Here is a 60,914-nt window from a genome sequence, read left to right as displayed (position 1 = left end):
AATTTACCTTTATGAGAGTTTCCATTGATATTTCTAAGGCAAGTGAACACATTTCACTTCCAAAACATTAAACCACGCTGACATTATTAGTATTTTCTATTCAATTATGTTACACTCGGGTTAGATACTCAAATTCCATGATTGGTCGAAGCCAAAAATTAATCCGTTCAATAACCAATCAAAAACGTCAGTGATCATTGGCCAAAATAAGATGCAACACTTAAATTATTAATATTAAAATGAATAGTATAGGTATATTGACGTTACATACACTTCATTTTTTTATTACTATGAGAAATTGTAAAATAAACTGTATTCCAGTATAATCCGTAGTCAATTTTTTAATTGATGACGAATTGTTCAGTCACATGATTCAGATTGAGGATCATCCCTTGTTTTTATAGTTAATAGAGCCATCTACAGTTTTACTATTACACTAACATTTTCATCATGCGTAAACAAAATGATAATTATCTTTGTTAAAATAGTACAAGAGTTTTCATGATTCTTGAAGACAGTCGCGTGTCAAAGTTGTTCTATTTACTATCATTGTGTATAAACATACTGATATTTGGATGATAGGAGATGGACGACTATGATACATAATTTCAAAGAATATTAGCTACGATACAATAAACATAATTTTCCTAAGATTTTTAAATATAATTTTATGCGTAGTTTGAGCATAACCAATATGTCAGACGTTAAAAGTCTCGAATATCCTACATTAAAGGTATTTACCATTTGTTTATTGTATTTAATTTAATTATTTACAAATTTTTTCCATCATTATTTTCTATATTTACAAGTATATTTTAATTCTACAATTTTCGGTTCATTATTTCATAATGTGAAATGATTTATTTACGCAATTTAGGAAACTGAATAGAAATTAATTTATAAAATATTTGATTTTCAGGTTCCTTATGAACTCTTGAATAAAAAGTTTCGTTTAGCTCAAAAAGTAATTGACAGAGAAGCTTCGTATGTACAAGCGGCAGCTAATGAATTAATGAAGGATAATAAAACTTCTGTCCCTGCTGGGGAAATGAGCATATTATTGGGAGGTGTTGTAGAGAAGCTTCAAACTTTAAAAAGAAAGGCGCAAGAATCCATCGCAGAAGAGTTGCAAGCAGGAATGGTTTGCAAAAGACGGCTAGAACATTTAAAGGAACATGCTAATACTGCGCCAAGTGTTGTAAATCAATGGCGGCGACAGAGACTCGATAGAATGTTAATAGAATATTTCCTTCGTAAAGGCTATTACAAAACTGCAACCAAATTAGCAGACAGTAGCGAACTTAGAGATTTAACAAATATAGGTATGTTAACTATTGACATTAATCGATACGTCGTATAAATAAGTTCATTAATTTTTCTATGTATCTAGATGTTTTTATGGTATCGAGAGAAGTCGAAACATCTTTAGCAAATCATGAAACTGCAAGATGCGTTGGATGGTGCTATGACAATCGATCTAAGTTAAGAAAATTAGGAAGTACTATGGAATTTAATTTACGTGTACAAGAATTTGTAGAATTAGTCAGACAGGATAGAAGGCTTGACGCTGTTAAGCATGCCAGAAGATGTTTTACAAATTATGATGATTACCAGTTACAAGAAATTCAGTGTTGTATGGGGCAGCTAGCATTTCCAGCTAATACATCACTCAGTCCATATAAAGATTTATTAGATGAAAAGAGGTACTTGTATTTCTTGTTAAATTGTTTTTACATAAATTTCTTACAAACAGAATGATTACTATCTTTGTGTTACGCAACTTTTACAGGTGGGATAGATTAATCGAACAATTTAGACATGAAAATTATAGACTTTTCCAATTGGCTAGTCAAAGTGTTTTCACGGTAGCGCTACAAGCAGGTTTATCAGCATTAAAAACACCACAGTGTTATAGTGCAAACAAAGAAGGCAGAAATCCAAACTGTCCAGTGTGTAACGAGGCTCTTAATGAACTGGCTGTTCCATTGCCTTTTGCTCATTGTTCACAGTCTAGACTTGTTTGTAGTATTAGTGGGAAACCATTAAATGAATATAATCAACCAATGATGATGCCAAATGGATACGTATATGGAGAACAAGTGAGTAAAAATATTTGTATTTATAATATATAAAATTATATAAATATATGTATTAAATTAATATACTCTATGTTATTCTAGGCACTGGAAAAAATGGCTCAGGAAAATAATGGTACTGTAGTTTGTCCGAAAACCAAAGAAGTATTTCCATATAAAAAAATAGAAAAAGTGTACGTTATGTAAAATTTGCTGACTCAGGCACAATTTCTACTGTGTATAGTGCATCTTTCTCGTAATCTAACTCGGAATATTTACTGTTTAATATTGTATACCGATATTAACAAAAGAAATAACATCTATTTTTAAGGAAGTATTTTTTGCAAATTTTATTTGTGATCACTTACTAGAATAAAATGTGATACAAACAGATTTATGTGTATGTTATGGAAAACGTTTTAGTTTTTCGATATAAAAATGATATAAAAATCATTATACCAATACGGTTAATTATTAAATATGATATGAAAATTGTCCTTATTCATTTATTTAACATCTTTTCTACAATAAATTGAACTATTAAAACAATTCCATAAATCTACGTTTTAAGACGCATTTGTAACCATGAGCTTTGTAAGTATATTACAGTCATTTATATTTATACTTTGCATGCCCAAACATCTGAACATAGTAGTGGTAAACTTTGTAACATTAGTGTAATATGATTGCTGTAGTATTTGTATCGCGTGATACTATTTTCATGTAAAAAACAGATGTACCACCATTTTTATTTGTTTTAAGTTAATAATTTCAGTGTACGAATTTTACTGAAATAATCCTAATCTATATAATGATATGCATTAAGCAATTTTAGATGAAACATGTCCACGAGTGAATCAATATAAAAATATTCTTTCTATGCTCTATCAGCTTTAAGTTCAATGACTTTTATTCATTGATTTCATTCAATTTCATTTATAATTTATTGTCTGGATTACTTTATGTGGAGGATTGTCCTTCTAGGAATTCGGATTCTATGTTTTAGAATAAAATTTGTGGTCAACTTGGGGGTACAACAATTGAGGTAATTTAAGGTATTTTTATATCAGCAAAAATTTGTTTTTAAATTTATCAATATATGGCTATACGATAATCGATTTAGCTGAGCATAATTTGAAAATATGTAAGAGTTTTAGTATAATTAGGTATGATTTGATGAAAAAAGACAACAAACAGTATTATAAATAGTAGATATTACAAGTTAATGTATACTGTATATAATAAAACTGCAAATTTTGTACTCATCACATGTTAGAACATGTGGAAGCACTTAGACGGTATTTACAAAATTACTAATTTTATCGAAAGAAAAATTCATATTCAATGATGCATACTTTTTTCAGTTTGTTTTTCTATACTGAAACTGACAAACATGTGTATAATATATGTATATATGTATGTATGATAGTACATATATTAAAATTTATTAAGAATTCTTATGTTTCAGTTAATCTGAACATTTGTTATTGTGTAACTTGGAATTCGTAGTAATCGGTAACATATAAATAAAATACTAAAATAGTATACATCATTTACAACATACCTGAAATTAAAATAATTTTTTTACTGACTGTAAAATACGTCGTATTTTAGAAATTTTAAACAAACTTTGAGAATATATACGTAAACATATACAATATTCATAAATATACAGAAAATATCTGAATAGAGTAGTCTTATTGAGCTTCTTATTATGCAGTGTTATACTCTTATAGCGTTTAGCTATATACACTGCTTTAGTTTCTTTTTAATGCATAGCAAAGTAATTTCAAAATTAAAGTAAATAGTAAACGAATAACGCTAAATATAAAAAATGTTTTTAAATGCAACAAATGCAAGATAACATCTCTTATAAATGAAACAAAAATTTTATTGTCTTGATCTACATTTAGCCTAGTGCTAATCAGATCAATTTATGCCTCACAAAATTGTTACTTAAAAAAATAAGTATTAATTATCTAATATTTTGTATAATTGTGAGCGTTAATTGTAAATACTATAAAAAAAAAATAATAATAATATAGAACTAATATGTCAAAATATGTAAAACACAAAATTTATATTGAATAATAACATTTGTAAAAATACTTAATAAAAGAATACAACCGTATGAGAAATATAATGAAACAATACACCATGCATCGTCAAACATTAATTGGTCGGTGTAAAACCTGTACGTATTTGAGTATAACGTGTTCTAATATGCTTTTCTAAATGCATCTGTTTTCTGAGAATAATGAAAACAGTTAGCAGCTCTAATTACTCACTATGGTTACTAAGCATTGAACAAAAATGAGTGATTTAAAACATTAGCCATTCAAACTGTGTACAGTTCAGTTTTGACTTTGTTAAGTTGTTAGTCTGAAATATTAACAAACCAGTCTTACTTTAAATTTGGTCTATGCAAGTAACAATTATTAAACGTACAAATCTTTTCGTGTGCTTATTTTAGCGGCTTTGAACGAAGTTATGCATGTGAAAAACCTAGCAATATGTGATTATTAAGGCTTATTGGTCCAATTTAATAGCAATAGTTTGGGGCAGTGATTAAATATTGGTATTATTAATATGAATTTGAAACGGTAATAAATTTCTATTCTTGCTTCAAACTTTTAACAGCTTATTATGAATTATTAAATTGTTTTCATTAATACAAATTCGACAATTTTTACAGATGTTCTTCAACCTTCGTATCATACTTTCTTTCTTTAATAATAAAATGAAGATCTTTGCTATATTTCAATTCAAAATTAATCAATTATAATATTTCATTCAATGAAATTATTATGTACTTAAATAATGTTTATCTTCAGTTTTGTCCATTTACGCATTGAGAAATCTATTCAATTCATTCGTTATAAGAAAAGGTCTAATTTTTAAAATTATGATATACTTTGTGACTTCCAATTTCGTAATTTTTTGTGTGCTTCTCTCTTTTTGACTCTTCTAGTTAGTAAACGTTATTAAATATGCATTAGTACCTTATTATTCAATGTTATGCACATTAAGATAGTTCAAATGATAAATTTTCTACTAAGCTGGGCATGATCATAGAAAACAATATTCCAGCACAGATTCCTGAAACTAATGATGCTGCGCCAAACATACCAGCTGTTGCACTATGTTGAGAGTCTACCATCCTGAAATTAGAAAATACAATGAACGATATTATTTAGCATTGAAAATAAAATATTTTTCTTCTTATTACTAATAGAGTCTCACCTAGGACAGTACATCATGGATAACGATGAAAAATAACCACTGCTTACACCCATGGTAACAGCGATTACAAAATAAACCCAGTCGTTATTAATATACACTGGTAACGCTCTTGCAATATCAGAACTTGGTTGATAATTGCATAATAAAAACAACGGTATGTACAAAACACGTAAAACGACTGGGATCACCAAATACTTTTCACTAGGCTATATGAAGAAAAATTAAAAACTTAATTTCTATGTTTAATATTTCACAAACTTGTGAATTAAACAATACTCACCCATTGAACTAACGATGCGATAGAACTACCAATTAAAGCAGTAATATTAAATGTGAGAAAACACATAACACTACTGTAATACTCTGTCGGAACTACGAAATTAAGATCCGAGCGTTTTATATCAGATTGAACAGTTGGAAACAGAGAAAGAGTTACAAAAAATACAAAAAATGTGTTAAAGCATTGAAGAAAACATTGTTTAAATATTTTCCAATACGGCGGCCTGTTAGTTTTGCCTCTTGCACTATTTTCCAGTTGTCTTTTATTTACTCCTTTTTGATGTAATAATTCCCGATATCGATAAAATCTCTACAAACAATCATAATTAATACACAGTATCAATTAATGGAAAAATTAAACTTACGAAAGATTATGAAGCTTACATTTATGGGTAGAGCAAAGTAAGTATCAAAACATGCAAGAAGAACAAACAGAGCTGTTATAAAGTAATATATTGCAGCGGTCCGCGTATTTGGTGCCATATATTGAGCAAGGAAATTAATGATGGCTGTAACTGTTCCACTTAAATTCTGAAAGGATCACGAAAATATCATATCTTGTAGATGTACATGTTATATAATATTTTTATCACACAAGTATATGAGTTAGTGTTTACCGTTCCTAAGATTACAGCTCCTGTATACTTTCCAGGTAACTTTGCGACCATACCAAACACAGAGTTTTGGTAAATTCCATTAGCAACTAAAAAAAATTCCGTAATTCAGACCAAGTATTGTTCATATAGTTATTTATACAAAAATGTATGTAGAAAATGTATGATACTTTAAGATTGATCAAATTCTTACAATTATAAATTACCTAAAGTATTATATCATTAACAAATTCAAAAAATTCACAGAAAATATAGTTTTATCTTACTGTTCAATATAATAACAGAAAATATGGTGATCCAGAAAAAAACACCTGGCCAACCAGAGCTATCAGTCATTGCCAAAATAACTGTACATACAAATATTAAAACCTGTATGAAGATACCCCATACTATACGTGTTGTCAAATTGCCACTAAAAGGTTATCATAAAATAACAATCAATATATCAATAAGAATACATTAAAGGCAACATTTTTTAGATTATATTAATAGATAAATGGTATCCTATAAAGTATTAAATGAAATGTATCAGAAATATACATACCCGAGTTGTATAAATATATTTAACCAATTAAACAGTAGATTTGGTACTTGTGATGCAAATTCTAAGTATGGAAGAAAATTTGAACCATAGTTTGATTTAATCCCTGTATAATCCTTGGATAATTTATAATTAACAAAATACTGAAAAAGAAAAGTTAATATATTAATCCTAAAGTATTTTGTACTATGCAGGAAAAACATTATGAAGGGTCGTACATCTTTTGCAGTTATGAACATATTCCATGGCATCAAAATTCCAATTCCATGAAGTACCATTATGCAGAATACTATGTTTAATCTAAAATAAATACATATTTTACTAAATACAGTTTAATTTCTTTTTAATAAATAATATAAAACTATGCAAATTGTACTTACCTATCTCTAGGAGGATTCAATTCAAGATCTGCCTGATCCATTGTAACACCTTTAAAATTCAATTCATCGTCGGGTCTGCCTGTTCCTTCCCAACCAGGAGACAGACGAACAGGTTCAGTACCTGCAACGAAAGATTCAGTTCATCAATATGAAGTGTGTCATGCACAGATTCATTTAATGCTATAGCAGTAACAGCCATCCCAACAACACTTTAATAATCTTTCAATTTAAAGCAATTTATTAATTTAGTGAACAAGGTACATGCATTTGCTATATATACGATTCTATAAATATATCTTAAATTTATAGGAGACGAATAAGAAATGATAATATTGATTATAATAACACGTGTCTTATGTCTTTATGTTAAAAAAAAAAAATAATCATTAATTACCAGTTTGAATGTGAACTTTAAAAGTATTATAAGAAGTTTTAATGCAATCTGTGGAGGAGATATTCATTTATCTTATTTATGTTCCATTTTGGCCTTAATTATATTCCTCTATAACACACACAACATTATGCTGCAAGCATGTAGTACAATAAAATGATACTAATCGTTATTAAATTATAAAACTAAATACATTATGTTACAAACTTAAATACAATCATTATTTTAGTTAATAGAATATGATAATAATGGTGAAAGTAAAAAATATAAATATTTGTAATAATGTAAAGTAACAAATACATATACCAAAGTTCCAGCAGTATAAATGATTAATTTTAGAAAAAATATTTCAAAATATTTAGTAAATAAAAAATATTTCATTCAGCTATTTGTAATATACATTTTCATTTGAATTAAACATCTTTATTTATTCAATATCTACATACAAACTATTTATTTATTAGGCATACAAAAAGTAACAAAACTTATGATTTATTCACTTTTTTCATCCTTATCATCTTTTAAAATTTCATTAATTAATGGAACATGTAAATCAAAAGATAAACACGTGTATACATAGATAAAGCTATCTACATATAAAATCTTACAATGTGGTACGCTGTTAAAAGATTATACTAACTGTTTTTACAAATTGAAGCTTTCAATTATGAAATACTAAAACTGTATTTTGGAAACTACATTTTGTAACAATTTAAAGATAATTGACATTATAATTTACATATGAAAGTAATACTTAACATTTCATAATAAATGTTCTTTCATAAAAAACACTGTTCTTTCATAAAAATATAATTAGGTAAAACACAAATGAATGTTGTAGTTCAAATGGTTGGAAAGTAATACTCAAAGCACACTCTGACTCTTCACAATCAAAGGACCGGTTTGGTCGGGTATTTGTAGGAAAAATGAAAAAAAAGAGTACTTCCAAGAAGGATAGAACTCTTAGCATTTAAATTATAGTGGTAAAACTGAAATGATGAAGATTCGAAAATGTTAAGAAAAAAAAAGTAATAGTGAAAAGAAATATTATATACCTTTTGCGGGAACGATACGTGTTCCATTTGAATCTTTCAGTAAGGTCTGTTCCTCGGGGCCAACACCAAATTCCTTCTTTGTGTAACTGCCCGCCATTTTTCTACCGAGTTTTAAACTTAAATCAAATTAAAGGCTATGTAATGTTAGAGGTTAATGCATTTCACGTGTCGTTCGAACGAAGGCGAACTTGATAGTTGCTTTATCCGAATGCCGTTTTTGTCTTATCAGTTGGACGGACGTCGTTGAGAATTCAAATTACTAAGAGATTCAAGCGTGAGAGTTATTTAAACGACATTTGTAGAATCTTCCCAGCTATTCTTTGGTTTCTTCTCGGAAAGAAATACTTTATAATATATTTAGTATCACTGCATGATACAGTAGTTAAGGTGCTAGAGTTATGAATAGAACTGTTCTCCGACATGCAAAACGTACCATGTTTCTGCTTTATTTTTGCGAGTTAAGATAAGCAGGGTTAGAGTTCGACAACTTAACTCCACGCTGTGCGAAGATTCACGAACTAGTCCGAGGTGTTACGACACGCGCGCATATTTATGATATTCAAATGAAACAATTAGAACAGTTTTGCATAATGAATATAATGGACGCGAGATATAAAAAATAATTACATCATTTCATTTCTAATTTTGTAGTATTCGTATGAGTAAAAATAAACATAGATACTATAGTTTTTGTACAATAATTTACAATCATAAGTACGAGGTTACATCATTGTAACTTTTTAAAATATTATTAATATATTTTCTACATGCACGTATGTTTTATAACCTGGCAGTCAACATATTTTACATTTTTTATTAACCCCACGTTTCAACTTGATAGTGGTTTTCATTTTCTAACTGCTTAATAAAATACTCTGCTTCTTCTTCATTTAAATTGGCAAATTCTTTTACTAAATTTACAAATTCTTCGCGAACACAATTTGGCATATTTTTAGAATTACCTGCTAGATAAATATTACCACCTTTGCTAAGAAATTCCCAGCATAGCTGTTTTTGTTCATGTATAAGATGCTGCACATATCTGAAATACATATTCAACAGTTAATTATAAGACAGTGTATATATATATTAATGAGATATAAATTGTAAGATCTTATTAATATGTATCAGCCTACATTTTATGTTCTTGATCTCTAGAAAATGCACAGAACAATTGTAAATGCCTTTTGTCTGATAAATACTCAAAATCATTTCTACAATGATAATCTTTCTCTTTGTTTCTACAACCAAAGAAGAGGATGCAATTACTAATATCCTCATCCATCGTTGATTTATCTAATAAAGCCGACCGAAATGGTGCAACTCCTGTGCCAGGACCAATGAATATCATTGGCTTATTGTATACAAACTTAAAGGTTCCTTTTCTTATCCAAAATATTATTTCATCTCCAGGCGTTAAATTTGCTAACCAATTGGAGCACAATCCATATCTTGGTTCTAGCAATTTTGTTTTGTACTTTACTACAGCCACTAAAAGATGAATCTCATTTTCAGTGACCCTTAAACTTGATGCTATACTAAAAGCACGAGGTTTTATGGGAGACATAATCTCAAACAATAGTTTCAGATTTAATTTACTAGTTGTACGAGGAAAGTCTGCTAATAATTCTAAAATATTTCTTCTTGGTCTATTAATGTAACTATATAGTTCTTCTTGGCCATCCGCAGTTGTAAATTCATGCAATTTTTCCTTTTCCAATTCATTTTCACTAATAAGAGATAATACTTGCATCGTAGATCTTCTTGGTTTAAAACTCAAGTCCCAATATTGTTCTACAATTTGACCTAATCTCAGGGTTTGATTTAGAACAGTAGGTATCTTAATTTCTTTCTCAGATATTTGAACTATCATATCTGGATGCACTTGTACATTATTATCATTTAATATATTAAAGAACCTTTCAACTTGCTTTTTACAATTTTTAGGTCTGACGTACAATACATCTCCAGGTTGATAATTAATACCATCTGATTTAAGTCTAATTAACCTGACGTCTTGAAAATGATCTTCTGAAGTTGTTCTTACATTCTCAATTACTGTACCCACTCTCATCTCATTATTTGTGAGTACTTCTTTCATGTAAATATCACTGTCTGAATGATACTCGTGACTTATTGGATTTATACATATTTCAGAAACATCAAATCTTTCGATTATTGTATTTTGATCATCCATAAAATCTGTTACAGAAATATTAAACGTTTCTGCAACCTTTGTCCATAATTCTTGTTCCCAAGGATCAACAACAGCGTCTATTCCTAAATCGTGTTGGTCGTCTGCTAATCCAACAGATAACAATTCTGTCGCACCTAATTGTATCAATCTTTTATTTAATTTCTTTGCTGCAAAGTTAAATTTTTTGTACGAACTATCACCTAAACCTAATATTCCGTATTTCACATTATTAAGCAACGTCGGTGGCAAATTTTTCCTTAATAAAAATCTCCAAAACCCTTTCATGTTTTCAGGAGGGTCTCCTTGGCCTGTCGTGGCAACCACAAAAATCATCATCTTTTCTGAATTAAGATTCTGAATGTCGTACTCATTCATTGCGCAAATAGTACTTTTCAATCCTTTTCTGAAATAAAAGCAGAACCGCTTATGAAATAACATTAATGTAAGTGTACTTAATTATATTGGAGATGATAAAAACTTTCAGTACAGTGCTTAATCATTTAAAATTTCTGAACAGTAGTATGATCTATAAACAACAACAAAACCTTTTGACATTTTTCCAAATTTGCTCAGCTACATCCTGAGCAGTCCCTGTTTCACTACCATACAGTATTGTAACATTCATTCTGACGATATTAATTATACCGGAATTTGAATTAAAAATTTCGTAGGAAAAAATTGTTAGGTATTTCAATATACCACTACGTTAGTAACTTCCAGCTGATTCACTGTGACGTCATTGGTTACATAGCAGACGATATCTGGAAAAAAACATCATATTTTTATTATCAGTAGGGTAGGTAAATTTTTACAAGTAAAAATTCTTTTCTTCCGTATCGCATTTTGTACAGGGTGAGTCTTACTCAATTAAATGTCAAGGATAGATGTCTAGGCTAGGTCCCATTTGGCACTTGGCCCAAGATATTTATAAATAAAAAATAGTTTCCCATGTACGTTCTTTGAACAAACAGTGGAAATGTGAATATTTTATATATTTTAATCACGTGGATAGAGCATCATCTTCAACGAGATTCAATCTCTGATCAATTTATTGTTTTCGAATATCAGAAGTAGTTAAATAGCTCGCAATTAGTATTAAAGTGTCAAGGGCAAAAGAAAGAGAAGTTCACAGTGCATCTTAAAAACCGGAAGCGGATATGATACGATCAGTGTAACCATACACGAAACGTTCGCGATTATTCATCAATTTTCATCGTTGGGATGAGAAAATCGTTAGTATGAACATTGTAATTATTATTAAGAGGATGTTAATTGAATGGAGATGAGTTAATTGTAGTTATGGAGCGCGTCAGAGGATCGCGTCACCTAACTACACGAAATGGCGACTTTTTACAGATGAAATGACGTTGGTAACACTGACATCTGTTTGCGGATGATTGTCAAAACCTATTTTCTTAGCGAAGTTCGCAGCTTTGCATGCAAGTACGAAGGAAAACATCATGACTGCCTTTGATTCGTAGAAAGGAAGAAGGCGCAAAGTGCAGCCAGAAAGAAGATAGCGTGTTTGTTTTTAAGGAGTGAGTGAGTGTGTAGAGAAAGGTTTCTTGTTTCGTTTCGCTCGTTGCGTTTCACCCGTTCGACGAGTGACGTGCCTCGGGTCTTCCTCGGTGGGGAAGAAGATTACTCCGATTCTAACGCGAGGATTGAAGGCGCGTGCTTTCGTCTTCGCGAAAAAATCTATTATGCGTTTGTGTTTTTAACCTTTTCTCTTGTTGAATGCGATTAAAGTGGGCTGCTGTAGTGCCGTAGTGCGTGATACCTCTGATCCACGTCTGTCTTCAACTCACTTTCCCAGCGGTCGACCGATACGCATAGTACTTCTTCGATGGAGTTTATTCGCGCGTGACAGCAACTTTCGGGACACCAGGCTCGACTTTTGCCAGGTAGCCCCAATTTCGATCTACCACGTGTATAAGCTTTTCTACCCGTAAATTCTACCTACATTTCTTCTTGACGCGACGCTTATACGACATAAAAGCACCAGAGGTCAGTCACATTTTAAAACTTCCAATTAGAGTTTACCGCGTTTTGCTTTTCAAACGCTTAATCTTATCGAGGAATTCAATATCAGGCTTCTTCGAAAACGTCCGTTCGCCCTGTCATGATTTTTACATGTATGTTATTTGTATGTGATTCGAATCTATTTTATGTAAATAAATTGCCACTTTCAACGAGTTTATTTTTCTTTACTTTATATATTATTTTGCATATGTAAATCCTTTGTTAAGGCTACTAAATTATTATATGAATTAATAAAGTTGATTATTATTTACTTTTGATTAAGGATACATATATTTATTTATATTACATATTAGCCGTATTTTAAGCATATCAGTTATACATTTTCTTTTTTTCTTTCCAGATTTTGGTAGCTGTCTATATTCGCATTCTTGTGACAGCTTTTATTTTTTTATATTCGATTAACATGTTTAATACATGACATGAACACCTTATTAAATGACAAGCGTATAATATCATTGATATCTATGGAAATTACTTTTCCTCCATATTGTATGATAAAAAAATATGCAAAATTTTGCTAATACATGCAATATCAATTTATCAGATGTTTAATATAATTTCTGACGCCAAGTTTATGGATTGAAAACATATTTAAACACGATATCAACGTTACAATTGTCTATGCATTAGAGACAATAGAATTTACAAGATAAAGGGCCATATAAAGAAAATGAGTAACAGGCTTGAAGAAGAAGAATCAAAATGGACTTGTGAATATTGTACATACGAAAATTGGCCTTCATCATTGAAATGCACGATGTGCAGAGGTGCCAAACCTTTATTAGGGGAAGATATTTTCCGTTTAAGAGATCCAAGTCCGCAGAGGTCTGGATCGAATGTGGCGTCTGGTCCAGTAACTCATTTAAGTCCAACGGATTCTTATAATCTTGGTTCTCAGAACTATAGTCAAAATGTACCATTGGGAAAGTGGTCTTGCGCGATGTGTACCTATCTCAACTATCAAAATGCCACACGTTGTGTTCAGTGTGGAAACAAAAAGTCTAGTGGTCTTAATCAGTCGATAAACTCTATAGCCTCAAATTTACACGAACATCTAGCACCCCTAAGGCTAGGGGATCCGCCACCAAATTCAGGATCTAATCCTACTCCGATAAACTTACATCCAGAAAGATACTATAATCTACAAGCTAATTTACATCCTGAAAAGTGGTCCTGTCTTGTGTGTACTTATGAAAATTGGCCGAAAGCTACAAAGTGTGTGATGTGCGGTAATCCGAAGGAGAAAGATAGGAGAGATAAAAGTTCAAACAATGTGGGTGTTATTTTGCCAAGTCCAGAGAGAGATCATAGTCAACGCGCTTTACCTTCCCCGCCTCATGCACCTTATATTCACCAGACTCAAAGAGATGATAATGTTGCCGTAGGACGAAGGTAAATATATATTTTGTTGCTTCGTATAATCTAAATATTAGTTGATAAATTGTTATTCGGATGTATCATAAGTTTTCTTATATTGTAGGAGTTCAAATAGATATCCTGATAGCAGAAATGACAGTTTATCAACTCCTCAATCCCCAAATAATTGTGACTATGAGCGTAGACTAAAACAGTTAAGGCGTCATACTGATTGGTGCTGGTTAAATGCGTGTCTTGGCATTGTGGAAGGTGACAATGCACCTGTCGAAGCTTATTTGGCAAGTGGTGGTGATCCTGCTCGTCAATTGACACATTCAGAAGTTCTGCTTCTAAATAGAAGTAGCGCTTTTGATGTTGGACATACATTAGTACATTTAGCTATTAGGTCAGTGAGAAGTAATTTTTAACAATGGATTTCTTTAAATCTATTTTAGCTGATTTTATATAATTGTATAAATGTATATACATATATATATATATTTTTTTTTTGGCAATGTTTCATACTTGTTCAATACGTATCTACCATAATAAATGAACTATTACCGAGAGATATAATATCTTTGAACTGTTCCTTATTCAATTTGTCATGCTTTTGACAGATTTCAAAGGGAGGATATACTAGCAACATTATTATCACAAATCGAAGGCTCTGGTTCTGGAATAAAAAGAGTACCGAGTTACGTTGCACCTGATTTGGCTGCTCAGATACGCAGACACGTTACTAATAGTATCCGGTTGCGCAAGGGTTCTTTCCCATGTTATTTTGTCACTGATGTAGCTACATTTGCTTTGCCTGCTGAGGTTACTATAACATTATAATTCTTTCTTTCGGGTATTATGGGATGTTAGGGTTTGTTATAAAATACTCATTTAATAGATATAGTTTAAGTAAGATAAACACATTCATGTACAAAATTGCAAAATGAATTGTTAGGTTGAAGATTTACCAAGCATAGTACAAGAGCAAATGTTGGAAGAATTATTAGATAAAGAAGCTCAACAGCAGTTAGAAGGTGGTGGCGGAGAACCTCCAGCATTAAATTGGTCTTTAGAAATTACTGAACGTTTAGGAAGTCGTTTACACGCACTTTGGAATAGATCTGCTGGAGATTGTTTATTAGATTCAGCAATGCAAGCTACTTGGGGCGTTTTCGATCGAGATAATGCTTTAAGAAGAGCTCTTGCTGATTCTTTGCAACAAGCTGGCCAATTGTAAGTAATCTTTACAATTAAATCATTCTTTTATTTCTTTCATATGTTTCTTTATTAACCAACCTTTCATTATTACAGTTTTTATTCTCGGTGGAGAGAATATGAAGCATCACAAGCAGCTAGAATGTTAGATTTTACATTAGAAGAAACTCAATGGCAAGAAGATTGGGAGAGCTTATTAGCAACGGCTGCTCAGCCAGGGAGCGCTTTGGAACAATTACACGTATTTGCTCTTGCCCACATTTTAAGACGACCTATTATTGTTTATGGGGTAAAATATGTTAAAAGTTTTCGTGGTGAAGATATAGGTATGTATTCCCTATTTAGAACATAAAATTATTTTATTCATTTATCGTGTAACTAAATAGAATATTTCTCATCCAGGTTATGCAAGATTTGAAGGTGTTTATCTTCCACTTTTATGGGAACCTTCGTTTTGTATTCGATCGCCTATTGCTTTAGGTTATACTCGTGGCCACTTTACAGCTTTAGTTCCCATCGAACCTTATGCATCGTCCAGAATACCGCCTCTTTCATCTCACGGCGGTGTAGGCATAGGTGGTGGCAATAGTCCACTTCAACAATTACAAATACAAATGCAGACTACATTTATGCCGTTGATGGACCGAGAACATAAACTTTTGCCAATACATTTTTTGAGCCCGGATGAAGTGGGCCGGGAAGAATCTATTTTAAATGAATGGCTTGACGTGTGTAGAACCGAAGGTGGCATTCTTGTTGCGCAACAAAAATTACATAAAAGACCTTTATTGGTAGCACAAATGTTGGAAGAATGGTTAAATCATTATCGAAGACTCGCGTAAGTAAGATATCATTTCTTTTTTTTAAATTCTACTTCCTTAATGTTACGCGTATGGTTCAATGTTCTATGCTGGTTACAGTCAAACCAACAATGCACCCTTTTTGAGACCAGCTATTTTACAAGATTACAGTAGTGACGGTGATACGGAAGACGAATAACGAGGTGCAATTGATTAAGTTACTAAATTCAGCCGAGAAGACTTTTCTCCATAATTTCCTTAAAACCATTCGGAATACAAGATTTCGAAGATCCACAATTTTCTGAGAATAACAGAAAAGAAAAGAGAAGTGTGCGGATATCAGGATACATACATCTATTGGCAATGTATTATTTCTGCACGATTTTTTGTATATTAATATTGAAACCACTGAACGTTTAAAATCTCTTCTCGATTCGTACTATTAATTATATCGAATGTTTATTAATTTTTATAAATATTTTCTATGTTCATTTATTATCGTTTATTGGGTATAATCATGGGGCTATGAAATCAGCAATATTAACGAATAGAATTTCGTTACGGCAAACAAGAGCGCTCTTTTAAATCGTTTGCTCTGTAAAAAATTGTATTATATCACAAGAGAATATGTAATTAATTTTTTAATTTGTTTATAATGAGAAAGTTATTAAACATTGTTGAAAATATGGTATGAATCATTGTCACTGGGGGATTTCAAATCTTCAACGATGTACAGAGATAGTGACAAAGAAAGATGAAATTCGATGAAACAAATTCTGTGTAAGAAAAAAACATTGGCAATCGAATTTGTTTCTTCAAAACGCTACACGAAGATTTATGTAATATACTGTGTTATATCATAGAAGAAATTAAGGACAAAAGGATTCTCGTTTGTTAAATGTGAGAAAAATTATTTGCTCGTCTAAAATATAAATTCTAAGAAGATTAATAGGAGCGTCAGTGGTACTTTTTGTCTGATACAGATCATGTGATTCTTATAAAGATAAGTAATTAAGGGTCAAGAAGGATTCTGTAATCATTTTTTTTTTTTTTTTTTCAATACTTGTTAAGCTGCTATTAATTAGCGTTAAAAGTGAGATCCAGACAAAGCTGAATTACAACGACACTTTTCTCTGACAGGTGATGGAGCTTTGTGTTTTTCTTTCTTTCTGTGACCGCTTCCGATATACGTTTAATGTTAACAAAGTACCGATTGTACTTTACTCCGCGTGACGAGAAAGTGAAAGCATTATATATATATAAATATACATATATAAAGAGAAGCAAAAATGTGCAAGCGGATGAATTGTACACAAGGTGTGTAGTCACTGCGAACGTAGGAGTAAAATAGAACTTTTATAAAAAAAAAAGAAAGCGAATACGAGAGAACAAAGAAACAAGAAGTAGTAGTACAGTTTAAGCACCAAGAAAAGAGAGTTACGCCTATTATAGTAAACGACGTATTCGCGAGATGGACAAAGATTTAATGGTAACTAGCTCGGCCAAATAATGAACCCTAATCAAAAAAGTACAAAAAATCGTAAGAGGGAAATATAACGTTTCTTTTTAACGAGAACGCGTTATTACACATGGTATCGCTTAACCTTTAGTCTTCGTTTTGATTAATTCTAACATAGTTCTCTAGTCCTTTTTAGCACCATCGTTTATTCTTTTTGTTTTTCTTTTATTTTTTTTCTAATTGCAACTCGTGTATGTGATTTCAAGGCTCGACAATGTTCGAAAATGGAAGAACGTTCAAAGTCAATTCCATAATGTTTAACGATACAACGCCGTGTCGTAAAGAATATAAGAAAATCCATGTTTTATTATCTTGTTGCATTGTATGTACTTTTTCCTCCATTTTTTTTTCTCTTTTTCCTTTTTTACTTGTGTTATTGCTGTTACAGAGGATTGTACTTTTAACAACGTATAGTTGTTTCCTTTTTTTCTTTTTTGAAAATTTTGTTTGATACTTTAGCGTTCTCGGGCACGGCGGAATAATCTGTAAAAAAAAGAAAGAAAATTGTAACGACGCTCTGTGGTGGTGTATTTTCTTTTCCCCATTGTTAATGTAAGTGTTTCTCGCTCGTGTTGCCAGGATTTTACTCGGCAGGTGATAAAACAAATGAAAAAAAAAAGATATAAAGATTTAAGAATTTAATTGAATCAGATAGAAGTCTATATTAATATAGAGTATATGAAATAGATTATATTAAATAATATATCGATGTACAATAATTCTAAATGACGATTTATTATTATTATAATTACTATGATTATTATATTATATTGTATATTATATTATTATTATCATCAACATTATTAAATCCATAATAAGAAGTATCGTGGTGAATTAATTAAATTGTAATTTTCAATCCAGTTTTAAAATGTCATTAAATTATTCCTTTTATGATTAATCCTATAACGCAGAAACATGGAATACTATTATGATTAAATTAGTAATTTAAAATAGCAAATTAATTATTATTTTTATTACATGCCATGATTTGCAATTTTCTTTTCAAATTTGCGTTCAGGGATCAACATTCTCAAAACTATTAATAATAAAAGAGGTTTAGTTGATTTAGTTAAGTCAACTATGCTCGGTACTGTATGTATATATGTTGTATACAACTCGACGTAATTTAATTCGTGATAATTACGTAAGGCTATCAAAGGCTTACGTAAAGTAAGTTCAAGTCCCTTGGTTAATTATTACAACAGTGCCGCAACGAGAGCGTGGCGAAGAAGGCGCCTGCCACGGGCGCAACTGTATATTTAGTCAAATTCAGCTTGTTACATTAAAATTTTTAATTTTTTTGTCATTGGGTTACGGGGAGGTGCAAGTTAGACACTTGCCACAGGCGCTTCATACCCTCGTTACGGCATTGGAGAGGTGCTTCGGGGTCCTTGACACCCCAAGATGATATCTGGTCGGTAGTAGTAGTAGTAAACATTTACCCTTGTTTGGGGGTCGGCGCTTTTGGGGACTTTTCCGTCCCCTTGTTGCCCACCGAAAATTATCAGCCACGCGCCTAGGGAGATGGGTTGGCAGCGCTCTGCCAACCCCAAACTCCCGCGCTTTTTCAAATTTCTCTTTGTACATAATCTTACTTTCCTTCTATTTTTATCTTTATCGTTACTATCATTCTAATATAATCTCCTTCCCTTCCGTCTAAGCCTTCTCCTCGGTGTATATGTGTGTGTGTGTGTGTGCATGTGTAAATGTTTGTATGTTTTGTGTGACCCCTTTTAGTCGCCTCTTACGACAGGCAGGGGATACCGTGGTCGTATTCTAAGCCCCCCCCGAGCCGCAGGGGGGTATCTGGTCGGTATGCAGAGAGCGCCAGCGATGCATCGGGGTCCCTGACACCCCGGATGCATAATCTCGGTATGCAGAGTGTCACCCGTACTTCGGGGTTCCTAACACCCCTGAATGAATTATACCCAAAACACTCTGTTCATAAATTTGTCGATAATCAAACATTTTTGGAGAAATAGTGTTAAATCTAAATTTTGAACTTTCTCGTTTCCCACACCTTCCTTTGATTCTATTTTTTTTTTTAGAAATCAGTAAAAATTAGCACAAGGCCGAGAAATTATTAAAAATTAAATATTTATAAAATTCGATGCGCTCCCCATCTATACAAAAATGGCGCAAACTATTCTACGACTTATCAGTTGGGAACATTGGCGCTGTCTACCGGCAATTAGCGGAAACTGCTTACCGACTTATCAACCCATCTCCGCTGCAGTCGGTAGGTTGCCTCCGAGCTTCCATTATTTGCCGGTAGACAACGCCAATGTTCCCTTTATCAAAAAATCAATCGGTAAGTTGTAAAATAGTTTGTGCCACTTTTGTATAGATGGCGCTACGGTCGATAATGAGAGCATATCCCCAACCTCTCTCTTCGACGTCCAAAGACTGACTGACGCGCTTCGGCCTACTACACTTACTCAAATTAGTGATTGCAGATATTTTTTGTTGTTTTTTTTCTGTCACAGGGAAATCTTATACATCCTGCCAGATTCCTACTGACAAAATCCTACGGCAACCGGTACTATCGCTAAAGAAAGGGCTCCGAGACCTTATGTGTATTACTCAACAAGCGTCTTCAGTTGCATGAGAAGATTTTTTACTACATTTAATTCAATTTGTTAGAATTAGGTGAATTATAAATAAATTAACTGGATATATATTGTATATACTAACAAAGAAAAATTAAATAAAATAAAACAGAATAAAACACGTGCTACGTCAGTGACAGCCTCTTTCAAACCGAACTGTATCTTCACTCATCTGCAATAAAATATTCTACATAATATCATCCTTTACATTAAAACTATTCTTTGAAATCACTTAGCGTCATTTAATTTGGCTTAAAACAATTATTAATAACTGAATTAAATGTACTTTTATGTAAAAAATCTTCTCATTCAACTGAAGACGCTTTCGTGCCTGGCACACAGGCAATCAGTGTACACTCACGAGGGGAACTACCCAAGTGTTCCGCTCACTTATTAATGAAACTTTGCCACATTGTAGAGCTCGTCGCCCTGAACACGCCTATACCCCCTTTTGGGGGCAGACGGCTAATTGTTTAAAAGATATGAACAATTAAAGTTAGTTACCCCGTACATTGAGAATCATGACAAACTAACACATACAAATGCTTAGCTCCGCGGTAAAACGCTTGACTCGCAATCTAGTTGTCTACGGTTCAAGTCCATGATTCACAACTTCTTTTTTCTTTTTTCTTTTTAATGATAATTTGTCTCTTTTTGAATAACTATTACAACTGTGCTATAATCATTGCATTTATTAATAATTAATTACATGTGCTGAAATTTTTTTGGAATTTAAGTTATCTTTTCTATCCCATACGTACATTAACACCCTTACCGCATTCAAAATTCGATATATCGATAGTTTCGATTAATTGTTTAAATATATTAATTGATTAATTGTTTTCGATATATCGATAGTTGGATCGATTAATCGATATTTTCGATATATCGATATTAGGTTAGGTTAGGTTAGGGTTAGGTTAGGTTAGGGTTAGGTTAGGGTTAGGTTAGGGTTAGGTTAGGTTAGGGTTAGGTTAGGTTAAGTTGGATCGATTAATCGATATTTTCGATATATCGATATTAGGTTAGGTTAGGGTTAGGTTAGGTTAGGGTTAGGTTAGGTTAGGGTTAGGTTAGGGTAAGGTTAGGTTAGGTTAGGTTAGGGTTAGGTTAGGTTAGGTTAGGTTGGATCGATTAATCGATATTTTCGATATATCGATAGTTGGATCGATTAATCGATATTTTCGATATATCGATATTTTCGATATATCGATATTTTCGATATATCGATATTTTCGATATATCGATATTTTCGATTAATCGATATTTTCGATATATCGATAGTTGGATCGATTAATCGATATTTTCGATATATCGATATTAGGTTAGGTTAGGGTTAGGTTAGGGTTAGGTTAGGGTTAGGTTAGGGTTAGGTTAGGGTTAGGTTAGGGTTAGGTTAGGTTAGGGTTAGGTTAGGTTAAGTTGGATCGATTAATCGATATTTTCGATATATCGATAGTTGGATCGATTAATCGAAAATATCGATATATCGAAAATATCGATTAATCGATCCAACTATCGATATATCGAAAATATCGATTAATCGAAAATATCGATATATCGAAAATATCGATTAATCGATCCAACTATCGATATATCGAAAATATCGATTAATCGATCCAACTATCGATATATCGAAAATATCGATTAATCGATCCAACTATCGATATATCGAAAATATCGATTAATCGATCCACCTATCGATATATCGAAAATATCGATTAATCGATCCAACTATCGATATATCTGGAATATATCGATATATCGAAGCCTGGAAAATGAAAATAGAAAATGATCTGTTGTTGCACGTGGCTAAGAAGTAATCGAAGCATTTGAACGAGGGGCGGTTTCGCGCTATCTCGACGTAAACGAAACAACAAGGATGGCATTCGACGAGCCTGGAGTTGGAGTGAAATGGGGCTAAGCAAGGACAGAAGTTACAGTGCGAGAGAGAGGCTCTTATGCAGCTTCCGGTTTGGTATGGAATCACGGTCTGCGTTCGCAGTTTCGTGCACCATCCTATAGGGCGGAGGGAGCCACCTTCGCCGTCCGAGGCTCAACGCAATTAATTATTTTGACAACCGAGTTTTTAATGGTGCTGGTTAATATATTTTACTCGTTGAGGAATGAACTGCCTCACTTCTCCAACTAAGCATTTATTTGAAAAAATTTCTTTTCTCCTAAAATAGAAAGGTATTTCTCATGCGAACGAGGCATAATGGCTGCGCGCTCGCGCGTGACCCGGTGGTAGGGGCACCTTCCCCTTTAGTGCTTTTTCACTAGACGAACGGACACTATGATTGATATTGTACACAGGACACAGGTGCCGTTGTGCGTCCTATCGGCGAAATTGAGAAGCTCATTTAATTAAAATGATTCAAATAAAAGTAACAGCTGTTATAACCTGTTAAAGGGAACACGTAAATAAATTTAGTAAAATAGCTGTAAAATTTTGCATCATGGAGGTAAATTTTAAATACTAAAATTTGTTAATGTCATTAACGATATCTAAACAGTTTTATTTAATATGATGCATTATTTAGGAACAAAATATACCTATTGATATCAACACTGGAAAATTATTAGAATGGCTAGTTAATAGGCGACATTGTAATAAAGATTGGCATGCAAGGATATTAATAATTAGAGAGAAAATTAACAATGCAATACAAGATATGCCTGTTCATGAAGACATTGCAAAATTATTATCCGGTTCATGTAAGTCAAATTTTGTAATATATTATGTTTGTTACTTTATTCACATTAATTCCTTCATTAATTTTTCAGATATAAATTATTTTCACTGTTTAAAGATAGTAGAAATACTAAAAGAAACTGAAGCTGATACGAAAAATTTATTTGGAAGGTATGGTTCCCAAAGAATGAAAGACTGGCAAGACATATTAAGTTCATATGAAAAAGAGAATGTGTACCTTGCAGAGATTGCTCAGATGCTTATACGAAATGTTAATTATGAAATTCCAAGTGCTAAAAAGCAAATTCAGAAACTAGAACAAATGCAAGTTGTAAGTATTGACATGGCAGATATTATTTCATTCCATATAACTTGATCTATTTCATGACAGGACTTGGAGAAAAAGGAAACAGATTATAAAAAATCAGAAAATGTAGCCAGGTCAGAATTTAATTCCCTTTGCAAGCAGTTAGATGTCCCTGGTCAACAAATTAAGCAAGAATTAGTAGAAAAAGTGAAAGAACTTCCTGAAATCTATGAAAAGATCGCAAAGAAAATAAAATCTCTAGAAAAACCTGTCGAATTTTATTCCAGCTTTGTTAATTATACTCTTGGCAGACAGCACGATGGTGGTTGTGTTCCAATGGTAAAATATATTATTGGTAAGTTAGCATGTTAATTATCCAGTTATCGCAGTTATTATATATTTAATATTATAAACAGACAAAGGAAACACTACCACATACGAATGGATGTATGGAGAACCACCATTATCGATTAACGAGCCTCCATTAAATATAAGTTTTGATGATAACGATTCAGAGAAAAAAAAAGTCGAAAATATCGAGAATGTCGTATGTACATACCTATCAAATATTTTAAATCATGTTTTAAATAATTTAGGTATATTGTCAAAATGATTTTAGGGAATCGATTTTGGAGAAATTGATATAAATAGAGGTGTAGAAAACGGAGGTATAGATTTTGGTGATGATGTTAACTTAGATGCTGAGGGTGACATTGATTGGGGCGATGAAAATGTGGAAGAGGTACCACCTGGAGATATCGATTATAATATATCTTTAGAAGAATCTGGTATAGTTGTAGAAGCAGCTGGTCACGAGGGTGGAACTGCTACTGGTACCGAAGCGTACAGAGTTCTTGATAATCCAGCTACTAGAGATGACTTTATTAATCAATTGTTTGAGGTATTTTTGAACTACTGAAGTATGCATATGATATTTCTAATGATTTATGGTTTAAATTTTGTTATTCTTCTATAGCTGGAGGCATTTCTCAAATTACGTTTGTACGAGTTTAAAGGAAATGATAATGTGAATTTTTTGAGCTTCAGTCAGTTGCAAGACTCATCTTCTAGTCTACAACATTCAACGCTAGAAAGTACTCAAAATATGTTGGATAATGTTCAAGTTGTTTTGTCTGAAATTTTAAATACTAAAGTTCAGCACTTACACAATATTAAACATTCTGCAAGGTAATTAAGATAATAGTGTTATTTGTACGAGTTATTCATAAGAAAATAATTATTATTTATATTTACAGGTACGTGGACGTGTTGGTTTTATCCTTAAAACAGAAATTAAGTTTAGTTGAGAAGATGATAGCTCTACAGAAGAGTGTAAGAGAGAAAAGGGAAGCTACTGCGGAACAAGCTGCCACTCTTCGACCCCTCTTACAGCTGCTCGTACAAAGAACAAAAGAATTACAATCAGAGGTATCTATCATAATTTATCAACTGAATTTATTAGTGAAATATTTACCCGTTGAATTTTTGTTCTTAATTCCAGATAGAGAAAGATATTTCAAAGAAGTATAAAAATAGGGTTGTGCGGTTAACAGGAGGCATAAGTGCTTTGTAAATAATTAATATTAAAGATAGAACGATGTTCAATGTAAATAAGATTTTATTACAAAACAAGGGAGTAAACGGTATTACGTATTGTGTAAAATATTTATTACACATCTTTTTATATTGCAATATATACTTCTCTTGTAACGCAATAAAGATAAATGACATGTTATTTTAATTACAATTTGTACCTTTTGTTGCAACAGATGTTACGATATATATTAATGTACATCCTTGCTATCTTTGGCATATAAACGTAATATTACCAAATTGTAAATTAATTTCCCATTTTTTGATCATACCTTGTATGTAGATAATTACATGACCATGAAAAGGTTTTGTACCAATCTCCAAGGCGACGATGTGCACATAGCTTTGGTCGTCGGGCAAGGGTAATGTCTTAAACATTCAGCAAACGAACGATCACATTCGCATAATCGTTGAGCACACGATCCAGATCCTCCCCAGTTTCCGTGTTCAACAGCTATAGCAATAATATATGTTTCTGAATAAATATAGATTAATAAGAAATGTATAAGAAATATAAATTAGATCAGACAAACCGCATATGGGTTTATAACCATGGTAGCATCTCCAATAATATGGTACAAAGTATTCTGAGAACATTGGACAGTCTGTAGCATCGTAGCACCAGTCGTGCATTTTACAACACCTGTAAGAAGTTATAAAAAATTTAAATATAAATTTTATATAACTTTATAAATTAAAGGAAGTCTTGCCTATCTATTCCATCTATTACATATCCCGACCCCAAGAAACCACAATAACATCCATATCCTTTATAAGATAAAGGATTACATCCAGTGGCACAAACTATCATGTTATAAAGATGTATCACACCGCGTTTAAACCTCTTATGTGATAAATTCTGTTCGCTGTGTATCCTAAAACAGGATATATATTTTTAAAATATATAACAAGACTATTAAATGTAACAAAGTAAGATATTAAACTTACAATAATTCTTTTGTATCATTGTGTGTAACGTTAACAGAAATAGGTTCATTCATGTAAATATCTTCCTTCAGCTGTTGGATAGATACTGAATTCCAAGATTTGTCACTTTCTTCTATCTGAAGATTTCCTTTTTCCCACTCCTCTTCTACATAATTAATTAGTGGTCTATTTTTATGTAATTTGTACTTTTGTTTATTCCCAGTCAATCTTTGGGCACTTGGAGTATTCCTAGCTGCACATTGAAATTTATAATAAATAAAAAACTAAATTACCGAATGAATTTCTTTTTATCGTTAACATTAGAATTTATTTTCTTCAGTCCACTTGTTAATATCTGACTGCGCTCGAAAACGCACTTTTTCTCCTATTTTTTTCAAGAGCGTTCTTTTATTTCACGCTTGCTGCACCATGTTCTATAAAAGCGAGGCACACTTCCGCTTACAGAGTACCGTACAATAATTATTACAGTAAAAAACAAGTTGCTTAACGACCATTAGAAGTAAAGATATTTTAAACGCGTTGAGAAGCTGTAATTTGATGGCTCATTGCATTTTCATGCCTTTTGTAATGGAATTTCTTTGGTAAACAGATTCGATTATCACAGATCATTTATTATCGTTTATCTTTTAATCCAAAGCCTAGTTTGGACTTTATGAGGTCTTTGTGTAAACTGTGAGGCCTTTATAAGGACTTTATGATACCTGTATGGAGTCTATAAAGATGGTATGAGGTCTCTATTATATGATGACCCTATAAGGCTTCTGAGAACTCTATAAGAAACTATGAAGGTTCTATGGACTCTATAAAAAACTATGAAGGTCCTGTGGACTCTATATAAAATTATGAAGATCCAATAGACTCTATAATAATTGTGAAGGTCCTATGGTCTCTATAGAATATTATGATGGTCCTAAGGACTCTATAAGAAGCTATGAAGGTTCTATGGACTCTATAAAGACCCCCTGAGTCCGCAATGGACCATAGGATGAATTAAATTTAAATAATTAATAAAACTTTATTACATACCACGACTGTCACAGCAGGGCAGTGCTATAAGCGTGATAAGAGACAGAAAGACGATGATCCTCCAACGGTTTATGATTTGTGGCCAATCAAAGCCATGAGGAATCAATGCAACGTTGATCCTTTTACGATTCATCGAGTAACGTTTTCCCAAATACGAAAAACGAGTTTCGAATCGTCAGCTACGAATCGTTCTCAACATATCCAACAATAGATCAATCAGATTCGCAAATTCTTGAATAAAAAAATTGTTGCGTTTTACTGATGAACGCATCACGATTTAAGAAGAGAATTCATAAGATTTTCCTTGGGCTTGAAGGCTTTATAAAATAATCCTCTTCATTTCAAAGAAGATTTAGAAAATTCTTAATCTTACAAAATTAAATTAAACATTTCAAGAAATTTAAATTTATCACAAAAAGATCAGAGTTTCAAATAAATAAAGCACAATAAAATTTTTAAATTTCTTCACTTATGTACTATTCTTCTTCTCGTTTCTTCCAGTGTTGATTAAATAAAAATTAAATAAATCATTGAAACAACAAGATGCAGCGTTCTCCAAAATCAGAGATTTAGAACGTTTGTTATTAACACTAGAGGAGAGTGAAAGAAACACTGACTGGTCCAATCGGACAAACTTGGATCATCTACGATCCTTTCTTCCACCATGCACCAGCTCATTTGACGATCCTTAATCCACTGTACTGTTGAACCTTCGTGACCCCGGGTCTACCTTCGAGTCTACCACGAAGCAGTCGAGTAACAACACCCAGACTGGATCCTCTTCATCCGGAGAACCACCGGGAGCTCTGAGAAACCTACTGTTACACTTTCGGCGACTTCCTCGAAGAAGGGAGGGTCCGCAACGTATTCACCTTTTGTTCTTCGTCTTCTAACGCGTTGCTCGAGATTTCAGTTTGATCTCTTATCTTTATGGCTAGATTTCCAAAGGCATGATTTTCTTCTTCAACTTTTCTTGAACTAAATGAGGAATAAAAATAGCGTTTGATTATTATCTGACTTAAATTAATGGCATTTGAAATTTGTTGAATATACTTATTATAAAATTATTACTTGGCACTTGGGTTGTGGATAATTTGTTTAAAATAATTAATTTATCATAGTTCTGACTTTTCAAGTTTCCAATTCATTTTTAAATCCTCTTTTTTAATTTTAAGTCCTCAAAGCTTTTGTTGTAACGTTGATATATGCTGTAAAATAATAATTCATCAAATTGTTAATTCATATGAACAATATTATTAAATCTAATTCAATAAGAAAAAACCTTTCATCTAATTCCTAGATATGTCTCTGTAGATGAAAAGACAATAAAGACAGTACCTTCTCATTGTTCCTATAAAATGAAATTTGATTGTAGATACGACCTGATTTTTAAGTGGCTCATGTCTTCCTCAGACAAAGCTCAAAGGGTAAAGGACAGGCGTAAATGACGACGTTCAGATTTCTCTTAACGCTGCACAGTTTCTTAAAAAGACAAAATAATCAGAACTGGAATTTCTCTTCTTATTTTAGTACAAAAGAGAAAAAGCATTTCTCTGCGTTGAGTGTTTTTATATACCTTCTTGATTCAATTGAAGAATTAATACTTAACGCGTTAAATGCCACGGTGAAGCGGACGCGCTGTAATTATAATTATTCCGAATGCAAGTGTTTCATTCTCCAATTTAAACTTTCCATTTACTACCTTGAGAAATTAATGTGATATTAATAATATTTGGAATCAATTTTAATTTTTTACTATTTACTAATTGCTACTGTTCAAATATTTCAATACTCGATTATTCTAATCTTCTAATCCTCTTCTAACTTTTGATAATTCAAAGCAAAGAAGAGATATTACGTGCTTTCGTTCTTCCTACATTCATGACATAATTTCCCTCTGGAATCTGAAATATCGGTCATGTGCCAATGGCTAAGTATCGAGAACAGTAAATTCACCTATTAACCGACTGCTTGATACAACTTGCAGCAGCAAAATAGAAGAACCTGGTTTGCTGGTATTCGCAGTGAATGGATGTGCTGGCTCGATTCTAGCGGTACTCTTTGTATGTAACAGATGTTTGATACACCGTGAAGTCCTAAAAATGCAATCGAAAGAAACTATATACCATATGAATATGATTAATAACGAACGCTTATTATTAATACGTTGAATGTTATTGGGGTCACCTGTGATTGGCACTGAAAATTACAAAAGAAGAACATTATTTTTAATAATATTGATATTGTACAAATAATGTAAAATAGTAAATAGAAAGCTTTAAATTTGAAATTTGAAAATTAACTATTTCTATTCTTAATAATTAGAGCTTCAATTTCACCATGGCATTCAGCGTGTTAATTTACTGATTGTGTTACGTTTACTTGACATAAATTAATGGCAATTAATGTCAGTAGCTACAAATGATCTACCATCTGAAGACAATGAATGAGAAGATAAATAGTCGTTATGCAACTATAGAATTTATGTTTAAATTAAAATATAATTGCATTAATGTTTTACAGTAAAATATTAATCATTTAAAACAAATTTTTAACATAGTTTCATTGCCTTTTTATAAACTACAATAAGAATGCTCGTCTTTGCCACTTTTTATAAATAATTATCTTGAAACTTTCGTTTTCTAGCAACAATGCCATTAAGTAAAAGTGATTTCAAAATTTCCTTACACACAAGAGAAGAACAAGAGTGAAACAAGATTTACCTACAAGAAACTACAAGATCGCACTAATGCACAACCGATAAGCGACAAAATAGAACAATGGCTCGTCGAAGAATGAACATTGCAAACGATTTCACCCCCATTAAGTATCCTTTGTCCCTGTTGCGTATATCGTTTCCTGTATTACAGCACTCTTCCCGGAATCGATGGATCCGTGAAATGAGATTTACCATTCTTTGGCCGAGCGTGACGATCCATTTCAGTTTCAGTGAAATTATTTAACACCTTCTTCGATAATATTCCGTAACAAAATTCGAGACCTGAAAGAAAGATAATAATAAGTTAAAATAGTATTAGATTGTTGCATGTATGGCTAATTTGAAAATATCAATTTCATGACATAAAAGTATCACAAAAATAAACGTGTGATACATCAATTTAAAGCTTAAAATATAAAGAAAATTGTGATATAAATATTTTATTAATATTCTTAATACCAACTAGTTGATAATCAAAGAATCTTCATCAATTGCAGTGTAATACACAGTGATGGTTCTATAACAATTAATCAATTTATATTAAAATTATTAATAAAAGCATTGCACAGTTACTTTCTACAAATTTTAAGCTTTAAATCCATATAACATAAGTATTATTTCACGATAGTTTTATGTGATGAAATGTAGTCTGAGATTTTCTATGAGATTGATTTCTCTTAGCTGTTTCTAAGATTTTTGTGGATACCTGATTCCGTGCAACGTAATTGCTGTTAAAGGTTTGTAGACATGAAAGAACATCGTGAGAAAGTGCCCTTTGAAGATGGTGTGGTTTTAGATTGCATGCAATCTGTTCATTTAACGTTGCACAATTTAAAACGGTTCGTCGTTTGTTGGAGAACAAAGTTGACCACGTTGCAATCAGGACAAAAGCAAATTAAAATTGCAAGTTTGTTCTTGAATTAAAATGTGTAATAATTATTCTGAAAAATTTAGAATCAATATTTTAAACATATCTTTCAGTAGAAAATTAAATATTATTAATATTCATTTTTAATATTATATAATTAATATTAATATTTAATTTTTATTAATATTAATTTTTCATAATTCAAATTTTATTTACGTTTACATATTTTAAACGTAAATTACAGTAAATTCGTTAGGAAAATTTCTATACCTCTTCACTAGCAGGCAAAGATTTTAGTTCATCTAAATATGTAAATTACTCCAGTTATCTCTGAAAAGTAGATCGCCTGTGAAACCAAGCGTATCGTAGCGTAATTTTGCGTGGTGTACCAAGTGCGCTTATTTTACCCTCGATTCGAATAGGTTGGAGGATTCTAACGCAAAGTTATAGGAAAATCAATTGCACACTTTCACCAGTAACGTTATCATTTGAAATATAACTCAATAATTAAATGATATTAAATTTGACCTACATTCTATGTGTAAAAACTATCCTCAAAACAGTAGATGATTTTGAAAATGATTTTCTTAAAAAGTGTAAAAGATATAAAAATAATTTTTATGCAAATTTATGAAGTGAAGATTTATCTATAACGGGATATTAAAATTATAGTATGAAAATTGAACAAGTGTAGACAAATTTTTCAGAGTTTCTGTATTTAGAGAATAAACTACCCCTATAATAAGCGAAAACAGTATTAAGTTGTTTCATTTATTTATGGCTAATTTGGAAATGTCCAAAATCTAATGTAATTTCATGATATGTAAATTTACAATTCTTCATCTACCACTTTGAAAAAAATCCCATGTTTTAAAAAATATAACATGGTGGCAGAGCTCTGCACTGAATACAGGCTTTTATGGTACAAGTCATAAAAACTGTAAACCATAATTGAGCTACAATCAGTTGACCGTTTCCAATGAAATTATGCAATTTTCATGCATTTACTTTCAATGTCGAGGCGCCGTTAAGAACAGCCGCAACTTTCCTTCTTTTCCAACGCTTTCTCGTTCCCTTCAATCTGTATAAAAGATTCTTTTCGTTTCACTATCAATGTGTAATATATACCTGCAACGGAGATATAAAATAAAATTTGAAACAAAAGAAATCAATTTTAAAAATAAAATTTTAAAAAGAGTTTTGATATCTTTTCCTCAGAACTGATAATAAATTTAAATCTTCGCCCTTTTAATACCTTAATATTTAATATATTATCTCCTCTTGACTCATTGAAATCTTCAAGTTATTTGCTAAAATGATGCTGACAATGAGAATCATGTGCCCCTGAACAATGTGTTTTCTTTGCTGAAAAGATCCCACATGCTCCGTAAACGCGTATTGTTCATGTACCTTTAAAATACTTCACATCCTGTGAAAAGAAAAAATGTTCTTTGTTACTTACACTAAAATATACAGGAGATATTCTACCCCAAGCATTTCGTTCCTGATTTGAAATTTAAGGGACGAAACGCTTTTACAAAATTTTAAAAAATTCGCAGCAGAAACAGCATCGCTGGCGCCAATGTAGCGGTCAGCAGAGAAACTACTAAAATAGAAAATGATCATTTATTTGTTTTGAATTAAATCATTTCTGGGTTTTCCTGAAGCAAGAACAATGTTATGCAGGCCTAATTTAATGTAAACAATAATATTACAGCTTGTTTGAAATTTTAAAATTAATATTTGAAGAAACTTCATTCTATGGATTCGAAAACGCTATAACAATTTGTGCTAGCCCGTCGCAATTAACTTATAAATATCTGAGAAATATAAAAGAAATGAAATAAATATTTTTTTACCTATAATCAGCAAATAAACTACTTTTTTAGAGTATCAATTATTTAACGACTCTTCGTCAAACAGGCGATTTCATGTTTATGTAAAACTCTGTCGATAGAGGGCAGCAAAAGTCTTCTAAAAATTTCGGATCCAAATAAATAATGCGTTTTAAAATGTTGCAAAAACGCTTTCAAATATTGTATATTAGTTTGTTGAAATTTTCTGTTGACGATATTGCGAAATATTAATTGTACAAAATGTATTGCAAAATTAAGTTTTAGTATTGACATCTCTTATTGAGGAGTATTGTTGAACGAAAATATATGGGACGGTTATTTAAAAAAATATGTCCAACAAATGTGTTTAATAAACTTAGCTAACTGAAAAATTCTATATAAATAATAGTAAATGAGATTAATCGAAGTTATAAGTAATTATAGTTTACTTTTAATTGAAATTGTAATGTAAAAATGTTATAACCTATATGGATTTCGGTGATTTACTGTTTAAAGTTAAATAATCGTATGCTCATGGCATAGCGCATAATGTATATAATAAATACCAATTGTAATATTTAAGTAGAACAACTTGAAAATACAGTTCGTAGTGTCATTATGACGCGTAAATGCGTATTGTGTAAGGAAACCAATTACAGGAATACTTATAGCTTTTTCTCAGCACCTAAGGACCCAGAATTACGTAAAAAGTGGCAAAGTGCTATTGGTATTGAAAATTATTCTGTCACTGATGATACCTACGTTTGTAGTAAACATTTTCATAAAGATGATATCATTACCCACTGGGTTAGTGGAGTGCCACCACATGTAATAACAGTAAGTATTAATAGCTTTGATATTATAGTTATATTTTATTATTCTCATTTACCTTCTATCTTCATTTCTTTTACAGATTAAATATAAGAAATGTAGATTACGACCAGGGGCTATTCCTGGAAGAAATTATCATCTTGAAGGAAATACCCAGTCTCAAGAACATTCTGATGATTCTGATGTAAATATAAATTGTTATTCACCATTTAAATCAAGAAGAACACCTGGTTTGTTGAAAAAGGAACAAAATTTCCTAATACCTAGAACTGAAGGAAAATTACAAATAAGTTATGCCGAAGATCCTAAAATTTCATCATTGTATCAGCTTCCGCATAGATTTGTAGACTATAGTTACATTTCCAAAAGGAATTTGCAAAATGATATAGAATTCTCTGAGGATGGTTCAAGTCTTAATAACATATCGTACAATAATCCCAGAAATAAAGAATCCCCTAAACAAAATTCAAATCAAACGAAACAAAATACAATAGTATGTGTAAAAGAAGAGGTTTTATCCGATAACCAAGATTTAATAGAAAATATAAAAGTGGAAGATGAAACAGAAGAACAGAATGAAATATGTCAAGAAGATTCTTATTCTGATGTATCTAACAGAGTACTGGATTCTTCTTTTAAAGATTTTAATACCTCCAACGAAGATAATGCATCGATGTTGAATCATAAAATAAGAGGAGATACCGTTTCCAAGGAGAAATCGACAGATAATAATTTTAATGCCACTGAAAATATATACATAGAAAATCAAATAGTGAATAATTCAAACTATGATCAACTAGACACCCACTATTCTGTATACAGTGATACAGATAAAAATGAAATGTTATTTGAAGATTTACTTGAAGTATGTACAGAAGTATTATTACCACGCGGTTGGTCTTGCTTGGTAACTTCAAAAGGTCATACAACAACAATAGTATACCTATACATGGGTATGACAAAAAGTGGAATGCCTTTCGCAGAGAAACAAGTGTTTATAAAGAGTGATATGATGTTGCATTGCGCTGTTGTAAATAAAGAAATAAACCCATTAATTCACAACCTCATAAGAGAGGGGAAACATTTAAAAGTACAAAACTTAGTAGATATAGAAGAACTAATTGATGAATTCGATCAAAGGATCGTCTGTCAAGGTATTTATATCTTCTTCTATTTCCTAATTCATACTGATAACGAACATTAAATTTTTTACATATTACTTAGGTATACATGATACTGAAAGGTTTCAAGAAATTAATTACATCAAATATGCATATAAAGATGGTGTAAAGTGGAGACACGTTTTATGTCCATTACTAGTGAATAACGATTTGTCCAGATGTACAAGGTGCATTTCTCTATCTCACAGATTACAACATAAAACAAAAAGTTTCTTTTCTTTTCCATACAAACGTTCCATATTTACCAGAAAACACTCGAAAGTACACTCTATCCGCCAAAAATGTAAACGCGTAAGGAGACAAGATCGCAAATATGAGTTTGTAAATATATTTAAACAATAATTTCAAATAAAACCAAGAAACAAAATTTTTACTACATGTATTACTTGTTTTATTACCAATGTACATTATTTATACGAAACAAATAAATTTTCTTTTTTTAATTCAAGGTAAAAAAGACGAAATTATTTTTAAAAAAAATTTCTTTAATTCAAATTGTTTTGATAGCGTCAACTTATGTTTTAAGTAAAGATATACAAACATAAATATATCCTCTTATAAATTTTAATTTAATTTAAATTGGACTGTAATAATAACACTAAAAGTATATTTCATTTATGAAATTTATATTTATGTTTATTATAAGATTGATCATTGTAGTTATTTTTGTTTGTTTTATATCCATTACGTTCCTGAAATTACCAATATAATACATGAAATTTTGTTAATTTCTAATTTTAAATTATCATTTATATTATTATGAAAATTCTGAAAATTATAGTTATTTCTTATTAATCGTAAAAATAATAATTATTTTCTTTCCTTACCGTCGACCACTCCATTTTTAATTGTTCTAACATTTTGGGCGTTAAAAGACCTCGCGATATTAACGAACGACTTAGTGTAGTTTTCCCTAAGATTTTTGTAAAATATGCAATATAAGTCATGTGTCAGCAGTAGAAATTAGCATTTTTGATATTCAATAAATTACCCATCTCAGCCTTTCGTTCCCGTTTCTCCATAAGATCTGTTTAACAGAGTCAAATATTATTACTTGATTTATTATTAAATAAGTAATATATACTGTTTTGTTAATCATACCTTCTTCCGGCAGCTGTGGCTTTCTGAACAATTGTGCAATTGTTCGAACTCCTTCTTCAATAATTTTGTCTAACTCTTGTTGCAATTCCCTAACCGCAGGGCCATCAGGAAACAAATCCGGCATTCGATAACTACATAAATTACAAATAGTATCAAAACTTAAATTATTCAAGAAAAACTAAAATTATCACACAATTATTTACCTTAACCAAAGATAAATATCTAATACATCAAATACACCTTCCAAACGTACAAGATCAACAAGATTCATTGGTATTTTTGGGGGCCAATTAATTTGATGACTCAACCATTTAACTGTTACTGGATCATTTTTACTACATTGTCGGGCATACTACGAATAAAACAAAATATACATGTAAACACGTTACTACAAGTAATATACAAGTATCAAAAAATATATTTTTACTTTACCTTTAAAAGCATACTACACGTAAGTGGTACTTTTCTATTAACCGGTGCGCAACAAAACACGTATCTTGTTCGAAGAGGTAATGGTATATGTTGTATCATATCCGCAACAAATTTAAAATCACTCAAATTACAAATAAAATATAAAGAATCATCGAGCTCGCAAAGTGCGATGAAGATGTTCTGAAAGAAAACTTTTAATCGTACTCATAATCCCGCTAAGCTATAAATAAATATAGATAACTAAATATTACAATGAGATTTGATAACGCTGCATTTGGTAAATAATAAGCGTATAATTCAATCTGATCGGCGGTTGGATGAAGTCCAGCTCGTTCTATATCTTCCGGGGTTTTCTCTAATAAACTTTTTAATAAATTAAGATCTTCGGGTTTATAAGTTGTAACGTAACCCTACAATATAAATGATTAGTGTTTAATGACATGATTATTATAAATTCATTATTTAAGTTTAATTGCACATTACTGTTGACCACTTTGTTCCGTAACGTCCTGCACGACCTGCTATTTGTAATGCAGATGATACAGAGATCACATCAACTTCTATTTCTCCTTTCTCATTTATACTTGGCTGAGTAACGGAATAAAATATAATTCTTCGGATATGTCTGAAATAATAATATATATTTTTTTGGTATTATATGTTAAATCAGTGGTTCTAAAACTGGGTGCCGTGAAATTTGTTTGTAAACTTGAATTGTCTATATGTAAAAAACCAAATATTAATAAGTCTTCACTAGCTTTACTAATTGTAAAAAGCAAATAATAATAATAACAGGAGTTCCGTGAATTTTGTTTAATGATTTCAGTGTGTTGCCAGACAAAAAAGTTTGAGAACCACTGTGTTAAATAAACAAAGTTCTCCATTATAAACTTACAAATTTAAACCCATCCCTATTGCATTTGTGGCTACAAGTATCTTACAAGGATCATCAGGATCATTAAATCTCGCAGCTTGTGCAAGCTTTGTACCTGGTGGTAAACTACCATATATTACTGCAACTTGTTTTCCCATTTTTTCGATGGCATTCGAAACGACAAATATGTCATTTTTACTAAAACAAACTATACAATCTCCGTCTTGAACCTTATGTAAAGAATAAAGTGCTTTGTCTTCTACATGAAGTTCGGTCAACCGTTCGTATCGTTTCACTTCCAACTGCTCACCTATTGTTAGGCACATAGACTCTATCTGTATTATAATAAGGATATCATGTAGTATTTACTTCAATTATTCTGTTATTATTTTAATATATAATTTGTAGAATAAGAGGAACATACTATAGGTATAGCAGCAGTTTCGCCGCATAAATGTACTTCATCCGCAGCAACACCAAGAAAAGCTCTTGTCCATGCCCAACCTCTATTAGGATCACGTACCAACTGAATTTCATCAATTATAGCAACTTCATCTATAATAATTATTAAAGACATTTTAATAATGTTGCATCGAACAGTATCAAAGTATTACTTCATTATAATTAAATATACTTACAAGTATTTTGTACATTTACCATTTCTACGGAACACGATACATGACTTGCAGGAGAATCTACATCCTTTGCATACTTGTGTTCTTCTCCTGTTATTAAATCACAAGGTGTACCCTAAAATTAGAAACACTTAATGCGATAAGCATGCTTAAAAGATGATATTACGAATGATACTAACCATGCTGTTACACTTGTTAAAAACTTCAACAGCTAACAGTTTTAATGGTCCACAATAAACACCAGATGTGGCAGTCATAAAACGTTGTAAAGCATGGTACGTTTTACCACTGTTCGTAGGTCCAGCATGAAATATAAGTTTTCTTTTCTTTGTCCTTGCTATAGGATACCTATTGTCAGTAATAAAAATGAAATAAAATTTAAACCAATTTGGTGGGTAAATTTTATACAAATCTTGCATCGATATACCATTGAGGAGGATCTCGTAAGTCACTGATTTTCTTTAGTTCCTCTAGATAATCAATATGTGGATACATTTGTTTAGTATGGCGTAAAAAATAAGGAAACAGATCTGTAATATGTCCAACTCCTTGAGTGAGATCACTTAAAATTACATGAATATCTGCAGGAAGCGATTCAGATTCTATACAGTGTTTCCGAAAATTTCCCATAGCTGTATTAAAAATGGTATCTGAAGAGAAGAAGAAAAGATTGAAGTACTGACAAGAAACAATTCATGAATGAATACTTTAATAAAAATAATATAAACCATATTAATTACCATCCAATCCATATTGTGTGCTTAATTCTCTAATGGATTTCGTGTTTGCAAAAGTAGCTAAAATCTGTATAATATCACGTTTTTTTAACTGTCCAGCTAATTCTGCACCAACATTCATATCCACCTCTGATTTGACATCGACAGGTTTAAATAACGATGTAAAAGGTACATTTTTTTTGTCTTCCTTTTTTCTTAAACTTTGAGTGCCAGATACTGTGCGACTTAATTGCCTAAAAATAATAAAATTTCATACATAAGTTGATGTAATTACATTGGAACAGTTTTTGGGTTACACGAATATATAAAATTATACAATTGAAGACCTTAACAATGATGATAACATTAAACTATTACGTCGCTTTAATTGATCTGTAACAAGTTGCATAATTGGTAACATTGTTGAAGCCGATTTTATTTATTTTCATATTCTACAATTTATAGTACAAAAGATTATATACAACCTCGTGTATCGACATTGGAAGGTTAGAGCAGGTGGCGACACTACTGTCGTTCATGTACGATATACATACAACGCAAATTTATACTAACGTAAGTTCAAGTCGCTACTATATTTTTCATTTGCTTAACAATGGTACTATAGTAATTCGTTATTTATCTTCAAAAGTTACACATTTTTTTACATTTTCATAAAATTAGGAGACCAGAGTTCACTGTTAATAGAAATTGAGGAATCAGGTAATTTTTTTTACTTAGAATCTTAGATTATAGATCACGTCGAATTCGAATTAATTTTTACTTAAGTTGAAACGATAATCGTATAAATATGATCAGATAAAAAAGATTTTTTAACATTTCATCTTTCGGAATTTTTAATTCATTTAATAAATTCAACTTATGTTTAACTTTTCTATTGTTAATTGCTTTTAGTTGCTTAAATGTCGAAACCAATAAGAATTTGTTACTAAAAAATTAATTAATTTACTTTGCAATATGTAATGCTATCTTTTAATGCAATAATTAATATATAAGATTATGTTCTTATTTCTACTTCTTAAATTTCTAAATTTACAGCTTTTATATTTTCCTCTTTAATTTAGAGCAGCAGCATTTAAATACATTCTTATCCTAAGAATACATTTTTTGATTTCTGGATTGAAATTTTTGCAAGGTCTAACTTTATTCCGACTGAAAGATTCGGCAAAATAATTGCGTACGTGCAAAATCGTAATTGTAACCTAACTAAAATTTCTTTCTAAATGTCTATCAAATGAAATATGACGAGGTTCACAATACCGAAAAACAGCTTCCGTTTACGTTTCTTACTTTCCAAAGTATATTACGTGCGGATTAAAATAATATTCAATAATGTTATGAACAATGTATGTACAAAATTATTTAACTATATTTCAATTCGTAAAATTTATAGTGGTTCATCTACATTCACAATATTTACATACATATATTAAAAATCAACCGTTTCCTCTTTTATTTCTTTCTTCCAATCGCCTGTCATCTGCTAAAAAATGTAGATTTGAAAAGGTTAAATTCTCTGTAAAGGTAACTGCAAAATATTTTCAAGTACAAAGACATGAGTGAGTTGTAATCTAAAAAATTGCATTTCATATGCGTGAATAAGATGTTCGCGTTAAAGTATGATATATTTTTATTTTTCAGATCATTCCATAGCGTGTTTCAAGACGAATGTAATAGCTTATAATACATACACCTTAATTATTAGGGATACCAGAAAGAAATGTTACTTTTTTCTTAACAAACTTTACTACAAATTTCTAAATACGAATAAAGACATCATCTTCGACGACTGATTTATTTGAATAACAAATAATTCGTCCGCAGTGGGTTAATAAAAAGTGTATGCATCATAGTTTATTGAATTCGTCTCGAAACGTACTATCAGTTGATCTGAAAAAAATATATAGTTTCATTTCAAATTTTTAAATTTTCCTCTTGGCAGTATATTTCTTCAATCTTTTTGTATCATTGAAGAGATATATAAAATAAAATTGTTACAGATCGAATAAATTCAGAATGCAAAGCAAAACTGTGCCCGAACATTGGTACTCTACCATCGTCATCGATTCGCGCTTGTCTTGGCCCATCCTTAGCCCAAATATTTTTCCAATACATCCACGATGACACGAGGAAGTTAATCGACGTCCTAACGCCGCCCAAAGTATCGAAAGCATGTTTCTCGATTTCGTCTGAAGATGACTCGCGTGACACCGCCTACGTACCGCCGTCGGATAATCAAATTATCAAAGCATTCGTACATCAGAATATATTAGGTAACGATAGTAAACCCAAATTCGTTATGCACGATTGTAATATCCATTGAAATCATTAGAACTAGGAGAAGAGATTCTGAAAAGTGTTGAGAAAGAAATTGAGAAGAACCTACGAGGAAGGATAGAGAAAGAATCCCATCAAAAGTTCTTCATGTACCAAGCGAGAAAAAGGCGGGAAGCCGAAGAGGACGCTCAACGACTACACGAAAAATACGAGAACTATTTGAGAAATGTACAAAAGGAATTACAAGAACAGATAGAAGTAATCTCTTTTCTTAATTCAAGTAAAAAGCTACAGAAAATCTTGAATAAGAGTACTTAGAGTATCAGGGCCGGCTCTGAGCCTAGGCAGACTAGGCGGCCACCTAGGGCCCCCATAAGACGATTTTGCGTCTAAGAATGCAAGAGTAAACTGTAAATGCAAATCTAAATTAGTTATACAAGCTTTAATGTCAATTTTATAAATTTTATTTGAGATACTTTTCTTCATGTCATATATGCGAAGGGGCCCTGTTTTTGGAGCTCGCTTCGGATCCCCGAAATCTCAGGGCCGGCCCTGTAGGGTATGACTTTTTTAAACAGTAATTCAAGATACGATTAATTCCCCTCATAGAATTCAACGAGATAAAAAGATTCGTTTTTCTTTTTCTTCCAAGCTTTATCAGACGACTTGATGCGCAACTTAATCCTTCATGTGCAGTACGTTAAAAGAAATATCATTAATGATACATTATACAAAGATATCTAATTTCCCCGACGGTATCTAATTCCCCGAAGATATCGAGTTTTATCGAGTTCCCTGATAAAATTGTATGATTTTCACACGGGAAATATTTTCTCTTCTCAGATCGAATGGGCAAACGTGACCGCTGCAAATACCAAGAATCTCCAAAAAGCAGTTGTACAAGAACGGACGAAGGTGGTCCATGAAATGATGAAAAAGATGCGCACTGAAATATCTCACGTCGTCCAAACGTTGTACAAAGATTTTGAGGACTCTTTTCGTGCTCAAAGAGAAAATATAATTGCTGATTTCAATCAGATCATGAGGTTCCTATTTAATACACTCTCAAATTATTAATTTAGCCCAGAATTACATTTTTCAAATGAACATTTTTCTACAGAGAGAAACATGTACAATTAAACAAGAACATGCATGAATTCGAGAAGAGATTGAATAAGGAATTGTACATTCAGAGGCATCAGCTTGAAATGCAAAATGCAGTTGAGATAATCTATCTTCTTTGTTTGGAACGGTTTCGAAGTGACAGGGATAAGCATGCCATACATAAATACTTCGAGGTAATTGAATCTTCTAACTTATACATACGCATTAGTCATTGATAAAAACGTATTGTTTCATTCGTAAAACAAACAGAAGCAAATCGACGATATCTACGAGTTGATCATTCGCTTGAAGAATATTGTATCTGTAATGAGGAGAGAAATCGTTGAGTGTCACGTGGAGAAGAAATTATTAGAAGAACAATTATGTCAGATTACCAAATACTTCCAGAAATTCATTGACTTTGTGTTCCATGCTGTACCGGGTCAGGCAGAATATTTATTGCCGTTAGAGTTGCAGCGATTAATTACTTTAGATAAGAATAAAGAAGAAAATAGTTGAGATGTGAAGTTCAGTTACATAAATTTAAATAAAACATAATACAGTAAATTTGGAATTTTATATAATAGAGTTGAACAATGAAAGAACTTACCATTATAAATTTGTCTGAAACATTTTGTAGTAGAAATGCATTTTCCGTTAGCTCATATCGCCGTTACATTTATTTGGCGTTTTTTGGGACGGACGATACCATTCTGGGTCCTTATTAAGACTCGATATTTTCGGATGATAAAATTGACGCATCATAACGGATCTTTTTCCAACTTTGCTCCCTGGAACGGGTGAATAATCTGTAAGGCGCCATCCATGTACCCAACTTGTGCAATCCGGATAGTAAAAACGGTCTTCAGGATGATCTTTTAATCTATAATTACCAGCAAAAACATTAGTACACTGTACTGATTTGAAAACTATCTTTTTCAACGAAAAGAAGAGAGATCCTTTTGTTTAACTGTAAATCGTTAAACAAACGTATTTAACTTTTTATTTTCCTAACTATAATAATATTGAAGATACGACGTGTAATCTATTGTAATCTTCTCGTTTTACAAGAAATTGTTGTCACAAATTGCAAAACCTTTTACGAGTATAATTTTCAGCGGTGATAAAACTTGGAGCGCCTTCGTATAGAATGGCTCTTACTTCGGGGTCAATTGGTTTCATTATATCCATGTTGATAGAACCGTCAGGTTCCATTGGTCTCCAGTTGGGCAAGGGTTTTAAACGTATCTACGAAACAGAAAATGACATTTAACCTTTACTGTAATAGTTTGGATAACTTGTTACAGCATGCAATCTGATTTCATACAATATCCACGCTTTGTTTCTTGTCTGGTTCACGCGTAGGCGGTGATGTAACTTCCTTTCCTAAACGGCTTAATAGTTTTTCTTGATTCTTCAGAAACCATCTGATTCGCGTTGATTCTTCTTTCTGTATCATTGCAGTAAGAAACGTTTGACAACGTGTATCGCATACTCCTCTACTTGACATGATTTCATTTCATTAAATTGTACTTGGTAATGTAATATGGAATAGTAAACAAGGAAGTTAAATATAGACCCAGTGATTTGTATAAAAAGAATTTTTTCTTTACATGGTATATTTATGTAGTAAAATTGTATAGTATTCTGATGCTCTAATGTTTATTTATTAACAATTCCTTGCGTCAGTGCAGTAGGCAAAAAAAAAAAAAGTATTTTCATATATTTTTCTACATAGTTTACAGAATCATTTTATTTACATAATTATTACATATAATATGTTCTGTTTTTATCGTGTATTAATCAATTTTTTTTTTTTTAAATACACTATCATTAACTTATACAATACCAGTGGGATCATTATATTACATACAAACTAATTAAACAACAAATTTTAGAGGCAGAGATTATTTTAGCGTGTATAATTAATTTTGGAAAATACATGATTTGTTTATTAATTTTTTAGATAAATAATCCGGAGGAATCGACCGATTGCTGTGATCTCCACAAATGTAAATTTTGGATGTTGATAGAAACCGGATGGCTGATACTATCTTTTACCCTATGCAAGGTGAGTATTTATTTAAACACTTAAAAAAGAAAGAATATATAATAAAATTTTGCGCATTAAATGAATTTTGAGAAATTACATCACTCGTAAAATATATGATTATTAAGAAAATCATTTGAACACACTGCAGTTTATTTGGTACACTTGAATGTTATACATATAATATGTATATTCCTCTGTGTACAAATGTGCTATATTTTTTGTCAAAGTTTTACTAAAAATTTTTATGTATTTTTAAAAATAATACATATATATATATATATTTATCATTGTGACAAGTCTACCAAAAAATATTTGTAAAAAGTGTGTATATTTTTAGGTGCATAAAAATTAGTGACATGTTTTGTAGCGCCAAATAATGATATATCAGTAACAATGATTAATAATAAATAAATATGGCGTGAAGTATGAGTTCTCACATGATATTACTCCCTCTTAAAGTCAACATCAAATGACTCAGTAATCACAGCCATAGGAAGCAATATTGTGGTACATCATAAAGTTTAGATGCAATGTTGTTTATATTACAAACTGACTAAGGAGCAATTCTTAATTTGTACTTGTATAATCAAGGCGAGCCGTACTTATCGAACAGTAACATTGCCATTTCTTTTCTTTCTTTCTATCCTGTCTCCTCATACTGTTATACATACGCTTGTAAATATTAATTTATCTCCGTTGTTCTAAAAATCAATTAATTTACATGATTGTAATTGGTCTAAGACAGTTAATGTAATAAAATTTTGTCTCCGTATTATTCTAAATTCTACTTTTTTTATATATATATATATATAACACTTATCTAAGATTTCATTTCAAGACTGATAGATCCTGATAAACTTATATTTCGTCTAAACTTAGAACCTGTCTTACATTTAGTACAACTATTGAATAGTAAAAATTATTCGCTCTTCCTTTACCAAAACGTATGGGATTCTTTAATTACGAATTTTTAAATATAACATTAGTTTTCAATTAAGCCGACTTAATTACACTATGCACATTTTATCATTAATCATTTTTTCCATGTATCCCACGGTTCTCTTTTTAATCTAAATACATATATGGTACAATCATTGAACATACTGTATAATTACTATTCAAGAGCAGGCTCTCAAATTTAATATGTTTCAAATTCTTATATATATTCTTTTAAATTATTGTAGTGGATTTTTTATGTTACCTCGTATGAACAGTACGATAGACAATAATATTTCTATCCATTATTTCACACTTGATAGCAATCACCTAACTAGTATCAATAAATGTATAGATCTTAAAATAATATTGCTAATTTTTAATTTTCTTTTGTTTTTCTTTTTAGAATGATACAGCAATAATTATTTTGTTCAATAAAATAAAATAACTTAGACAAATTTACAATACGTATAATATCAGAAAATATCAAAATGTTTATATAACTCACTGTTTTATCATTTGATACTACTGTCAGTTTGTAACGTTCTAATTTGTTAATAATGTTCGTAAATTATTATATATGATTGTTTTTAATATATATATATATAAAATGCAATTATATCATAAGTGACACATCTTCTTTCAAGCAGCCATGTATGAAGAAGTAATTAAAATTTTCCTTTCAATGAGCCTGCGCCCTGCACTTGACTCAAAAATGAATTTTTCAATCGTTGAATTGTAATACCCACTCGTTACGAGTTATTTATACACGTGTAATAATACCATTGTAACAGATGAATTAACGAAATATTATCGATAAACTCTTCAAATACGAAAACCGGATGCATCTTCATCCAACAGTTCTTCGGTGCAATTTAAATGGTACTATTAAAAAAAAATTCAAAAATACCTAACTTGTAGTCACATCGAGTAACTCCGAGGCTGGAGTATTTTTGTCAAGATATACTCGTACGTTTTGAATACGACTAGACCAGGAAGGAGTAGCTTGCATCTGACCTGTTCCACTTAAATCATTGTCGGCCTCTGGTCCACAATATCCGTCATCTTGCTTTTTATGGAGTACATATTTGAAAAATTCGTATCTAAATAAGTGATAAAAAAAGAACATATATAATCGTCATATTTAATTGTTTCTTTTTTACTTTATCTAAATTTATAAATCTGATAATGGTATATCTTTGTATGGCATCCAACAATTTCAAATATTATTTAATTATGTACTTACGTTGACCAACAAATAGTAGTTGCCGGCATTTGATAAAGAACACGGGCATTCAAACCGCGGAAATAACCACGTATACCACCGTAGTTGTACACTTTTTTGACAGCGTCTATCATTCCCTGAGCATGTACACCACTTTGTGTATTTAGAAGTGTTTTACAAACATCTAAAGGTGTTGTGAATGCAGCAGCAACAGCTCCTGCTATTGCACCTATAATTTATATGTACAATACTGATAAGCACAGTCCTTTTACATATGAATTAGTTTTTAAATATAATTACCTAAATTAGTAACATAACTATACTTTATACAATATTATGTAGTACATTACCTTATAAAAAATATACATACCAGATACCATATGTGCTAAAGGATTATAAGTGTGGTCTGGATTTGTGAAGCTTTGTGTAGTTTCATAAATAATAAAGTGAACCATTTGAAAAGGCACATTCATAGCCAATTGAGTTGTGTAGCTTCTATAGAATGCACGTATACCTTCAGTTTGGTATATATTCTTTATACACGATACAACATTTTGATAAGGAGAATTATACATTTGTAATCGCTGTTTGACCACTGGAATAAGATAATTTTATTCTTCATTGGATAAAATTCTAAAAATTATGAACGACATTTAGCTTGTGTTTTCCCCCAAAAAAGTAGTGATTTGCATTTTTTTTTTTTAAATAATATATATATATAATTTACCTGTACAAGGTGTTTCAGAAAGCTTTTACATCATGCACTTTGCAGATTCCTCATGTTAAAACACGTTGAAAATTTTTTACTATTTTACAATTTGCGACTTTGTTTTTAAACTACAGGTGATTAAAACTGAACTCGTTTAAGCTATAGGCAATTAAATAAAAGGACGCCCTGAAAGTCGATAAATATTCAATTTTTAAACACTTAAATCTCGAAAACAAACGGAAAATAGTAAAATAGTAAAGGATTCCTTCTTTTGTCTTAGCATGAAACATCTGTAATTTTGCTGGAAGAAAATCTTTTTGATACACCCTGTGTATACGATACAACACATTTACAATGATTAAGTTGTGTTACTGATAAATTTGTAACCATATTACCTTCTGCTGGATTCATTACACCATCGTGAAGAAGGGTTGCCACGCAACCAGCTGTTCCATAAGCAACTAAATTCAATTCAGAATGCTCCCTTGAACTTAAGATTTTATTTTTAATAAATTCATAGCATGAAAAATACAATGCATGCGCAGGTCCAGCTCCTACCACCATTGCACTCATACCACGAACTGGTCTCAAAACGCCTTCTTGACGAATCATACTACTTAAAACTGCTCTTACTCCGCCTCCTCCTGGGCCTGGTGTTAATGCTTGCATTCTAGTCTAAATGTAAACAAAAAATTACATTAGCATAACATCATTTTTGTTCATACATAGATACAATTTTGGAATATTAAGAAATTTTTTAAGTCTGACTTGCAATTATCTGAAGATATAATAATTTTTAAACAAAGCCTTTGTTTAATAATGCATAACAACAGTTCTCAATCGCAATAATAAATGCAGTGATGTAAATGATAATGTGCTGCAAATGAGATTCAGAGTAGGTCATTGAACTTTAAAATTTCACTTTTACTGTGTCATTTGAATGTTATGTAATGTATTTACATGTACCATTATCTTTATGCTCTGTTAAAAATGCATTTTCAAACAATTAAATGTGAAAGTAAACACTAATATAGATTGTAGGTTGAAAAGAAAACCAAAAATAGAATCTACTGCAATAGAATCAAGAAATGTGTTATATAATGAATGTTTGAAACGCATGTTGCTGCTTCATTATCTTACAAGTATTAACATTATCAGATATGCACTTTTTACATTAATGTCTTATGTCTAACATACAATCTAATTTTTCTTTCAGACATCACTTATTATTACAATTATTATTTTTATATTTAATTACAATTATAATTTATAGTGGTATATGTGGCAACATAAATTTATCAAGTAAAGTGATCATAAAAATTATATTACGATAATTAAATAAATGTAAATACAAAATGAATTAAAAAAAACTAAAAGATGATTATATTTGTAATATATAAATTAAATTCATATTTTAATTATTTAACTGATAAAATGAAAAAAAAAATGGGAATACTTCTAAGTTTCAGTTCATTGAAAACAATTAAGAAGATAGTACAAATTATTTATTTCTATTACACAGAGTTTGTTTCATTCATTGTTATCACTTACATAATTTTATTATTAACTAGCGATTGCCCGCGACTTCGCTCGCACTGCATGCGTATAAATAAACATAAATTTGTTTAATTTTGTGATTGATCGCCTCTCTCTTTGATTTTCACAATTAAAATCAGTATAATATATATGTGTAAATGCGTGAACTGCATAAACGGACTATAAAAAAGTTGCCTGATTAGTGCCTGATTTTTACAGTTTTTCTAAATTTACGCGAGAACTCTGAATATTTCCAGAATAAAAAGAAGTCTAAATTATTACTCTATAAATTCTGAATCTACCAATGAAAGTCTCGTCAAAATCGGTCCAGTCGTTTGGAAGATTAGCCTGTTTAAACAGACAGACAGATAAAAATTTTGCAAAAGCGTGTTTGGGTTTTAGCAAGGTGCAAAAAACCATATATGAGTTAAAAAAAAAACATTATTTCGAAATCACAGAGACACTTCAATTTTATTTATATGTATGTATAGATTATGTAAAAAACTAAATTTGTATTAGCAACAATGTTTGATGACATGGTAAATTATCTTACACCTGTTATTATGTAGATAATAACTGAAAAAGTAAAAAATAGTAAACTATTATTACAAAACATTTTTGCTAAATCATTTGATGACTAATACGGTCGTTCGTGCATTCAAAGAATTAATACCTGGAAACAGTTATGAAATTATATTGCTTAAAACTGATTACACAATACTTTTGTAAGTAATATAAGTGTAAAATAATTAATAATATGTCTACCAAGAATTCATTGTAATTATCATAAAAGTGTCAGTATTCATTATTTATTTAAGATTACAACGATCGTGATATATAGAGATCGAATTTCCACGTTGCAACAAGGAAAGTGGTGTAATTCTAAGAATTGATGAGAATTTGAATATCATGTTCCTTGTTATTCAAAGACCATGTGACTTACAATGTCACGGTTTTATATGTCATTGAATTATATTAAAATCTAACAAACTAAATATCGTGATACAACATTTGAGGTTATGTAAACTAGCATAGAAAAAATGTATTAGAAATAAAGTTATTACCTTAACACTGTCAAGTGGATACATCACGCAATGCTCCATAATTCCAGCAAATGCACCTGCTGTCATATGTACAGCCACAGAAGATGTAGGCAAACTTTCGTAAATTTCTGCATTCATATTTCTGAAGATACTCCAATACGAACTCCAGCTCAGGCCTTTAAACTACCGCAATTACTGTATGTACTCACGAAACGGACAACACGCTTTCAGTAGTGGCCCGATGCCGATTTAACGCCGATATAGCAGCGTTTGATTTAGAATCGACGAAATGTTCATTCAAAAGAAATTAAGGGAAACATTTGTTCGTTCGAAGTGACGGAACGTAATTGTACTCGCTGTCCGTGTTTAATGGAATCGTATTGAAATTGAAGAGACTGCTACTCCCGATTGAGAAATTTACAATGTATAATCCCCACCACGTATTCCGTCTCGCAAAGAAATTATTGTACCTGCTTATAAGTTCTCTTTGAAATGCAAGAATACATGGCATTTACGTCCGATTGTTTATTCGAATCGCTACGGTATCCGATATATACTGGCATTCTTCACAAATGGTTACTCATACTCATACATTGATCCGATGAGGTTAGGTGTGCGCGCACGTGTGACGCATGCGTCGTATTCAACCACGTGGTTCGTGCATGTAGTGTGCTACGCAGTAGTGAGCACCGACATGTATACATAGGCCTGATTATTGTATAAGATTTGTATGTGCATTGAGGTGGATGATAATGCACTCATTTTACGATGAAAGAGATATTTAATTTAATTTATATGGATTAACATAATAAAATGATTCCCTTTCATACATTTATCTATAGATTTTCTTGTTCCTTTACGTGTATTTAAGTTGCTATACTACAAACTTATTACACATTTTAATATTTTAATACTTTATTATTCTAAGATCTCTACGCTTCTTTTTTTAACGATAAAGAAATTAACCTAGAGAAAACGTTGTTACACGACAAAGGTAAATAACCAGCGGCATTGAAAAGTTGATTTACAGCATGTTGGTTTGAACTCCATTCTTCAGAGTATTCTAATACACTATTCTACAATATTCCGGACAATGCATATGTTGTATAAACGCGTATAAGATCGTATTACATGATAAACCCCTCACAAATTGTTCTATTTATAGAAAATACCATGATTACAAAGTAGCATCTGTATATTTTTAACATTGTATTTCATGAATTAGTTACTTTTTTCTAATACATAACAATTCAACTTATAACAGTCTGAATAATACACAAAGGTCTACCGTGATATTGCATATGGATTTATGAAAACTCCGGTTAAATGGCAAGGTCGATTTATGCGTAAGGTTTTGCAAAAGTTTAAGGAAAACGAGATGTTTTAATAGATAATAATTGTAACTAATTAATTATCTAATGACCGACTCGTACTATCCGATATTTCTGTAATTTTATCATTTTTACGCTCGGATATCGTAACACAAATATCATTGCGTATGCGATTACACGTGACTTCACTTTATCTTTATTATCTGTAACATTTGTTGAATAAAATAAAAATTAGTTTTTTTCACACTTTGAACTATTTTCAGTAAAAAGAATTCTGTTTGTAATATAACATATAATGTAATTAATGTTTTTCTGTATAATTATGTAAGGTAGAGGAAGGTTGTAATACAATATTTATGCACTGTTTAACATGTATACAAAAAATCGCTTTATTTTAAAGCAATCATAATAATAATAATGGGTTTTATAGTATATATAAATTTTTAATTACTATATTACATATGGCAATAAATATTTTAAAAAGTTGGAAAAAATATTCTACAATATTTTCACAGTAATAAAGTGTAATGTACTCCTGTTTTATATACATATTTATACAAACTTATACATGTACAGAATAAAGAACACGCTTATTAACAAATGTAACATCTTTGTAAAAATGTAATATTACAATTTTAAGTATTTAAGTAAAAAGTGACGTGATGTGCAATTATTATTATGGCAAAAATGAATGACTCCTCTGCATTGCAATTCTCTTCTTACTATTGTTTCATTATATTTCAAAGAAACTTGTAGAAGCTATTGCTTATTTTCTTTTAACATCACAGAGTAATTGGTTTCAACATCCACCTTTCTCCTCAAATTTCATTTTAAAAGAAAACGTCAGTATAGCATCGTGTCAAGAAATAGAAATAATATTGTTAGTTCTAAGAAATTATTCATACACTATCATAATGTACAATAACTGTTCAAATATAATGATTTCTTGCAGGTTAATCTTATCAGGCTTATATTCTCACACATATTTTCCAGTAACTTGCTAGCTTTAGAAAAGAATAAGAATCAAGAGAGAATTAATAAAAATAAGAAAACATTCCTGCAGCTACATATACAATATAAAAACTTATTCTAAGATACAAGTAATGTAGTTAATTTAAATAATATCTCTCTAATTTGTGATCCTACAAATATATTTCATACCTTTCAGTATACTGTGTACAATATATTTTCATGAAAATTGCACAGTATTAATTGCAGACCAGTGTACTGTTTATAATTGGTTTTATACAAAAAGATTAATACAAGTAATGTGAAAAAATATTATCTTTCACTCTTCTTTTAATAAATAAGAACTACATAAATATGTAGTGTTCAATGTAATTTTAAATGTAAATTAAAAATATATTATTCACAGAAATTTTATACATGCCCTTCTAAATATAAAATTTTACAATGGATTTTAATGAAATTTAATAACTGTACAATTTACTTTAATGTGTATATATACTTATCATTTTTCACATTTTTTTAAAAAGTTTCAAAGTACTGCAGTATGGTATTTTTGAAATAAGTATCTTTAAAAATCTTTTGCATTTATTTAAAAATATTTCTTAAGTGCGTATTTCTTAATACTGCATCGGATTCGATATTTCTACATAAACAACTATTGTTCAAGTTATATAATTTGACAATAATTGTTTAAAATAGTTAGAATTTTTTCATTAAGTGTAATGAAAATTTCCTTTCTAAAATTCATAATAAATGTAAAGAACGTCAACCCATTTCAATTTTTTTCAACTTTTCTAATACAATTATTTTAAATGGTTTTAAAGACATTAATTTGAACTTTTCTGCATATAATACAATTTAGAATAAGCTTTAAAGATACTATATTGTATACAGATTTTGTTTGGTCGCACTAGTATTTGTATTAATTAAAATTCAAAAATATTTGATCCAAGTAGAATGTAGAATGTGTTACTAGAATTAACAACCCGGATTCGTTTTTGTATTACATAAAGTAAAAGGTAATTTAACATCTGAAAGTACGAGCTACTAGCTATACCTGATTAGATCTCCTACTTCTGCGAGAAGAACTTGAAAATAATGGACGTGGTTTGTATAAGTCATCACTTGAGTAACGTTGACTGCTTCTATGCCGGCTGTAATTACATAACAAAGTAGTTATCACATGAATAGGAAAGAGATATTTATATCTCAAACAAACTATTTTAATATTAAAAGGAATACATATGTAAATTTAATTTTCTACATTGTGTATTGCTTTTATATTTTCAACCTGAAAATTTGATTTAAATAGGAAATTTAAATAAACAATTGTAACAAATATTATAAACTTAATATTTTTAGTTTATTATATATATATAGATATATCTCTTTATAAACATCAACAATTTGTCCTAAGGATCTTATGTACAAAGTCCTGAATCTTATAATTTCTTTTTACATTTGAAAGGTAAATTATTGTAAAAGCATTCATTAGAGAAATAATTATTCAACATACCCTTTGTCTTCTTTAATTAAATTTGATGATGGTATTTTTTCGCTAGTTGCAGACACATCACTTTCTGGACTTAGAGGCATAACAAAATTTTCTCCATTTAAAAATCCCTGCGGAGCACATACATTTGACTGAAGCCTTTGCTTCTTTTGAACAACAAGTTTCCTTTTCTTTACATTATTTAACGCATCTTCGCCAGGCAAATTCAATGCTTTGTTATGACCATCATTATTATTATTTGAATTATTTAACAATATATCTGTTAACGGGCTAGACGAGTGTTTGCGTTTCGGTAAAGGTGGTGCCATTGTTTTTGGCATTGAAGATACAACTTGCCCTCCTAAACTTTCTATAATATCCTCTAAGGAACTATTCTTTACTAATTCCAGTGATTCTAGAAAACTAGAGAATTTTTCCGATTTTTCATTATCAGCTTTGAAATAACGACATTCCTCGTTATCATCAACTACCGTTGATGTAGACTCCACATCACAAGGTTCTTTCTTAATCCTCATTGTACAATCTGATTCATTTAAATTAGAAAAACTATTACTTTGAGCATCCTGAGAAACGTCATCGTCCTTACATTTTGATGTTGTTGGTATTTCTATATTCTTATCAATTTTTGTTAATTGTTCTGATATTTCATTTTTTTTATGTTTATCGCCACCAATGTCCAAAGAGTCTGATTCTTCAGACTTTAATTTGTCTTCTGATTTAAAAATATTAATTTCTTGCTTTATTTCTTTATCAGAATATATTTTTTCAGAGTCATCTATTTCTTCTTCCTTTATTGTTCCTATTATCGTAGAAGACAATGACTCTTTATTTAGTAATTCTTCATTTCTTTTATCATCAGAAAGTGCTGTTTGTTGCGAAGATACATTTTCTAGTTTTTTATTGGGAAGCGCTTCACTCAAGGATTGCCTTATACACAATTCCATGTCTGATAATTTCAATTTTAAATCAGAGCGTGTTTCTAACAAATCTTTTGTACCTGCTTCTGTTTGTAACATCATAATTGATCTTTCTTCTAATGTCAAATCAGTTTGTTTTTCAGGGTATGGCTCATCATATTCATCATCTGCTACCTCTATTATTTGAACACGTTCTTCGTCCGGCATACTTTCAAAATTATCATTATTCATCGTATTTGATTGTGCCGATTGTATTTTCTGTTGAAGTTTCTTTTCTAATTTTTTATGTTCTTTAAGTTTCTGTTTTTCTATTTGTTTCCTAATTTTCATTAGCTTCTTAGCTTCATGAAAATTTTTGGCAAATTTTGGTTTTTTCACTTTCACTTCTCCTAAAGTGCTGTTATCTTCTCCAAATAACGCTCGTTTCTTTAAAGGTAAGTTACCATCATTCAATTCTGGTTCCTGTTTAATATGTACTTCATAATTACTACTATCATCTGTTTTGTACTCCGTGTGTTCTGTTCCTTTGTCCAATTTGTAATTCGACTGTTCTGGCGATAACTTTGATTCGTTTGTATATACTTCGTCGATACTGTCCGATATTTCGCTACCAGAATTACTCACATGATTTGTTTCTTTGGAAAAAGTAGATGTATTAGACTTATTATTTGTAATGTTAGAACTTGCATTGCTAGCTTGTGAGCTTTTACTACTTGAACCATTCGAACCATCTCTATCTGTAGAACGTCGATCATTAGAATTTCTTCTTAAACTTGAATGATCATCCTTTGACTTAGACTTTTTCTCTTCTTTCCGCTTTTTATCCTTTTCCTGTGCATCATTTTTAACTTCCTTTTTGCTATCTAACTTTTTGTTTTGCGCGTAATTTTTTGCATCTTTTTTACAATTTACTTTTTCACTATTTAATTTAGTATCTTTTTTTACCTCAGATTTTTCAATTTTTTCATCCTTCTCATTTTTAATAATTTTCTTTATATCCTGTTTATCTAATTTTTCAGAATCTGATTTAGTACTAACGTGGTTTTTAGATTTGACATGATCTTTAGAACTACGTCTTTCGTCACGCTTATTTTTATCTTTATCCTTTGATTCACTCTTTTTCTCTTTCCCATCGATAACTTTTTCAGATGTTTTCGCTATTTTAATGTCGTGAGAACTTGAAGAATTTTTGGAAGAACTTTTATGATCTTTTTTATAAGATTTCTTATCTTTTGGAGAATCTTTTCTATCTTTATTTTCTTTATTTGATTTTGTTTCTTTGTTATCTTTATTTAATTTTTCTTTTTCTGTTAGTTCCTTCTTTTCTCTAAGTTCCCTAATTTTTTCTTTGTACAGATCTTTTAGATCCTTCCCTTCCTTATTAATATTATCTTTCTTATCTGTTTCTTTTATCTTGTCTTCCTTTACTGCAGCACAATTATCTTTCTCTGTATCTTTAATCTTATCCGCATTCTCCTTGGGTTGATCACTTTTGTCTTTAGATTTGTTTTTATCATATTTATCATATTTTGAGCTACTGTGGCTTCTATGCTTTTTGCTGCTACTCTTATCTTTATGATGCTTTTCATCTTTTATGTGATTTTTATCTTTGGGTTTTGATTTAGATTCACTATCCTTATTTTTATCTTTGTTATTTTTATGTTCATATTTGTCTTTTATACTACTATCCGTTGCATCACGCGAGTTTTCTTTAGACGATAAATTGTTTTTATTATTTTTAGAATCTTTAATATCTTGCGCATCTTTATTTTTATTTAATTCAAAAATATTTTTGTTACTTTTACTTTTACTGGATTCATATTCTCTGACAGCTTTAAAATTGTCTTTAATATTTCTAACATCACATTTATCTTTATTGACTTCATCTTTTAACGAATCATTAATTGGTGTCGATGCATGATTCGAAGATCCGAAATCTGTTACAATAGATAATCGAGAATCAGAAGAAACTTTGCTTAACTGCGAATCTTGATTACTGTAATCAAAATTATCCCTCGATAATTCGTTACAAAAATCAGGACTTCTTGATCTATGGCTAGTTAATTCTGATATTCCTGATAAATGTGAATCATTGGAAATATTGGATTCATTTAAATTCATAATATCAATTGGTTCAAAAGTAGGACTATCCTCTTCATCATCTTCCGTTTTATCATCTGATTTTCCAGACGTATTTAAATTTAAATTACTACCAGTCTTATTAAAAGTTTTATCGTTTTCATCTAATACTTTTTCTTCCGAAAAAATTTGCCCGTTTTCCGAGATGTTATCCTTAGTTTTTTCATTGAAAACATCTTCTTCCTGTGATTTTTGTTCATTAAATAATTTGTCATCTTTTCTCGTATCTAAATTCTCTATCGCGTCCACTGATTCCAAAGATACATCTTTTAAACTATTTTTGTCAGACTCTGGTGAAACAGGATCTAAATCCTTAGGTAATAAATCTTTAAGGCCACAAGCACCATTTTTTTCTTTTGCCTTAGGTCTTTCTATACCTAAAAACTTGTATACTACATCTTCAATTTGAGGCATGAAGACAGAATATACTTTTGGATTTACAACTTGATCCACTATACGTTCTACACCGGCATCCAGATAAGGAGCTTCGTGTATATGTTTTCGCAAGGTTTCCCTCAACTGATTTTTGTTTAAATCTGGTTTCCATGGCTGCTTGCTAAGGAAAGAATTCACGGATCCTTCGACTCTTGTACGTAAATTTTGATATGCTGGCTGTAATTATAATACAATGTGATGTGATACAAATTATTAGAATATAGTATAATATAATGTAATAATATTGTACATCATTTTGTATAATATAATTAACGTTTGATAACTTCCCTTTTAAATGCGTAAATATATCACTTATACAAATATGGCATTTAAAAAACAAATAAATGTAATTGCACAAATAATTACATTAGAAAGTATTCAGAATATTATTTTAAGTAATTCATATACACTTCAGAGATTTTCATGTTAAATTGACTGTTAAAACACATATTGCGTACCTTTGTATCAACATCAGCGATACATTCTTTACGAAACTGATCAAAGATTCCTTGAGATTTAACTTCTCCTACAATGTGATCCACTAACCGTGGATCACCTGCTAATAGTGTGTTCGATAAGCCCAATTCCATGCTAAATGAAATGTTTAAAATGATAATTATTCACTTGAATATTAAATAATTACTCATTTTCACCGACAAAGTCATTCCGTGAAACGGTACGCAGCCATACTCTGTGGCTTTATGGCTAGGTTAAATGTACTGAAATACCAATGATAGTCAGAAATACCAATGCAATAGACAAAATTCCCTTAAAGATGTTGTTTCAAGGCGCTTTACAATACAAAGTTTCGATCGCAACTGTTACGGTTTTACTGCATTCACAGATGCATCTATAAAATTTGTATCTTATAGATATTGATTTTATAGACATTTTTAAGATGGCAACTTATACGATGTCAAATGCAACTTGTATTTGATTCTGTTCTATTTCTGTAAAATTACATACTTATTATTTTTTCTTACTGTATGTAGAATTTTATTGCTATATAGTTATGAAGAGAGTAATCCTTTTTGTAAATGGAACTGATGTAAATGGCAAGGTGACTGTAGTTTTGTTTATAATAAATTATATTCTATGGCTTATCTTATTGAATAATTTTCTCTGATTTATATTTTCAACGTCTTCTATACCAATTTTTAATCTTCTTAGGCATTTATGGTGACTCACTCATTAGATGAATTATTAATATCTGCTAGTGCAAAGTTTGAAATAACTGCTAAGAGAATATTCACTCCTCAAGGTGGAGAAATTGATGATATTAAGTTAATCCGGTAAAGTATTTGCTAATAAGTTACTGACAGGCTTCATAAGCTTAATAAGGGTATAAGTGTAATTGAAAATAAATTTCTTTTTAGAGACGACGATGTCTTATATGTTTCAAGAGGAGAAGATTTTATTGCAAAGGATAAGATTTGTACACAAGGTCAATTGAATATACATCCAGAATGGATTACATTAAATGTTGGAGGAAAATATTTTACTACAACTAGGGATACTTTAACAAAAAAGGAACCAATGAGCATGTTGGCCAGGTAAACATAATTTGTTTATCTAATTTTTAAGTTGAAAACATTTCTGTACGTATGTATAACATATATAACATATTCAATGTATAAAATATTTACAGAATGTTTATTGACACCGCATGTAATGAACAAAGAATGGTACCTAGTAGACAGGATCAAAAAGGAGCATTCCTAATTGACAGAAGTCCAACATATTTTGAACCATTACTAAATTACTTAAGACACGGAGAAATAATACTTGATGCCAATGTGAATGTAAAAGGTGTATTTTTTGCCATGTTTAAATTTAATTTAATGACCTGTAATTTCTTCATTGAGTTTTTAAAGTACATTTAATGGTACAGTTTTATTAAAGTTGATGTAACAAATATTTTTTTAGGAGTCTTGGCAGAAGCGCGTTTTTATGAGATCGAAAGTGCCATTAAAAAATTGCATGTAATACTTCATAATGACGATTTTGAAAAAAGTGATTCCGAGCGTTTAACTCGCAGAGATGTACTTAAAGCAATTATGTCAACACCAACTACTTCAGAACTTAGATTTCAAGGTGCTGTTTTCTATGGTGCTGATCTATCAAAATTAGATCTTAGGAATATTAATTTTAAGGTAACTAAAATTATTTCAATATTGAAGTTGGCAGTAAATAATACATTAAACTTTGTGTTACAATTTTTTGCAGTATGCAAATTTGCGAGGCTGTAATATAGAGGGTGCAAATCTATCAGGTTGCTGCTTTGAACGAGCAGATTTGTCTGATGCAAACCTGCAAGGTGCTCAGTTAGTTTGTGTTAAAATGCAGTGTGCAAATCTTGCTGCTGCCAACCTTCAGTCGTGTAATTTTGAAGATCCCGGTGGTTTACCCGCTAATATGGAGAGTGTGAACCTTAAAGGTGCTAATCTAGAAGGCAGTAATATGGCTGCGGTAAATCTTAGGGTAGCAACATTAAAAAATGCGATTCTAAGAAACTGTAATCTTAGATCGGCAGTACTGGCTGGTGCGGATTTAGAGGTAACATCTTATTAATTTAATTCATTTTATAAAATCTTATTAAACTAATGAATTGTTCATATGTGTTTCAGTGTTGCGACTTGTCAGGATCGGACTTAGAAGATGCCAATTTACGCGGTGCGAATTTAAAAGATGCTGTTTTTGAACTGATGTTAACGCCATTACATATGTCTCAAACGATACGATAGGTTATTTCAGCTTCTGTGATTTAGATATTTATTTAATGTATGGGTTAAGAATTTTAGTGATATTGTTTGAACGTACTATTTTTCAAGTATCAGCAGCTTGCGTAATTTATCAGTCGTCAACAATGATATTTGACTATTACTGTTATATTTACAGAAATTAACAACTATATTATATGAATGATTTATCGTGAAACGATAAAAAAACGATGTAAAATATATTTTTTTCATATGCGACGAATTTGTAAGTTTAATATATTTATATGTGTGATAATATATACAGAAATGTCTAAATATTTTCTTTTTTTGTATATATCATGACTATTTAGGATCTCACAGTTTATGTATGTAAGACTGTAAATTGAACGAATGTACAATAATTGAATACATTATTATACAGTAACAAAATTTCAAGGCAAGCTTTATTTTAAAATTATTTACTGGATACAAATCGGTATTATTGTAAACAAAAATTTCAAGCTAACCTCAAATTATAGCATTTAGCTCTACATTGTTTTTTAAAGATTTTCTTTGGAAAAATTTTGGAAGTAGATCGAGCTTTCCTGGGAAAAATGGTGTTACAGGGGAAGCAGGAATGTTTGCAATCTTAATTTTAATGATATTAATATTAAAAATAATTTACAAAATAAAGAATATCATTTTTTTAGTTATTAAATGTTATAAAACTTAGTATATAACTAAAAAGTATGAACAGCCAAATAAATATTAATTCAAATTTTACCCCGTAAATGCGTGTACGGGATTGGTGGGGATACTAAAGTACTGAACTACACAATTTTAAATTTCCACCAATGGCAATGACTTGCCATCCAGATTTCGACCAATCAGAATCGTCGCTATTGCTTATTGCGCAGGTCTCGCTCACGGCGTCATTTTTCTTCGAAACTTCGTCCTGAGTGCACGTGTTTGTTACGAGTCATATTAAATTATATTAAAATATATAAATACCGTGTTTTGTGCGTACTTATAATATTTTCTTCAAGAGTGAATTAACCCTGCGTAGTATTGCGGTTGTACGATTAGGAAACACGCGAAAATAGAGTCAGTGTTTGTTACACATTTTTTTCTACAGCATCGGAGCTCTGATTTTTCTGTTTTTATCGCTGAAGTAGAGTCACTAATTGTTAGCTGGAAATTATTAACGGTTAACTAGTACTTAATTTTTTCTATTATTACTTTTCAATTGCTCGATACATCAGCTATTAGAGTCAGTGTATCACTGAAGAGGAGTTTTGGGCGATACTCCACAAGGAAAGAGTGTAAGTATCTTCATATTACTTAATTTAAATAGAATAATTTACAATTTCAACGCTTGATGGTTAATACATTATCAAAATTGATAAGTTTCAAAATTAACCGAGATTTTTATTTGTTTTGTTACAGATGAATTCTTTGATTGCCGAGTTCCTGGACGTATCTCGATGACATCCCCGATGAATTCCTTGATGGCATCCATGATGACATCCATCCTGCCTCGGGGGAAGGGAGGCGGAGGGCAACCTCCTCCTTGACTGCAACCAGCTTTCTTCTACGATCGGTGAGTTGCATGCTTTATGGTTCCTCCGGTGCCCAGTTATGTCGTAGGACGAATGGTCCGAATCGACACGGGCTACTGGTTGTATACGTAGTTTTGGCGAGCATAGTGACCATGAGTATGATTATACTCATGAGTAGTAACATTTTAATTGTATTTCATTTAGTTCAGGCTAGGTCTTCTTGTACTTTACGTCAGAATAACTTTTTAAATCTATACATTCAAATGGATATTTAGGAAATACATTAATATACTCCTAAATGTTCATATTACAGTTCTGTAATAAAACTTATGTGAAATATTTTAATGTTGAACCAATTTTATTTTATTTTTAT

At 30.8% G+C, this 60,914-nt stretch overlaps 11 protein-coding genes and 2 long non-coding RNA genes across 29 annotated transcripts; 5 read left to right on the top strand and 8 right to left on the bottom strand.

Annotated features, from left to right (window-relative positions):
- Window positions 1-407: 407 nt before the first annotated feature.
- Window positions 408-2,468, top strand: LOC114877116 (E3 ubiquitin-protein transferase MAEA). Its single transcript, XM_029189288.2, has 5 exons — window positions 408-733; window positions 920-1,322; window positions 1,391-1,703; window positions 1,790-2,099; window positions 2,181-2,468. Exons 1-5 carry the CDS (start codon window positions 671-673, stop codon window positions 2,280-2,282), a joined length of 1,191 nt encoding a protein of 396 aa, XP_029045121.1. The 5' UTR covers window positions 408-670; the 3' UTR covers window positions 2,283-2,468.
- Window positions 2,469-2,561: 93 nt separating this feature from the next.
- LOC114877114 (NADPH-dependent diflavin oxidoreductase 1-like) lies at window positions 2,562-11,413 on the bottom strand. 2 transcript variants are annotated; one of them, XM_029189287.2, is made up of 12 exons: window positions 11,321-11,413; window positions 9,715-11,178; window positions 9,541-9,620; window positions 7,133-7,253; window positions 6,971-7,052; window positions 6,756-6,895; window positions 6,478-6,623; window positions 6,215-6,300; window positions 5,982-6,128; window positions 5,599-5,907; window positions 5,319-5,524; window positions 2,562-5,236 (listed from the first exon to the last, which is right to left on the bottom strand). In XM_029189287.2, the coding sequence occupies exons 1-12, from the start codon at window positions 11,398-11,400 to the stop codon at window positions 5,101-5,103; spliced, it is 2,997 nt and encodes a 998-aa protein (XP_029045120.1). In that variant the 5' UTR covers window positions 11,401-11,413; the 3' UTR covers window positions 2,562-5,100. The 2 variants fall into 2 exon arrangements, with proteins under 2 accessions (XP_029045120.1, XP_029045119.1); XM_029189286.2 differs by lacking the exons at window positions 9,541-9,620; window positions 9,715-11,178; window positions 11,321-11,413 and adding exons at window positions 8,579-8,679; window positions 9,012-9,398.
- A 70-nt stretch (window positions 11,414-11,483) lies between these two features.
- Window positions 11,484-18,532, top strand: LOC114877113 (ubiquitin thioesterase trabid). Of its 7 annotated transcripts, none has more exons than XM_029189280.2 (9): window positions 11,916-12,007; window positions 12,132-12,313; window positions 13,159-14,210; window positions 14,299-14,580; window positions 14,795-14,996; window positions 15,130-15,407; window positions 15,486-15,715; window positions 15,792-16,227; window positions 16,310-18,532. In XM_029189280.2, the coding sequence occupies exons 3-9, from the start codon at window positions 13,489-13,491 to the stop codon at window positions 16,386-16,388; spliced, it is 2,229 nt and encodes a 742-aa protein (XP_029045113.1). In that variant the 5' UTR covers window positions 11,916-12,007; window positions 12,132-12,313; window positions 13,159-13,488; the 3' UTR covers window positions 16,389-18,532. The 7 variants fall into 7 exon arrangements, with proteins under 7 accessions (XP_029045115.1, XP_029045113.1, XP_046142874.1 ...); XM_046286918.1 differs by having other exon boundaries at window positions 12,132-12,679; XM_029189285.2 differs by having other exon boundaries at window positions 12,132-12,782; window positions 17,330-18,532.
- A 4,071-nt stretch (window positions 18,533-22,603) lies between these two features.
- LOC114877079 (CDK5 regulatory subunit-associated protein 3) lies at window positions 22,604-25,060 on the top strand. Its single transcript, XM_029189218.2, has 9 exons — window positions 22,604-22,782; window positions 22,861-23,035; window positions 23,105-23,343; window positions 23,404-23,674; window positions 23,736-23,866; window positions 23,939-24,220; window positions 24,296-24,507; window positions 24,576-24,747; window positions 24,821-25,060. Exons 1-9 carry the CDS (start codon window positions 22,777-22,779, stop codon window positions 24,890-24,892), a joined length of 1,560 nt encoding a protein of 519 aa, XP_029045051.1. The 5' UTR covers window positions 22,604-22,776; the 3' UTR covers window positions 24,893-25,060.
- LOC114877080 lies at window positions 24,920-27,291 on the bottom strand. Its single transcript, XM_029189219.2, has 5 exons — window positions 26,887-27,291; window positions 25,861-26,092; window positions 25,623-25,787; window positions 25,446-25,555; window positions 24,920-25,366 (listed from the first exon to the last, which is right to left on the bottom strand). Exons 1-5 carry the CDS (start codon window positions 27,017-27,019, stop codon window positions 25,200-25,202), a joined length of 807 nt encoding a protein of 268 aa, XP_029045052.1. The 5' UTR covers window positions 27,020-27,291; the 3' UTR covers window positions 24,920-25,199.
- Window positions 27,292-27,355: 64 nt separating this feature from the next.
- Window positions 27,356-29,061, bottom strand: LOC114877087. The gene is made up of 4 exons (XR_003789503.2): window positions 28,463-29,061; window positions 28,225-28,368; window positions 27,958-28,094; window positions 27,356-27,864 (listed from the first exon to the last, which is right to left on the bottom strand). It is a non-coding gene; the product is annotated as an uncharacterized LOC114877087 (long non-coding RNA).
- Window positions 29,062-29,250: 189 nt separating this feature from the next.
- Window positions 29,251-32,413, bottom strand: LOC114877086. The gene is made up of 6 exons (XR_003789502.2): window positions 32,333-32,413; window positions 31,729-31,902; window positions 31,482-31,601; window positions 30,744-30,906; window positions 30,312-30,546; window positions 29,251-29,887 (listed from the first exon to the last, which is right to left on the bottom strand). It is a non-coding gene; the product is annotated as an uncharacterized LOC114877086 (long non-coding RNA).
- A 39-nt stretch (window positions 32,414-32,452) lies between these two features.
- Window positions 32,453-34,700, top strand: LOC114877110. The gene is made up of 3 exons (XM_029189271.2): window positions 32,453-33,145; window positions 33,222-34,293; window positions 34,364-34,700. Exons 1-3 carry the CDS (start codon window positions 32,927-32,929, stop codon window positions 34,660-34,662), a joined length of 1,590 nt encoding a protein of 529 aa, XP_029045104.1. The 5' UTR covers window positions 32,453-32,926; the 3' UTR covers window positions 34,663-34,700.
- A 79-nt stretch (window positions 34,701-34,779) lies between these two features.
- LOC114877107 (ATP-dependent RNA helicase SUV3 homolog, mitochondrial) lies at window positions 34,780-38,638 on the bottom strand. 3 transcript variants are annotated; one of them, XM_029189263.2, is made up of 16 exons: window positions 38,564-38,622; window positions 38,426-38,471; window positions 38,103-38,332; window positions 37,790-38,012; window positions 37,542-37,710; window positions 37,366-37,477; window positions 37,152-37,282; window positions 36,749-37,062; window positions 36,337-36,478; window positions 36,105-36,263; window positions 35,854-36,033; window positions 35,625-35,773; window positions 35,422-35,552; window positions 35,312-35,347; window positions 35,148-35,233; window positions 34,780-35,012 (listed from the first exon to the last, which is right to left on the bottom strand). In XM_029189263.2, the coding sequence occupies exons 2-16, from the start codon at window positions 38,443-38,445 to the stop codon at window positions 34,932-34,934; spliced, it is 2,163 nt and encodes a 720-aa protein (XP_029045096.1). In that variant the 5' UTR covers window positions 38,446-38,471; window positions 38,564-38,622; the 3' UTR covers window positions 34,780-34,931. The 3 variants fall into 3 exon arrangements, with proteins under 3 accessions (XP_029045096.1, XP_029045097.1, XP_029045095.1); XM_029189264.2 differs by lacking the exon at window positions 38,426-38,471 and having other exon boundaries at window positions 38,564-38,638; XM_029189262.2 differs by having other exon boundaries at window positions 38,426-38,596.
- On the top strand, window positions 38,585-59,433 carry LOC114877108 (BTB/POZ domain-containing protein KCTD9). Of its 5 annotated transcripts, XM_029189268.2 has the most exons (11): window positions 40,542-40,631; window positions 41,026-41,068; window positions 41,217-41,419; window positions 41,494-41,671; window positions 43,444-43,548; window positions 57,454-57,575; window positions 57,660-57,836; window positions 57,932-58,092; window positions 58,210-58,436; window positions 58,510-58,839; window positions 58,911-59,433. In XM_029189268.2, exons 3-11 carry the CDS (start codon window positions 41,301-41,303, stop codon window positions 59,025-59,027), a joined length of 1,536 nt encoding a protein of 511 aa, XP_029045101.1. In that variant the 5' UTR covers window positions 40,542-40,631; window positions 41,026-41,068; window positions 41,217-41,300; the 3' UTR covers window positions 59,028-59,433. The 5 variants fall into 5 exon arrangements, with proteins under 5 accessions (XP_029045098.1, XP_029045100.1, XP_029045103.1 ...); XM_029189265.2 differs by lacking the exons at window positions 40,542-40,631; window positions 41,026-41,068 and adding an exon at window positions 38,585-38,651; XM_029189267.2 differs by lacking the exons at window positions 40,542-40,631; window positions 41,026-41,068 and adding an exon at window positions 38,658-38,798.
- Window positions 41,708-43,494, bottom strand: LOC114877112. 2 transcript variants are annotated; one of them, XR_003789507.2, is made up of 5 exons: window positions 42,805-43,494; window positions 42,574-42,725; window positions 42,088-42,360; window positions 41,873-41,964; window positions 41,708-41,799 (listed from the first exon to the last, which is right to left on the bottom strand). XR_003789507.2 is itself a non-coding variant. In XM_029189277.2 (3 exons), exons 1-3 carry the CDS (start codon window positions 42,985-42,987, stop codon window positions 42,135-42,137), a joined length of 561 nt encoding a protein of 186 aa, XP_029045110.1. In that variant the 5' UTR covers window positions 42,988-43,494; the 3' UTR covers window positions 41,994-42,134. The 2 variants fall into 2 exon arrangements, 1 of the variants encoding a protein (XP_029045110.1); XM_029189277.2 differs by lacking the exons at window positions 41,708-41,799; window positions 41,873-41,964 and having other exon boundaries at window positions 41,994-42,360.
- Window positions 43,526-49,546, bottom strand: LOC114877111 (mitoferrin-1-like). Of its 3 annotated transcripts, none has more exons than XM_029189272.2 (5): window positions 49,001-49,546; window positions 46,796-47,075; window positions 46,062-46,286; window positions 45,713-45,920; window positions 43,526-45,569 (listed from the first exon to the last, which is right to left on the bottom strand). In XM_029189272.2, the coding sequence occupies exons 1-5, from the start codon at window positions 49,115-49,117 to the stop codon at window positions 45,377-45,379; spliced, it is 1,023 nt and encodes a 340-aa protein (XP_029045105.1). In that variant the 5' UTR covers window positions 49,118-49,546; the 3' UTR covers window positions 43,526-45,376. The 3 variants fall into 3 exon arrangements, with proteins under 3 accessions (XP_029045105.1, XP_029045108.1, XP_029045109.1); XM_029189275.2 differs by lacking the exon at window positions 49,001-49,546 and adding an exon at window positions 47,367-47,642; XM_029189276.2 differs by lacking the exon at window positions 49,001-49,546 and adding an exon at window positions 47,169-47,356.
- LOC114877106 (biorientation of chromosomes in cell division protein 1-like 1) lies at window positions 50,675-56,990 on the bottom strand. Its single transcript, XM_029189261.2, has 3 exons — window positions 56,742-56,990; window positions 52,796-56,460; window positions 50,675-52,433 (listed from the first exon to the last, which is right to left on the bottom strand). Exons 1-3 carry the CDS (start codon window positions 56,871-56,873, stop codon window positions 52,331-52,333), a joined length of 3,900 nt encoding a protein of 1,299 aa, XP_029045094.2. The 5' UTR covers window positions 56,874-56,990; the 3' UTR covers window positions 50,675-52,330.
- Window positions 59,434-60,914: the final 1,481 nt, after the last annotated feature.

Source organism: Osmia bicornis, chromosome 8 (assembly GCF_907164935.1).
Source record: "Osmia bicornis bicornis chromosome 8, iOsmBic2.1, whole genome shotgun sequence".
NCBI classification, from domain to species: domain Eukaryota; kingdom Metazoa; phylum Arthropoda; class Insecta; order Hymenoptera; family Megachilidae; genus Osmia; species Osmia bicornis.
This window is presented reverse-complemented; position numbering and strand designations above follow the sequence as displayed.

Excerpts from the sequence above, each read along its gene's own strand:
- LOC114877116 (XM_029189288.2), top strand. The coding sequence starts at position 671 with ATGCGTAGTTTGAGCATAACCAATATGTCAGACGTTAAAAGTCTCGAA. Across the intron at positions 1,704-1,789 it reads GATTTATTAGATGAAAAGAG|GTGGGATAGATTAATCGAAC; the intron begins GTACTTGTATTT and ends CAACTTTTACAG. Across the intron at positions 2,100-2,180 it reads GATACGTATATGGAGAACAA|GCACTGGAAAAAATGGCTCA; the intron begins GTGAGTAAAAAT and ends ATGTTATTCTAG.
- LOC114877114 (XM_029189287.2), bottom strand. The coding sequence starts at position 11,400 with ATGAATGTTACAATACTGTATGGTAGTGAAACAGGGACTGCTCAGGAT. Across the intron at positions 11,179-11,320 it reads ATTTGGAAAAATGTCAAAAG|AAAAGGATTGAAAAGTACTA; the intron begins GTTTTGTTGTTG and ends CTTTTATTTCAG. Across the intron at positions 9,621-9,714 it reads AGAGATCAAGAACATAAAAT|ATATGTGCAGCATCTTATAC; the intron begins GTAGGCTGATAC and ends TATGTATTTCAG.
- LOC114877113 (XM_029189282.2), top strand. The coding sequence starts at position 13,489 with ATGAGTAACAGGCTTGAAGAAGAAGAATCAAAATGGACTTGTGAATAT. Across the intron at positions 14,211-14,298 it reads AATGTTGCCGTAGGACGAAG|GAGTTCAAATAGATATCCTG; the intron begins GTAAATATATAT and ends CTTATATTGTAG. Across the intron at positions 14,581-14,794 it reads TTAGTACATTTAGCTATTAG|ATTTCAAAGGGAGGATATAC; the intron begins GTCAGTGAGAAG and ends TGCTTTTGACAG.
- LOC114877079 (XM_029189218.2), top strand. Across the intron at positions 23,036-23,104 it reads AAAATTATTATCCGGTTCAT|ATATAAATTATTTTCACTGT; the intron begins GTAAGTCAAATT and ends TTAATTTTTCAG. Across the intron at positions 24,508-24,575 it reads AATATTAAACATTCTGCAAG|GTACGTGGACGTGTTGGTTT; the intron begins GTAATTAAGATA and ends TTATATTTACAG.
- LOC114877080 (XM_029189219.2), bottom strand. The coding sequence starts at position 27,019 with ATGAATCGTAAAAGGATCAACGTTGCATTGATTCCTCATGGCTTTGAT. Across the intron at positions 25,556-25,622 it reads GTAATAGATGGAATAGATAG|GTGTTGTAAAATGCACGACT; the intron begins GCAAGACTTCCT and ends AACTTCTTACAG. Across the intron at positions 25,367-25,445 it reads TGGTTATAAACCCATATGCG|CTGTTGAACACGGAAACTGG; the intron begins GTTTGTCTGATC and ends TTATTGCTATAG.
- LOC114877110 (XM_029189271.2), top strand. The coding sequence starts at position 32,927 with ATGACGCGTAAATGCGTATTGTGTAAGGAAACCAATTACAGGAATACT. Across the intron at positions 33,146-33,221 it reads TGCCACCACATGTAATAACA|ATTAAATATAAGAAATGTAG; the intron begins GTAAGTATTAAT and ends TTTCTTTTACAG. Across the intron at positions 34,294-34,363 it reads TCAAAGGATCGTCTGTCAAG|GTATACATGATACTGAAAGG; the intron begins GTATTTATATCT and ends CATATTACTTAG.
- LOC114877107 (XM_029189262.2), bottom strand. The coding sequence starts at position 38,499 with ATGTTACCAATTATGCAACTTGTTACAGATCAATTAAAGCGACGTAAT. Across the intron at positions 35,553-35,624 it reads GATATTTATCTTTGGTTAAG|TTATCGAATGCCGGATTTGT; the intron begins GTAAATAATTGT and ends TAATTTATGTAG. Across the intron at positions 35,013-35,147 it reads TAAAAATGGAGTGGTCGACG|GAACGTAATGGATATAAAAC; the intron begins GTAAGGAAAGAA and ends TGGTAATTTCAG.
- LOC114877108 (XM_046286863.1), top strand. The coding sequence starts at position 40,521 with ATGTACCAAGCGAGAAAAAGGCGGGAAGCCGAAGAGGACGCTCAACGA. Across the intron at positions 40,632-41,216 it reads AATTACAAGAACAGATAGAA|ATCGAATGGGCAAACGTGAC; the intron begins GTAATCTCTTTT and ends TTCTCTTCTCAG. Across the intron at positions 57,837-57,931 it reads CCAATGAGCATGTTGGCCAG|AATGTTTATTGACACCGCAT; the intron begins GTAAACATAATT and ends AAATATTTACAG.
- LOC114877112 (XM_029189277.2), bottom strand. The coding sequence starts at position 42,987 with ATGTCAAGTAGAGGAGTATGCGATACACGTTGTCAAACGTTTCTTACT. Across the intron at positions 42,726-42,804 it reads AGAAACAAAGCGTGGATATT|ATACGTTTAAAACCCTTGCC; the intron begins GTATGAAATCAG and ends TCTGTTTCGTAG. Across the intron at positions 42,361-42,573 it reads GAAAATTATACTCGTAAAAG|ATTAAAAGATCATCCTGAAG; the intron begins GTTTTGCAATTT and ends TGGTAATTATAG.
- LOC114877111 (XM_029189272.2), bottom strand. The coding sequence starts at position 49,117 with ATGAATGCAGAAATTTACGAAAGTTTGCCTACATCTTCTGTGGCTGTA. Across the intron at positions 45,921-46,061 it reads TTTAGCACATATGGTATCTG|GTGCAATAGCAGGAGCTGTT; the intron begins GTATGTATATTT and ends TATAAATTATAG. Across the intron at positions 45,570-45,712 it reads ACTACTATTTGTTGGTCAAC|ATACGAATTTTTCAAATATG; the intron begins GTAAGTACATAA and ends TCACTTATTTAG.
- LOC114877106 (XM_029189261.2), bottom strand. The coding sequence starts at position 56,873 with ATGGAATTGGGCTTATCGAACACACTATTAGCAGGTGATCCACGGTTA. Across the intron at positions 56,461-56,741 it reads TCGCTGATGTTGATACAAAG|CCAGCATATCAAAATTTACG; the intron begins GTACGCAATATG and ends TTATAATTACAG. Across the intron at positions 52,434-52,795 it reads TTAATTAAAGAAGACAAAGG|CCGGCATAGAAGCAGTCAAC; the intron begins GTATGTTGAATA and ends ATGTAATTACAG.